General features: G+C 40.7%; 1 protein-coding gene across 3 annotated transcripts; it reads left to right on the forward strand.

Moving 5' to 3' along the window:
• Positions 1-16,751: 16,751 nt before the first annotated feature.
• LOC126642841 (mesoderm induction early response protein 3-like) lies at positions 16,752-41,563 on the forward strand. 3 transcript variants are annotated; one of them, XM_050320803.1, is made up of 13 exons: positions 16,752-16,991; positions 17,661-17,685; positions 19,146-19,294; positions 25,147-25,281; positions 26,795-26,915; positions 29,084-29,169; positions 29,342-29,414; positions 31,548-31,699; positions 32,556-32,637; positions 35,323-35,414; positions 37,251-37,378; positions 37,562-37,707; positions 37,807-41,563. In XM_050320803.1, exons 1-13 carry the CDS (start codon positions 16,983-16,985, stop codon positions 38,262-38,264), a joined length of 1,656 nt encoding a protein of 551 aa, XP_050176760.1. In that variant the 5' UTR covers positions 16,752-16,982; the 3' UTR covers positions 38,265-41,563. The 3 variants fall into 3 exon arrangements, with proteins under 3 accessions (XP_050176760.1, XP_050176759.1, XP_050176761.1); XM_050320802.1 differs by having other exon boundaries at positions 16,753-16,991; positions 35,320-35,414; XM_050320804.1 differs by lacking the exons at positions 16,752-16,991; positions 17,661-17,685 and adding an exon at positions 22,268-23,355 and having other exon boundaries at positions 19,160-19,294; positions 35,320-35,414.
• The last annotated feature ends 22,248 nt before the right edge of the window (positions 41,564-63,811 follow it).

Here is a 63,811-nt window from a genome sequence, read left to right on the forward strand (position 1 = left end):
GCTGGGCAGGGCACGTCTCCAGGATGCAGGACTACCGCCTCCCTAAGATTGTGCTCTATGGGGAACTTGCCACTGGCTGCCGCAGAGAGAGCCCCAAAGAGGAGGTACAAGGACTGCCTGAAACAATCCCTCAGCCTTGGCCATATTGATCACCACCATTGGTCTACCCTGGCCTCCAATCGGGAGGCCTGGAGACACACCATCTATAACGCTGCTGCTGCTTTTGAGAACACACGCAGGATCACTCTCGAGGAGAAAAGACAACGCAGAAAGAATCACGTCTCGTCTGTATCACCTGGGGAGTCTTTCTGCTGTGCCTTCTGCAACCGGACTTGTCTATCTCGCATTGGCCTTTTTAGCCATCAGCGTGCTTGTAGCAAGCGTGGGTAGAGTCCTTCTCAAATCTTCGTTCGCGAAGCCTAGCCATGATGATGATGAGTTGATTATATGGTGGGACCTCCTCAGCACGTCATCTTATCCTCTTCCTTGTCCTCTGATGATAGTCCGAAATGTTCATTTTCAGGCCAGTTAGTGATGATGTGGAAGATCCCTAGAAAATTAGGGTTTCCTATCTGAGCTCACTGTGTGATCAGCATGACCCACTTGCTTCATGTGGCATCAGTGGCATGATGTGTGGAGGGGACTTTCCCTTTGAACATCCAGACCAGCAGTGGCAGTTGGGGTGCCAGGACAAGATGTTCTTTGGTGCCCATCACTTCGGAAGTGGCTTGAACCCCTTCATAGGCTGCCAGGATGTCTTTTTCAGTTGGGGTGTAACAGGCCTTGGATACTTTGTATCCCTGACTCCAGAACCCCAAGGGTTGTCCTTGAGTCTCCCCAGGTACTTTTTGCCAGAGGCCCCAGGAAGGACCATTCTGCCCAACTGCAGTGTAGAGCACATTTTTCACATCTCGTCCTGTCCTGACTGGCCCAAGGGCTACTGCAGTAACAGTCTCCTGTTTAATCTGTTCAAAAGCTTGTTTTCAGGACTCCATTTGAAATCATTCTTCTGTGTCATGATGGAGAATTGTGGGGGGGGGGTTGTTCCCGCGAACAGACCCTCGGGCACACTTTGTATAGGAAATAGGCACACGGATTGTGACCCACAAAATGGTGTTTATTAAAACAAGATGTCAGTTTATATAGAGGGGAATATAGAAGAGTCTGGAACAAAGGAGGGATTCTTGCTCGGAACATCAAATCCTAAGGTTCAGTGATAAGGGAAAATGGAGGGATTGGCCGCCAGAGATATGTCCAGCCGTATAGGGGAAGGGGATAGTTAGGGAGGAAGGGAAGGAGGGGTCTGGGGTACAATCAGTGGAGTTGTACAGAAGTTTATGAGGCTGCATCCTGTAGCTGGGTCTCTAGGCAACCCCTTGCAGCTGCAGTTGTCAGAGGACTTAAACTTCTTCCTCTGAGGTTTCTTTGCAGCCTTTCTGCATCTCTCTCCATTCTCTGTCAACCTCTGTTGGTCCACCTCCGACAATGGAGAGGGCTGACAATCTGACTAATATGGAATATGCATCCTCCAAAAACCCACAGCACCTAGGAAAGCCTGTGTTTCCTTCTTGCTGGTTGGTGGGGACATAGCTGGTATTTTGTTGATCACGTCCATTGGAATCTGACAACGTCCATCTTGCCATTTTACTCCTAAAACCTGAATTTCTTGGGCACATACCTTGACCTTACTTCGCTTTATGGCAAAACTGGTTTTTACTTGGACATTGTGCCATTGACTGCAACTCAGCAGCTCTTGGTAGCCAATCAGATGAGCAAGAGGCCTTTCCAGGCCCATTTGCATGTGATTTAAATAGCTCTAGGGAGTGTGAGTGTAGGAATGGATTTGCCCTATATAGGGTGGAAGAAATCCTGCCAGAGATGGACTGGTGAAGGAAAAGAAGAAAACAGCACAAGGGTTATAGAAACAGAAGTTTTTAATGTTGTTTAAACAGATCTTAAGATGGTTTTTCTGTATTTTGCAAAGTCACTGCTTCTCCTTCCTGACACCCCCCTGTGAAGGACCCTTATGCAGGAATGTCCTGGGAAGATACCCTGAGGTCTTCCCATTGGCTTTTGTTCACTTCTTTCTATTGGCTGTTAACTCTTTACCTGATTGGGTTTTTGTGTGGTACCTTGACTTTGTAATTGGTCCCTTTCCAATCGCCCTGAAACCCATATAAACCCCCATGCCCAAATAAACTTCCTCCGTGGTCCTGTGTGTCCTTATGGGCTCATAGAGCCACATGCTCAAGGGGCAGTTGGGAGAGCATTACACCTCCAGAGAATGGTTTAACCCCCAAGACCTGAAGGTGCCCCCTCTCCAAATCAGCCGTCGTATGCGAGCAACCCTGAGCATGGCAAACAGGAGCGTGGCACGCCACAGCAGTTTGAGCAGCAGTTTGTGCAGACAGGGTGAGCAGGAAGGGCATAGCCACCCTTCCGGCTCCTGGTCGTGGGTTAGTGTGTTAGGTGTGGGTATGGTGGTTTTGGTTTTTTTGGGTTTTTTGGTTTTGGGGTTTTTTTCTCCTCAGTCTGACTAGATCTAGCAATGGTTTACAAACAGTCAAAAGCCATTGCTGCTGCTGCTAGCAGGAGTGTGCCAACCCAGACAGAATTCCCCAAGAAGCACGTAGCTGTCTAGGTCACTGGCTGCAGGGAATGTCTGAGCCTGGTGTTAGTACCGGAGGACAGTGCAAAGGACACCTGCATATGATTTGAACAGGTGAATGATCTACTCTGTCTAGTGGCAGAGTTTAAGGAAGAAGTGGAAAGGCTGAGGAGTATCAGGGAGAGCAGAAAAGAAATAGACTGGTGGAGTTACACCCTTCCAACTCTGAGAGAAGCTCAGCAGGAGTCAGAGATGCCCTGCTCCTCTTGCCATCAGGCAGAAGGAGAAGGCCTAGTAGATGGGGGAGAATGGAAAAGGGTCCCTGCTCAGGGAGGTAAAAGAATCCCCTCCCAACCCCCATCACCATCCTAGGTGCCCTTACAGAACAGGTATGAGGCCCTGGATCTAGAGGGTCAGGCAGATTACACTAGAGAAAAAAATCTGTCCAGAGGGTGTCTCAGTTGCACTCCATCTATCAGATGCATCACAACCTCAGGTATTAAAAAGAAGGGTATATGTAGTAGGTGACTCCCTTCTGAGGGGAAATGAGGACCCTGTATGCCAACCAGACCCATCCCACAGGGAAGTCTGCTGCCTCCCTGGGGCCTGGGTAAGGGTTATTACCAGAAGACTACTTGAACTAATTCAGCCCTCTGAATATTACCCACGGTTGGTTGTCCAGGTTGGCAGTGATGAGGCTGATAAGAGGGGTACCAGGGTAATTAAAAAGGACTTCAAGGCTCTGGGTTGATTGGTTGATGGGACAGGAGCACAGGTGGTGTTCTGCTCAATTCCTTTAGTAGCAGGGATAAACAATGAAAGGAACAGGAAAACCCATGTTATCAATAAGTGGCTTAAGGACCGGTGCCATCAGCAGAACTTTGGTTTTATCATGGAGCAATTTTTATGGCACCAGGCCTGCTAGAGTCAGATGGGCTTCATCTGTCTAGCAAGGGCAAAAGGATTCTAGCCCATGAGTAGGCAGGGCTGATTGAGAGGGTTTTAAACTAGGTTTGAAGGGGGAAGGAGATGAAACAAGAGTCTCCAGAGATGGGCCTAAGGGTGGTAAGCCAGAGTTAGGGGTGAAATCAGCAGCCCAGCTAAAGTGTATCTACACCAATGCATGCAGTATGGATAACTGAGCAGGAAGCCATTGTACAGCAGGAAAACTATGACATAGTCACCATCACAGAAACATGGTGGGATGATTCACATGACTGGAATGCTGCAATGAATGGCTACATGCTCTTCAGAAGAGATAGGGGAGGTAGGAGAGGTGGAGGGGTGGCTCTGTATATTAGGGAGTCTCTTGACTCTATAGGAACTTGAGGTTAGTGATGATAAGGTTGAATGCTGTAGTAGGTTGACCCTGGCTGGATGCCAGGTACCCACTAAAGCTGCTCTCTCATTCCCCTCTGCAACTGGACAGAGAAGAGAAAAAAAAACAGCTAAGGATTCATGAGTTGAGATAACAGCTGGCAGAGGTCAGTTACTTATCACCATCACGGACAAGACAGACTCAAAGTGGGGATATTAATTGAATTTATTACAAACAGGATCAGAGCAAAGGAGTGAGAAGTAAAATAATCTTAAAAACACCTTCCCCCCACCCCTCCTTTATTACAAACTCTACCTCCTGTCCCCCAGCAGTGCAGGGAGATGGGGAAGGGGGGTTATGGTCAGTTGTTGTTTCTGCCGCTGGTGTCATAGTTCGTATTTTTTAGCAAGGAATTTTTCTTTCCTTTCCTCCTGCCGTGTGTGTGTGCTCTGTGATGAGCCATTTAGTTGAACAAAGGAATCGGCTCGAGCCCTAATAGGCGAGATTTGTTGCCTTGACAACAAAGGGGGGGGTGGAGGCTGGGGGAGACTCTCTCTCTCTCTGCCGGGGTGAGAGGCTGCTGCGGGCTGCAGACACTGCCGGGCTCCTTTTTTTTTTTCCTGTCGGAGGGGAGTTTCTGGCTGCTGCTCTTGGCTCACCTCTGGCTGACTGCAAGCCCTGTTTACAACGGACCCTAATCAGCTGAAGTTTGTGAGTTTTCTTCCATTGGGAGAACTTTCTGTTTTATTGCTGTTGTTCCCCCCTTCCCCCGGTGCAGCCAAGTATCCAACAGCGCCACCTGGTGACGGGTACTGGACATTACAAGTTCTACTCCTTCAGTGACCCAACAGCGCCACCTGGTGAATGGTACGGGACATTACAAATTTTGCATCTCCAGTGACCCGACGGCGCCCCCTGCTGACTGTGGTTGGAACAGCACCAAAGGGTGCAAGAAATTGAACTATTTTCTTTTTGCCGGTTTATCGGTTTTGTTCTTAAAGGGGATTATTGGTGGGTATAGGAGTATTACTTAGTTATTTTACTTGGTTTTTTTTTTTTCGTGTTCCTGTTAATACACACATACCTTTTAATAAAGGGCTGTTATTTTCCCTTTTCCATAATTTGTTTTCCTTCAATCGGAGCCTCTTAATTTTGGATTTATAATTGTTTGGAAAGAGAAGTTTGGGTCTTTTCCTCCTAATCCATCCTCAGCAAAAGACCCTTGTCTCATTTAAACTGGTACAGCTGGTCAGAGAAGAGTCCTTCCCCTGCTCCTATTGGGTCCCTCCCACAGGAGACAGTCCTTCATGGACCTCTCTGGCATGAGTCCATCCCACAGGCAACAGTTCTTCACAAACTGCTGTCACTTCACCATGGGGTGTAGTCCTTCACAAATGAGCTGTAATGGCATGGGTCCCCCACAGGGGCCACAAGTCCTACCTGGGAAAAACCTGCTCCAGTCTGGGTTTCGCTCTCCATGGGCTGCAGGTCCCTGGCAGGACCCTGCTCCATCTTGGGCCTCCCATGGGGTCACAGCCTCCTCACAACAACCTTCTGTTCTTAAATATGTTATCACAGATGCATTACTATCACTCCTGATTGGCTTGGCCTTGACCAGTAGCAGGAAGCCCGTGCTGAAGCTGGCTGGCATTGGCTCCACCAGACAGGGGAAGCTTCTAGCAGCTTCTAACAGAAGCCACCCCTGTAGCCCCCCCGCTACCAAAACCCAGCCACAGAAACCCACTACAAATGTCTATGGGAAAGAATCGGGGGAAGGCTAACAAAGCCGACATCCTGATGGGAGTGTGTTCTAGACCACCCAACCAGGATAAAGAGGTGGATGAATTATTCTATAAGCGGTTGGTGGATGTTTCATGATCGCCAGCCCTTGTTCTTGTGGGAGACTTTACCTACCAGATGTCTGCTGGGAACTCAACACAGTAGAAAAGAGGTAGTCTAGGAGGTTCTTGTGTATGGAAGAGAACTTCCTGACATAGTTGGTGAGTGAGCCTACCAGGGGTGGGGCCCCACTAGACCTGCTGCTTACAAACAGAGAAGAGCTGGTGGGAGATGTGGTGGTCAGAGGTCGTCTGGGGTACAGTGACCATGAAATGATAGAGTTTTCAGTACTCGGTGAAATGAGGGGCATCAACAAAACCTCTACCCTGGACTTCCAGAGGGCAGACTTTGACCTATTCAGGATGCTGATTTGGAAAATACCTTGGGAAACAGCCCTTAAAAAAACAAGGGGTCCAGGAAGGATGGACATACCTCAAGAAAGAAATCTTGAAGGTGCAGGAGCAGACTGTCTCTATGTGCTGAAAGATGGTCCAGTGGGGAAGACTGATAGGAGAAATAGAAACATTACTCACAGCCTTCCCAAATGCCCAAATAAGGAACAATAGAAGTCCTAGAGAATTAGATAAGGGATGTAACTCAAGCAAACAAGATGTAAGCTGAGTTCTGTGTACCCAGATAAGACAAAAAACAAATGTTACAGTTTTTGTGGTGAAACAAAATGATGCTGTGCCTGCTTAAGAACTGAGGTCAAGAAGATGACCTCTAAGGACCGAATAAGAACTTCTAATAGAGGTGTGACTATGTAAGGCAAAGTAATGAATATGTATTAAGTGAGAATATCTAATGAATATGTAAAGAGTATGTGTAATAAAAAGCCCTGTCTATCTGTCATTTGGCACATTTGATTAGATGAGCTATTGTCATGGTTTTGCTGGTTCTTAGAAACTAAGCTGGAATTTTTCCCTTCCCCCTGCCCACTGTGTGAAGGGGATGTTGAATGGGCAGATTGTCTGTGACTTAGGCAGTTAAGTAGCACAAAAGAAGTGGCTGGTAAGACTACATTCCTAGTTGATGGCCCTCAGGATCTTGTCTTTGCGGAGGGGAAAGGAGTTTTGGGGGTTTTTTTTTAACTTTTTTTTCCTGTCTTGTCTCATGGGAAATGGGGGGGGAAGGAGTTCAGGTTACTACTGGAATCTACTGGAGTTGGAACAAGGTTGGAGTAGGAGCTTGGAGATGGCTTTTTTTCTCAGCCTGGCTGTCAGCTGTGGATTCTGCTTGGATTTTCATCGAGAGGAACTGTTTCGGGAGGTTTTCCCCTCCTCTGTTCCCATTATTTTTTTCTTTCTTGGTAGCAGTTCTTGTGCACATCAAAGGGAGAGGGAAAAACTATACCGCGCGATTTCGGCCAGCAGGACAGAGTGAGTTCCCGTTGGGAAGGACCCTTTTTTTTCCTCTCCCTCCTATCTCTCCCCTTTCCCAGTGGGAGGGGAAGGGGGGAAAGACCTCCATTCTCAGTTTCTCCAATACACCCAGGAGGGTGTTCCCCCCACATGGCAATGACCAGTGATCCAACAGCACCCCCTGCTGACTGTGGTTAGAATTGCACCAAAGGGCACAAACTGAACTGTTTACCTTTTTCTTTGTTTGTCTATTGGTTTGTTTTGAAGGGGATTATTTGTGGGTATAGGAGTATTGTTTGGTTGTTTTGTTTTCTTTCATTGTTTCTACCAATACACATATATCTTTAAATAAAGGGCTGTTATTCTTCCTTTTCCCACACTTTTTTTCCCCCTCAATTGCAGCCTCTTAATTTTGGATTTACAATTGCTTAGAGGGAGGAGTTTGGGTCTTTTGGTGTCCCCCAGGGGTCAGTGTTGAGCCCAGTCCTGTTTAATATCCTTATTGATGATCTGGATGAGGAGATAGAGTCTACCATTAGCAAATTTGCAAATGACACCAAGTTGGGAGGGAGTGTCGATCTGCTGGAGGGTAGGAGGGCTCTGCAGAGTGTTCTTCATTCTCCCAGTCGCTGCCTTCACCTTCTGCAACTTGGGTGGTATGGCTGCAGCACTTGCTGGTGAAGGGTGAGGCAAAAAAGTTGTTGAGTACCTCAACCTTCTTTATGTCCTGGGTAACCAGGTCTGTCTCATATCTTTCTTGAGAGGACCCAAATTTTCCCGGTCTTTTATCACCAACGTACCTATAGGAAGCTTTCTTTGTTACCCTTGATGTTCTTGATCAGATTTACTTCTGCCAGTGCTTTAGCTTTCTTAACCAGATCCCTAGCTGTTTGGACAATCTCTCTGTATTCCTCCCAGGCTACCTTTCCCTACTTCCACCCTCTGTAGGCTTCCTTTTTGTGTCTGAGTTTTTCCAGGACCTCCTTGTTCATCCATGCAGGTTTCCTGGTGATTTCGCCCGACTTTTTCTTCGTAAGGCTGCATTGCTTTTCAGTCTGGAGGAGACAATGCTTGAATATCATGCAGGTCTCTTGGGTCCCTCTTCCCTTCAGGTTTCTATCCCATCGCACTCTACTAAGGAGATCCCTGAAGAGGCCAAAGTCTGTTCTCCTGAAGTCCAGGGTAGTGAGCTTGTTCTGTTCCCTCATCGCTGCCCTAAGGATCTCAAACTCCACCATTTCATGGTCACTGCAGCCCAGGTTACCCTTGAGCTTCACAGGAATGTTGGGGTAGGTGGCGAATCCTCCTGATCCCTGATGAAGGATATAGAGGTGAAGGATTTTGACTTTGACACTTTGAAGCCGTTTCCCTGAGGAAAAACAGGGGCCGTGAAAGACTTGAAAAGGTGCCAGAACTGACCAGTGAGAGAAGAATGTAAATAAGAGAATATTCAATTATGTGTGAAGGCTAGTAATAAATTATAGATAGAAAGCTAATAATAGAAAGGAATGTAAAGTTCTGTAAACAGTGTGTGAGTGCAGTGTGTGTGAGAAAGAAGAAATTATTAAACTGGACGAAGCAATAAAAGCTGACTGTCGGACCATCATCATAAAGGTGCCTAGTTTTTATTTTGTGGCTGTCCTAACTAACTACAACACAGCAACAGACTGTACCAGTGTGCCAAAAAGCAAGCCGGTGGGGTAGATGACCAGTTTGGTTGAACAGGGAGAGTCTAAAGGAAATCAGGGATAAAAAGAGAGCTTACAGACTATGGAAAATAGGGCTGGCTACTCAGGATGAGTTTAGGAGTATAACTAGGTCATGTAGAAGGAAAATTAGAGAGACAAAAGCGCAATTTGAAGTCAATTTGGCTACTTCTGTTAAGGATAACAAAAAGCGCTTCAATAAATACATTAATACCAAAAGGAGGGGCAAGGAAAACCTCCATTCCTTGTTGGACTTGGGGGGAACATAGTTAACAGGGATGAGGAGAAGTTTGAGGTACTTAACACCTTCTTTGCCTCAGTATTCACCAGTAGGACAGGTGGCCCTCAGGACAACTAGCCTCTGGAGCTGGTAGACAGGGACAGGAAGCCAAATAGCCCCCCTGTATTCCAGGAGGAAATGGTCAGTGACTGACTGAGCCACCTGGATCCACACAAGTCCATGGGACCAGATGGGATCCATCCTAGGGTGATGAGGGAGCTGGCAGAAGATCTTGCCAAGCTACTCTCCATCATTTACCAACAGTCCTGGCTCTCTGGGGAGGTCCCAGATGATTGGAAGTTGGCGAATGTCACGGCAATCTACAAAAAGGCTGCAAGGAGGACCCGGGAAACTACAGGCCTGTCAGCCTGACCTCAGTGCCTGTCAAGGTTATGGAGCAAATCATCCTGAGTGCAATCACACGGCACCTACAGGATGGACAAGGGATCAGACCCAGCCAGCATGGGTTTAGGAAGGGCAGGTCCTGTTTGACCAACCTGATCTCCTTTTATGATCAGGTGACCCGCCTGGTGGATGAGATGCAGGCTGTGGATGTGTCTATCTGGACTTCAGCAAAGCCTTTGACACTGTCTCCCATAATATACTCCTGGAAAAGCTGGTAGCCCACGGCTTGGACAGGTACACTCTCTACTGGGTTAAGAACTGGCTGGAGGGCCAGGCCCAGAGAGTAGTGGTGAACAGGGCTGCATCCAGCCAGCAGCTGGTCACTAGTGGTGTCCCCCAGGGATCAGTGTTGGGCCCAGTCCTGTTTAACATCTTTATCGATGATTTAGATGAGGGGATTGAGTCCATCATTTGCAAATTTGCAGACGACACCAAGTTGGGAGGGAGTGTTGACCTACTGGAAGGCAGGAGGGCTCTGCAGAGGGACCTGGATAGGCTGGAGAGTTGGGCCGATTCCAATGGGATGAAGTTCAACAAGGTCAAGTGTTGGGTCCTGCACTTTGGCCACAACAACCCCCTGCAGTGCTACAGGCTGGGCACAGAGTGGCTGGAGAGCAGCCAGGTGGAAAGGGATCTGGGGGTGCTGATTGACAGGAGGCTGAACATGAGCCAGCAGTGTGCCCAGGTGGCCAAGAAGGCCAATGGCATCCTGGCCTGCATCAAGAGCAGTGTGGCCAGCAGGAGCAGGGAAGTGATCCTTTCCCTGTACTCAGCGCTGGTGAGGCCACACCTTGTGTTCAGTTCTGGGCCCCTGAGTTCAGGAAAGACATTGAGATGCTGGAGCGGGTCCAGAGGAGAGCAACCAGGCTGGTGAAGGGACTTGAGCACAAGTCCTATGAGGAGAGGCTGAGGGAGTTGGGGTTGTTTAGCCTGGAGAAGAGGAGGCTCAGGGGTGACCTCATCACTCTCTACAACTACCTGAAAGGAGGTTGTAGCCAGGTAGGGGTCAGTCTCTCCTCCCAGGCAACCAGCAATAGGACAAGAGGGCACGGGCTTAAGCTCTGCCAGGGGAGGTTTAGGTTGGATATTAGAAAGAAGTTCTTTACAGAGAGAGTGATCAGGCATTGGAATGGGCTGCCCAGAGAGGTGGTGGACGGGACATCAGTAATGGGGTGTATTGGGTTTGGCCAAGCTGGAGTTCATTTCCCCACAGTAGCCGTCACAGTGCTGTGCTTTGCATTGGCAGCTACATGGGTGTTGATAACACACTGGTGTTTTGGCTACTGCTGAGCACAGCATCAGCACTGTAACATTCCTTCCTTAGTTGAGGGCAAGATCCTGGGAGGGGACCCAAGTAGGCCAGCTGACCCAAACTGACCAAAGGGATATTCCATACCATATGAGGTCAGCTCAGATATGAAAGCTGACACAAGGAGCAGAGGGGTGGGCATTCATTGTCTCCAATGGCTGCCTGCTGAAGAACCGTCACGCATAGCGAAGCCCTGCTTCTCAGGGGTGGTCGACCATCACTGCTCATGGGAAGTAGAGAATAAACCCTGCTATCTTTTGCTTATGCGCACACAAGCTTCACTTTGCTTTTTGCTTTAAATAAACTGCCTTATCCCAACCCACGAGTTGGGTTTTTTTCCCACCTTGCTGTCTCCCCTGTCCTGCTGGGAAGGGGAGTGATAGAGCGGCTGGGTGGGCACCTGGTGTCCAACCAAGGTCAACCCACCACATGGAGTTCCTTCCTTCTTCCCATTTCAAAGCTCAAAGAGTATAGATTTGTGGGAGATGGTGACTTGTATTTTTACAATATACTCTCTGCTTTTCCAGTAAATTAAATAGTGCTAGCACATGGTCATCTGCAACATCAAACTTTTAGGATTATCCCCACATGCTCTGTGCCCTGCTCCCACCAGCCTCCCACTTCAGTACCCTTCAGGAGTTATTGTGTTTAACAGTCCGCCTGCAACAGGTGGTGTCTGAAGGAAGGAGAGGTTTTGCTAGCAGACATGGGTGCAGTTCTGTGCTTTTTCATGGTTTTGTTGTCTATGAAACATCCTCGAGCATATTTATTAGTAGACATACAGCCTAAAGGCCAAAGACCAGCTGCATTTCCTGAACAAACAGGCTTTACTTTTTTTTATTCTGCCTACAGAAAATGGTTATTTGAGGCCATTAATCTAGGGATTTTGCCAACAGATTTACTGGAGGAGTGTGGACTGAAGTGAAAAAGTATCACAACATTTACACCACCCAGATACAAGACCAAGACTTCAAACATGGTGTCGTGGTTTAGAAATGGTACTACCCAATTTAGTGCTCTCACTGAGACTCTCCAAACCATGCTGATGCTTGCTTGCTCCCCCTCCCCCTCCCCCTGCATTGGACTGGAGAGGAGAATTGGAGGCACAAAAGGTAAAGATCATGGGTTGAGATAAGAACAATTGATAATAGACAATACTGGACAGCTCCCTCAGGCTCAGAACAGGTCCACCCCACTGCTCCCTCTGCCACTGCTTACTCGCTGGGGAGGAACCCCTTCTCTCTGGAAGAGACTCCCTTCCCCCTGCCCAAGCCAATGACATGAGGTGGTAGAGAATAACCTTTGTGTCCATGCCCCCTCCTGGTTACTGACAAAATTAACCCTGTCTTGGCCAGAACCAGGAAACATGCTCTAAGTTGATAAAGGGTGATCAAAATATGATACACAATGATACAAGATTGTAGGCTTAGTTGTTTACTAGCTAATTTTTAGATAGAATTAGGATAGAGCCTTGCTTATGCTAACTTACAGATAGGATATAGTTAGTTTGATAATGAAGACTTTAGCAAGAACAGAAAACCTTGGAGTTTCGATAAGGGGCTTTGAGGGTCAAGAGAAGGGACCTTGAAAGTTGATAAAGAGAGGCTCCTGGAGATGATACCAGTTTTGAGTTAATTGGACAGTGCCAACTCAGCAGTTCTTAGCAAAGGTAAAAAGTTCAAGCTGAGGAAGACTTCTTACTTCATCCAAAAGACCCCCAAAGACCCTGAAAAGAAAACCCCAAGGGGGCGTTCCAAGGTAGAGTTATAGGAGTGGTGTATGTTAATGATTTGCCCTCCCACTTTTCTGGAATTTGCTGACACAGCTAATGCATATGTAACACAACTAATGTTTATGTAATACAACTAATGCATATGTAACATTTTACAGTATAAAAGAAGCTGATCAAAGGCAATGGGGGTGTGTGATTGGAGGAATTATCCCCCATGCACCCAGCACTGTGAATAAACATACCTGCTGCAATACTCTTTGCGAGTTTTGGGGTTTGTTTCCGCAAGTCAAAATATAAAAGAATCTTTCCAGAAGATTTCATTCAAGGAGGCAAGTGTTTATGTCGCTCAAGACAGTTTTGCCATCTGGGAAAGAGGCATCTTTCCCAGGGATAGTCTTAGATGTTTTCTTCTCTTGCATTCCAGAGAGGCTGACTCCCTGGTACAAGAGTAGTTCTTGCAGACATATTTGAAGACCTCCACAGTGGGAGGGCTGGGCAGACAAAAGCCCTGTGAAGAAAAGAGGAGGCGCATAAAAAAATGTCCCGTTAGTGTTCTTGGCTAAATCCTTCACTGCTTGGTATCTGGGGGTACCTGCATGGAATCTTTCCTCACACATGGTAATGGTGTTTTCTGAACACCATGCATCTGTTGGATGTATCTGTGATAGTGTAGACCTAAGTGCAGAATGTAAAAGACTTAATACTTAATTTTATCATTCTTTAAGGGTAAAGGAGAAAAAGTGCTACAGATATCAAGAAATTTTCTTCTAGAGTTTCTACATGCTTTATCTTACAACTCATCTATAACTGTTCAGCTTCATTTCATTATTGGTTTTAGAATTTATTCTTATCTTTTAATTCATTTTAGTTCTTTCTTTTTTTGATTGTTGCAAAATATTTTTGTCCTTTTTTTGGATGTGAGATTAACTTGGATGATATATTTAAAATACAGACACAAAATGTTTCTTCCTCCATTACTTCAGAAGGAACAGTTTAGGTAGATTTTTGTCCCATCTTCTTGATTCCAGTTCAAGAGAAAAGATACCGTGAAATATAGAACTCCATACATTCTTGCATGCCCATCAGCTATGGAAAACTGTATTTGCATTGATGTAGCTATTTGACTCATGGTATATACACATATGCATATTTTGTTCAGCCATCACTAATTCAAAATCCCTGTAAAATGGAAAGAGCAATCTTATGTTGCCCTTCTGCTCATGGAAGCAAGGTAGAGAGCAGAAGCACACCCATGAAAACACTGGGCTCCAGTGGAAGCTCCTGATGATGCAGCACCATACCAGACTCCAGAAAAGCATGAGGTAGTTCAGTTTCCAAGCTACACTTTAAGAGCACTGTCCCCTGTTTCTGGAGAAAAATGCTAATTGAGAAAGAGGTGGTGCAATCCTTGTTGCTTTCCATCCCCTTCAAACAAGCTTGCTTCACTATCCTCACTCTTTATCTTGATCTGTACTCAATGAAAACCACTGAGGTAAGATATGTTGTAACAGCATAGAACAACTCAGATACAGGATCATAGCAGTCCTTTTTAAATCCTCAGGATCCAGTTTTTCCACCAACCTTTTTTTGTAAGTATTGGAGTCTGCAAATATTTGTAGGTTTTTCTATATAGTTTCAATTTCCAAGTGCAAAAATTAATCTCAGGAAAAGACAAGAAAATACAATTTTTTTTTTTTCTCCTATCTTGCAGACCCCTGTCCACTACAGATTTGAGCACTGTAGTTTTTTCAGAATCCTTGATGCAATTTATACAACAGCTCTGGAACACACCTATTGACCTGATGTGGTAGAGCTATGAGTTCATATTATTGTGTCAAAGTGGTCTGAATTAAAAAACTCTCCTATGATCTAAATCTGATAAAAGTTTTCAAGTGTCAAATTAACAGCAAAAGATTTATCTGTAAAATTGCACAGAACTGAAAAAATTAATCCCATTAAACAGTTGAAAGACTGTGAGGTAAACTACTCCATAACTTAGGAAATATCTAATTGCATCCAAATCAGGGAGAATTCCTATCGAGAAAATGTGTACAGTACCAAATATGTATTTCCCTGAATTGGAGATTCTTCCTGCTGGACTTTGTGTGCTATTATGTTGATTACATGAACAGGTCTGGGCATGTGTTGCACATTCTGTGTTCATGGAAAGCTGTTTTGCCTTGCCAGAGCTGAGGTTTCAAGGGAACAGGGATAGGAACTGGGTTTGCTCTATCTGTAGGGACCAAAACTGAAAAGTGCTAAAAAAAATTAGTGTGTTGTAATGGCATTCCGGATCAAAGGTGGAAAGTATTAAATCTTCCTTCATTTTTTAGTACATGCAGTGTGCTCTGATATAGCCTGTCTGTCACTGATCATTTTTACCTGATAACTCTCTAATCTGTGTATACAACTTTGGAAAAAGGCAGATAGATAGATCAGGGATCAGAGGATGAGGTACTGCTGGAGCTGCTTGTGACTATGAGAACTTTCCTAAAAAATGTGTTTCTGCAAAGCCTTGGGATTTTTATGTTGCAAACATCTTACCCCTAGATATATCAAGAGCAGGTATGTCTACATCTTAGGCTGCTGTGTTGTTTGGACAGTTTATATATTGGAAGTAGACTAGACTCAGCACATGACACTAGTTAATTTACTCTGTTTCTCAGAGCAACAGCAGAATAAATTAAACAGTATAGAGCTCCACTACTTAAGTACCTAAACTAGCTTGGAATTTCTGTACTGTCTGCAAACCCAATTTAGAAACTGTTCACTTCAGAATACAGCCTTTAGCCTCCTGAATTCTCAGGATGGGACACAGTCTGGGGCACTATTGCAACTGAGTGTCACTGTGATGCACACCACTCCTCCAGTAGATCAATATTTGATATAGCAAAGCATGGTAGATGCATGGCCAAAAGCAGAAACATGTAATTCCAAAGTTAAAAGCATGAGTCTTTATATCCTGGGATCAAGTTGAAAATGGTCAAAATCCCACTTCCTGTGTACTGGGACAAAAAATGCCACTAAAAATGGAATAGATATTACTTTGTACATAAAATGCCTCAACTTTTAGATACAATATCCACTACAAAGTAAATTTCACCTTCTCTGCTTAACCCACTCCAGGCAATCAATAACAGCAAGGTTTCAAGGCTTTGCCATTTTGTTTTCTGCTTCAGACACTTACTATGTAAGGTGTTAGCATAAGTACTCCACCCCATCACCTAGTGAATCCAGTAAAATAATTGCCCAGAAGCTTTTGGTCTTTAGAGCAGCAAAGGTATTTATTTGTCAACATCGGGAACAAGCAAGGTTATCACCACAAAGCACTTGTTCAAAGGTATTGGTGCAAAACAGGGTAATTTATACAGTCTAACTTCTATGATTACATCTTAACATACATATCATATGATTGCAACATCTAATAATACATATTGATAATAGGTGGAGTATAGGTGGAGCTCAGGCAGAGCTTGGGGCAGAGCTTTTCTTGGCCCTTAATTCTGGGGGTACATTTGCCTTTCTTCATCATTGGGGCTGGGGTCTCTGTAGTCTTCCTCAATGTGACCTCTCTAACTTTCCATTGTCTTTGCCCCAGTCACTGAAGCTTGGAGAGAGCCTTGGCTTCAGGCCTATTCCACCTATTCAAATGTCTACCTTGGCTTACTTTGCCTTAATTTATGGCCTAGAGACCCATTGTATAATGTTTCTAGCCTTCTTCTTAAGATTAGGTCCAAGGAATGGAACCGAACAAATTTTTCTTTAGCAACATAGGCAGAGCAGATATGGAGGGGAGAGTTTTCTCAGAGCAAGATACCTTGGTTAACTCTCTTTAGGCCTTGCTCTCGTTTCACTAGGAAGGGGCTCAATATGGAGTGAAGAGCAGGTCACAAAACCAGGTATTACTTGGCCACAGGGTAACGTTTTCGCACAGTATTCCCGACCCCGGAACAGGACTACAAGTCGCGGTAGTCACAGACAACCTGATCCAGACAAGCGCAGTGTGGCGCCGAAACCAGGAGACATCCGAGTTACCTGGGCTCCAGCCGGCCTCAGGGCCACAGCGACTCCCGCTCATCTCGCCCCGGAATGGACAGCCTCTGCTGACCGAGGCTTTCCCCGGGCGGGCGGCGAGGCGAGGCGAAGCCGGCGGCCAAGGCCACGCCCCTCAGGCCTGAGCTCCGCGGCGGGCGCCGAACATTCTCTCCAGGCGGGGCAGGCAGAGTACCTTCACCACCGGGAGGCTGCGGCGCCGCTGGAGGCGGGGTTCTGAAACTACCTACTCCATCCCAGCTCAGTCCTGCTGATCTTTCTGCTTCTTCCCTACCTGGCCGTCTCTGGCTAGAACTCGACGGCTGCCATTGGCTTAGCGGCCTCATCCGGGCACTCAGCGCAACGCTGCTGCTCAGCTCGATCGTCCCAATATGGCGGAGGTGAGTGGGGGAAGCGAGCTAGGGCGTTGGAATTCGGCTGGCTCCCTGCGGGGTCCCGCTGCTGGCAGGCCTCCTGTGCCCGTCTCACCATCCCCATAAGGCGCTTCTGGGACGCCTTGGCGGCATGGGGTGGCTGGTGAAGCGGCTGGCAACCCCTGGGCACTGGGAGCCTGCGCGACTAGGCCGCGCGGCGGGTGCCGCGCAGCGCGGGTCCCGAGTTCGCCGCCCGTGGGCGGCCGGCAAGCCGCGGCCGGGTGCGCGGCCGCCGCACCAAGCCAGGGGTCGCGGGACGGGCCAGTGGCGGCGCCGCCGCAGCGCGGGCGATGGAGAAATGCTCGGCGGGAGGGAGGAGGAGCGAGACCTGGGCCGGCAGCGGGAAAGAGGCGGCTTGTCCGGCTCCCTCTGCCTGCTCCTGTCACGTCCTGCTGGGGTCGGAAGGAATGGGAGCGCCGGGTCAGGCGCGGCTCCTGGGGAGCTTTTCCAGGGAAGAAGAAAGGACAGCGGCAAGCAAAGAGTGAGCGAGAGAAGGAGGGATGGGAGAGGGTGAAAGCGATGGAGGGGGTGAGTAGGGCGGGGGCTGGCGGGGGAAGGGCGTGAAATGGAGACCCCCTACCTCCTGCTAGGTTGGAGGGAGCCCACGTCTCACCTCGCTCTTCCTTCTCCCCACAGGCTTCCTTTGGGAGTTCGAGCCCAGGTTTGTCTTCGCCCACCTTCTGCCCCAGCACCTAGCCTGCTGTGCGCACGCTGATTTCTGCTTCCTGCTCCTTCCCAAACTTACCTCCTGTTGCTTTCCTAATGCTTCATGTTCATGTAACTAACCGCCTACCTGATTTTTAAGAGGAGATGTGCTCTGTGGAGTTCTTCCTATACCTCTGGTCACAGTTAGTAATTGGCTGCTCAGAACCCAAAATGAAAATAAAGTTTTGTAGCATCTCAGTAAAGCCATGTAGCCTGGAGAGAGATCTCTTCTCCTGCTGCTGCTAACTGCAGGGTTGTGTAAATTTTTGATTTCTTGATAATATCAGAAAACGTTTTAAATCATAATGATATGTACTTTTTAAGGCTTTAACTACTGTTCAGGTTCTTTGGAATATTTACACAAGGAAGCATATTTAACATCAGCAGACCTACTCATGAAAAATATTTGGGGAATGCATTTGCTTCTGTGTACTTGCTCTCAGCATTGGCTAAACACTAGTATGTAAGAACTAGAAGGGGAAACTAGAGGTGAAAGAGAAACATCCTAGCCTGTTTCTTTTTCATGAAAGCCTTAAGAAAGTGAATATTGAAAAACAAAACAACTTTGAATTTCAGTAATTTTTATTGTAGAACACTGATATTGCCATGCAGAATATTTACATCTTTAAAACTTGTTGAATCTAATGATAACCTTTCTAAGAAATGCACTTAACAACAGTACTGTTTTGATGATGACTTCTGAGTATCATTTTGAGTAATGAAAAAGTGTCTGTTGGACCTCAGAGCTATATCACAATGATTTGTTAATTACTGTGATCCATTAGAAGTGTTTTGTTATTTCTGGTATATTTCCCTCCATATTTCTTGAAAGTCTGCTATGTTTGTTCTTCCTTTTTAGATCAATTGCTAAGAATTAGTTTTATTAAAAGATCTCATCTGTGAGACTAATCTGAGTCTCGCTGCTTATTTTGCTGTTGTTAGGAAACTTGGTTGCAACCTAAGTTAGCTGTTTATCAGTGAAAAGCTATGCTAGTTACCATATAAATCACAGAATCTGAATCTATAAATCAGTGTCTTACAGCATCTGAAATCCTGTAACGTGGATGTTATACTGTAATGATGATTTCAAGGATCTTTAAAACATTCTTTTATTCAGTAAAATGTTAATTTGGGGTTGTACTTTCAGAAACTTTGTTTCAATGGTTTAGATACTTTTCCCAAGTGTATATATATATACACTGCAAGAGAGAAAACTGCACCTATTACTTACAATTACAAAAAGGGAAGGCCAGCTAAAATAGTTGAGTTTGTCAGGTAGTTAAGAATTTGTTCCATTTATTCTATGAGAGTTCTGACCCTGTGTGTAAAAACTCATGCAACCTTATTTTTTTTGTGATGTAATTTTATATGTTGATATAGAAAAAAAAAATTACTCAAATTGGGTTTTTTTCATAGTTGGCTCTTTATCGTCTGAGGATCATGACTTTGACCCTTCTGCTGAAATGCTGGTACATGATTATGATGATGAGCGAACTCTTGAAGAAGAGGAGGAAATGATGGAAGGAAACAAAAATTTCAGCTCTGAAATTGAAGATTTAGAAAAGGTAAGAGTGACTTGCTCTCTCATAAATGTCCATATATGTTGTAGCTTTTTAGTGAAAAGAACACTCAACCTGTTCTTTAGTTTATATTGTATAATGCAGTTTCCTGCAAAATTCCTTTGGAGTTTTTTTTAAAAAAAGATTTAAAATTTGTGTTTGGTTAGGATATAGCAGTGCATCCTCACGAAAAGACTGACCTTAGCTTCTCAAAGTTACAAGTGTTAAGTTCAGATTCTTCTTTTTTATTTAATAATCCTTTCACTTTGGAAATTACTGAAGCAGGTTTTAGAGTCCTATCATCTAATATCCCTTATCACTTTTAAGTTTTATAAGTTGGAAATAACTTTAAATTGTATGTTAAGTGACAGGTAACTGTGTTTCATTTTGTTGGTCAGATTTTGGTTTTCCAATCTGGAAATAGTCCTATTTTACACATATTTTTCACATTCATTTTCTAAATAAATTGTAGTTACACATCTCAGTTTCATCAGTTTGCTGGTTGTACAAAATGACTAGTGTGCTCCTTGGCTTTTCGTATTCCTTTTTACACTCTTTAATTACATGTTTTTTCTGTTTATACCGCTTGTTCATCTGTGTCAGTGCATCACCCATTTTAAACACCTGCTGAATGCTGAATATCCACAAACTGATGCTGCTTGCATTACCATTCAGTGACCCACTTACACCACTCAACATAACTGCAGATTTTGATCAACAGAGTTCCAGGAAAGTGTAATTTTTAGTATTAAATAGGAGGATGTGCTTTTGTAGTCCATTTAAAAACAAATTTTCTAAACTTGTGGGTTTTTTGTTTGGTTTGGTTTTGCCTTGCTATCTTTTGCAATTATATTTCTGCTGGTTATGAACTTGCAATTATAATACCGAAGCAGCTTGCCAAGTCTGGTGGTTAAAATGGATTTGTTACTCCACAAAATGATCTTATTGCTTCTATAAAAGAAAGAAAAAGAACTGAGAGGCACTCATCTTAAACACTTTAGTACTTTATGTCCCAATTCTGGAAAGACTTGGACATGAATTTATGTTTACCCATTGTGAAAAGCCTTTGCAGGGCTAAGACCTTAGCTGATTAAAGAAAACAAGTAATTTAATCAGTGTATCATTTCAACAGGAAATTTTTTCAGGTAATATAACTTTTAAAGGTATAAATTATTGGAAAATATTTCTAATTATTTGATGACTTGAATCTGGTAACTAAACAAAAATTCTCCACAGTTTGTTTTATTAACTGTGTTAGAATGCAAGTATGATGATATTTAGTAAAATAATTTGATAAAAAACTGTTGGAAAAAAACAAGTTATAAACCAAACCTTTCTCTTGATTTTTTTCATCTGTATCATTAGCTGTTTTTCTCCTATTACTTTCTGTACTGGTCTTGGCTGGGGTAGATATAATTTTCTTCCTAGTAGCTAGTATGGGGCTATGCTTTGGATTTGTGCTGAAAACAGTGTTGATAACACACAGATGTTTTAGTTATTGCTGAGCAGGGCTTACACAGAGTCAAGGCCTTTTCTGCTTCTCACACTGCCCTGCTGCTCGGGGACTGGCTGGGCATCAGTTGGTTGGTGGTGAGCAATTGTTTTCATTTGGATCATTTGTTTTCCTTGGGCTTTACTTCCCCCCTCTTTTTTTTTCCTTTTCCTTACAATGTCTTTAAAAAATTATTATGTCTTTTTAAATAATAAACTGTCTGTATTTGAACCCAAAGGTTTCTTTTTCACTCATCCAATTCTCTTCCCCCCATCCCATGGGGGGGGTGTGGAGGGAACGGCTGTGTGGTGTTTAGTTGCCATCCGGGGTTAAGCCACAACAGTCCTTTTTAGTGCCCAATGTGGGGCACAAAGGGTTTGAGATAGCAGATTTGACCATAACATATTAGGAGGAATTTATGTCTGTTAATAGTTGCTGGTCACGATATTGATTTATCTGCTCTTGATATTAGCTTATCTGATTTGTGCCATGCTCCTTTTTTTTTGCTGTACATGTTAAAGATTGGTGTTGGCTTTTGCAGTTTACTGTGCTCTGTAGTGCTTAGTAGTGTTTTGCCTGGGAGATTTATTATTAAAACACTGGCCTTGAGCTTAATCTGGTATTTAGACTCTGTATTGAAGCCATTACTGTACTTCAGGCACCATCTCAGGGAGACAATTAACTTCTGAGAGATTTTTTTGTGGATGTAATACAGAATGGCACCTTCACCACCTTCTTTTGTCATGTTTTCTCCCTTGTTACAATAACTCTTCAGTATCTTGAACATCCTTGAGTAGTTTAAATACTTCTATTCATATTTCTTAGGAATATTGTTTCAGCTTTTTCTAAGGTTAACAAGCTATTTAGGAATATGACCCAGGACCCGTGGCAGTGTGGTTATGGGTGGCAAGGCATGTGGGGGAATATGGGCAGGTATTTAGAAAGGTTTACACCTCTGATGGTCTAGAACTTCACTCCTGAACAAGTGTGGAATCCTGATGAAGTGATAGAATGTTTGGGGGGGGGGGAGATGCCCTGGCTATTCCAAAGAGGCAGAAACAATGGAAGCAGAAGTCAACTTGTTTAGTAAGAGATGAAGAAGCTTCTCTTAAGAGAGAGCAGGAGAACGAATCAGAAGAGGCAGTCTGAAAAAGAAATATTAGCAGTATATGAAGGAGTTCAAGCTGCTTCAGAAGTAGTTGGTACTGAAGCACAGCTCCTTTTGGCACCCCAACTATCAGTGCTGGACTGGATGTTCAAAGGGAGGGTCCCCTCTACACATCATGCAACTGATGCTACATGGAGTAAGTGGGTTGCACTGACCACACAATGGGTTTGAATGGGGAAACCCTGACCGCCCAGGAATTCTGAAAGTGATTGTGAACTGGTTGAAACTTCAGAATGTTGCCAGAGGAGGTGACTTGTGCTCGAATCCCCACTGTATAATAAACTACCAGAAAATGAAAAGCAATATGCCCTGTTTACAGATGGATCCTGTCATATTGTGGGAAAACATCGAAGTTGGAAAGCTGCCACGTGGAGTCCTACACAAATTGTGGAAACTGCTGAAGGAGAAGGTGAATCAAGTCAGTTTGCAGAGGTGAAAGCCATCCAGCTGGCTGAAAATATTGCAGAACAAGAAAAATGGCCAGTACTTAATACTGACTCCTGGATGGTGGCAAATGCCCCGTGGGGGTGGTTGCAACAATGGAAGCAGAATAACTGGCAGCACAGGGGTAAACACATCTGGGGCTGCTGCATTGTGGCAAGATATTGCTGCCTGGGTAGAGAACCTGATTGTGAAGGTACTGAAGAACAGTGAAACAATAAGCAGGTGGACCAGGCTGCTAGAACTGAAGTGGCTCAGGTGGATCTGGACTGGGAACAGAAGGGTGACTTATTTATAACTCAATGAGCTCATGACATCAGGACATTTAGGAAGGAATGCGGCATACAAATGGGCTCATGATTGAGGGGTGGACTTGATGCAACTGCACAGGTTATCCATGAATGTTAAATGTGTGCCATAATCAAATAAGCCAAGAAGCTAAAGCCTTTTTGGTATAGAAGACAATGGCTGAAATATTAGTATGGGGAAACCTGGCAGATTGCTTATATCACACTACCATTAGCCTGCTGTGGCAAGCACCATGTGCTTACAATGGTGGAAGTGACTACAGAAACATCAAGTTTATGGCTGGCAACACTGCAGCCCTGAAAGAATTGGATCAGACAACAGGACTCTTCTGAAATAGCCTCAGAGATACCTGGACCAAGGAGCATGGCGTTGACTGAGTGTATCACATCCCCCATCATGCACCAGCCTCCAGGAAAATCAAATGATACAATGGACTGTTAAAAGCTGCGCTGAGAGCAATGGATGCTGGGACATTCAAGCATTGGGATACATATTTAACAGAAATCACTTGGCTAGTTAACACTAGAGGATCTGCCAGTTGACCTGGCCCTGCCCAATCAAAACTCCATTCACTGTGGAAGGAGATAAGATCCCCATAGTACATATAAGGAACTGGCTGGAAAAAAAATGTCTAGGTTATTCCTTCCTCAGGAAAGGGTAAGCCTATTTGTGGGATTGTGTTTGCTCCAGAACCTGGGTGCACTTATTGGGTAATGCAGAAGAATGGGGGAGTCCAATGTGTACCTTAAGGTGGTTTAATCCTGGGTAAAAATAATCCATCGTTTGAGTTGTATGGTGGGCAGTGCTACACGATTCTGTATGTCACCACTGCTGTGACTGTCACATATCAAAGGTATTATAGCAGGTATCTCTTGCAGCTAACTAAAGTAGAGGGAAGAGAAGAGAGATTCATTGCAATGTTAAAACTTAAAGCCTAGTCCAAAGGGAGTAGGGATGAGGAAATGTAATGGATATACCTTTTAATTGTTGTAACTCATTATTTGAGTTGCATGTTATAGGAATTACTATAGCAGGAACCACTTGAACCACTGAAGGACAAACCTCACAAGAAGCAGTTGCAGTGCAGCAGTGACCCAACCTGATCTGGCTTTAGTGCCCAGTGACTCTATGCAACACACCACCTCTCCTGTCCTGAGTGACCACCAGAACAGATGGAGTCCAAAGTCATGGACTAAATGAATTCAATGTTTTATAGATATTTATGGATATTTTACAGACATTTAACCGGGGGAAGGGGTGGTTAATGAGGATGTATTGCAACAGAGTGGGACCTGAACATGATGTAAATAGTATGGAATAAGGGTTGGAGAATGTACTGGTTTTGGCTGGAATATAGATAATTTCTTCATGGTAGCTTGTATGGGGATATGTTTGGATTTGTGCTGAAAACAGTGTTGATAACATACTGATGTCTTCCTTATTGCTGGAGCAGGGCTTACTGAGTCAGGGCCTTTTCTGCTCCTCACATTGCTGCACCAGTGAGTAGGCTGGGGGTGCACAAGAAGTTGAGAAGGGACACAGCTGGGACAGCTGACCCCAACTGAGCAAAGGGATATTTCAGACCATATGACATCATACTCAGCATATGGGGGGGGATGTTGGCAGGGGAGCTGCTGCTCAGGGACTGGCTGGGCATCGGTTGGTTAGTAGTGAGCAATTGTTTTCATTTGCATCATTTGTCTTTCTTGGGATTTATATTCCTCTTTCATGTTTTATTTTGTTGTGGTCTTTTTTTCTCCTATTTTCCTTGCATTTAAAAAAAATATTTCTTTTTAATGATTAAACCGTCTTTATTTCAACCCATGAGTTTCTTTCTCACTTTTACCGTTTTAATTAGCACCTCCATCCCACCAGGGAGGAGTGAGTAAGCAGCTGTGTGGTGTTTATTTGCCAGCTGGGGTTAAACTACACCTTCTCTACAGTCATTATAAAATATATTGTGCAGAAGATGGAAAAGAGGGATAAAAAATTGTTATATTGGTTTACTTTTGTGGTGTTTTGCATGTTTGCAGTTGTAACTATATAGGACTAAAGTCTTCAAGTTTTTCTACATTTCTTTTTTGTAAGGGGATTGTTAGTGTTCCTAGTATATCTTCTGTCTTGAAGGAATATAGGCAACTCATGTTCTACAGTATGAATCAGATAAGGTGAAAATTTTTAATAATTATTCTTTAGTTTCATACACTAAATGGTTTTCTTCAATAGTTTAATGGGACTTCATTATATGCCAAGAGACATGGTTATGAATTATTTCAGTCTTGTGCCTGAAAATATTTTAGAGTTTTAATCAAGATTCCTACTTTCCATTAAATTTTTCTTGCTTGTTTTTTACTATTGTTTTTCAAAATATGTCTTATCCTTTTAGGCCTGAACTGTTTACAAGTATTTGGCAATATGTTGACATTTTTGTAACTCTTCTTATATTAGGAAGGAAACATGCCGTTGGAAGATTTACTGGCATTCTATGGCTATGAACCTGCAATTCCAGTTATGGCTGGTTCCAGTGTGGATAGCTCTCCAAGTGAACTTGCAGATGAGCTTCCAGATATGACTCTAGATAAAGTAAGTCAGAACTGTTTTCCCCTGTATTACAGTTTAAAAAGTAGAAATCCATGTGACCTTAACTTATATTTCACTATCTGTTGATGTTATAAAACACATATCCTTGTCAATTTCAATATACAATTAAAAGTTACTGTACTTGTGGTGGATTTGGCAGTGTTAATTTTATGGTTAGACTCGATGACCTAAAAGGTCTTTTCCAACCTAAATGATTCTGTGATTGTACTCTGAATTAATTGTTTTCCAAGGATATTTAGGATCTGAATATAATTATAATTATCACACACATGCGTAACAACTTTAGTGGCATTATATTACTACAATTGAGAAATGAATAAGGTTATGATTCTTCTAAAACTCATTCAGAGAACTTTAAATAGATTTCCTTTTTTTTTTTAAGAAGTGGGATTTTTTTCTGAAAAGTTCTGTATTTTATTTTAATGTATGCAATGTCCAGAAATAATAATTCTGGCTTCAAACATATATGTCATGTATCAAACCTTTGTGGATAGCTTGAAAAGTGCATTACTAAATGCTTTGGAATGTTTCTTTCAAATACATATAATTTGTAAAGGTCTCAACATTAAAGGGTGAGAGAGATTGTTTTATGTGCAATTACTATATGTATTGCATTATTGAATATAGAAACATGAAACTTCAGGTTTTGTGATTCGCAGGCTAACTTTGAATTCTAAGATTAATCTGATTTTTTTGACTATAAGGCATATGTAGCTAGTAGTTTGTATTATAAAATCTGTAGTTGTATTTTTTTTTCTTTCCATAAGTATAATGAAATTATAAACTCCACAGAAAGTAGGGTATAATGATGGCTCTGCACATCTGATTCTCATTAGGAGTCATGATTGTGTTGAGGCTACAGAAATGTAGTCAGCTTGTCTAATACAGTTCTTTGCCTCCCTAATCTCTATACAGAAGGGTTCAAGCATGTCTGGTTGTGGAGGACGTGTGTTCTCACTCCGTTTCCCTTTCTTTTGCCCTCCCATTTACTTGCTCTTGCTTGCCTCTCCTCTTGCTCTATTATGTATTGTCTATTATTTGTAATTCTTCTCAGGAAAAGTCTATGCAAGTGCCTGGTTTTTGTTTTGTGTTTTTGTTGTTTCACCTGTACTCACTCCCCCCCCCCTCAAATTTAAGGGTTATCTGTGATGCAAATAATGACAGATTTTTAAATATTTCCTATTTCCCCTCACATTTTTCATTGGAAGCACTTGGAAGAACATCTGAGATTTGATGCATTACTACTTGTACATTTATTTTAATAGAAGGGGGAAATAAACCTCTGTGTTTAACTCTGAAATGAATGGTTATATTTGTTTTGAGAATTAGGAGTGGACTAGCTTTTTAATTAAGAGTGAACAGTCTGATAAAATTACTTATGATAAAATAGTTCATTTTAATTAATGAGGCTTACAATTTGCTGAATCTAAATGCTCACCAGTCTATACTTAATAGTCAGTCTGAAATTTTGGTTTTTTTTATTTTAATGAAACAGGAGGAGATAGCTAAAGACCTCTTGTCAGGTGATGATGAAGAAACACAGTCCTCTGCTGATGACTTGACACCATCAGTTACTTCACATGAGGCTACCGACTTCTTTCCTCGACCATTAAGATGTAGGAAACCTAATTTTATAATAGTACTCAAAAGGTCTTAGTGTTATATATAGCTTCCTAGTTTAAAATATCAAAATTGCAGAGTGGGATTGAGAAACAGTGCTTTGCAGGAGGTTGTACATGAATATTGTCTTTGATTGGTATTATTGATTACCTAAAAGACCTATATTTAGTACAGTGCTCAAGGCACAAGTACAATTACTTTTTTAAAAAAAATACAGTAGCATTTCAGAATTAATAGTTAGTGTGTCAAGGAACACTCTTTGTAATTTTCTGTATGTTATTGAATTACATGAATGTGTAACATGTTCTTTTAAATTAGTGTTTCTCTACTAAAATTTTTGCTGCTGCTTTTAAACTAGTGACTCCTCTATTCAACCTGTGGATGTGAACTGGGATGTGGTTTCTTTGTGATTATTTCCCTTCACACATTCAACAGTTTTCCATAGGACTTCATGAACCAAAGTGTTTTTATATGGGATGGGGCCTATGAACCCATGACCACCAAAATTTCACTACCCATGGAACTATTATGGGGAAAGATCCAAGAAGCAGTGGTTCAATTATCCAACCTTGACAAGATATTCCTCATTACTCCAACTCTAGTACACCAGTGAACAAATGAATTGCAATAGACAATGTGGAGGATTTTTATCGCAGTTTTAATTTGGCAAGTATCTTGAGCTGTTTCTGGGGGATTTCATCCCTCTAGAGAAAGGGGATGATAAAGGGCACGTGCTGTCTCAGTCATCAGCAATTGTAGCCCTTTTCATGCTGCCAATTGTCTAATGTAAGGCATTTGCATTGAGAGAGATACAAAACCCTTAAAAATTATAATGCCCCTTTTTAGTTAAGCAAACCCTAACCTTGCTGGCACTTAAACATTGCTTGTGAACTGTTAATGAATATGACACTGAAAGTGGCAACTTTGTGGAAAGAATTATTAGCCCCTTCATCTTACTCAGGATTAAGAAACAGTCATCTTTACTTTTAGCTATTGTGGTTTTTCTATCAGAATGTTGTTCTTTCTCTATTAGAACTTTTGGTTGGGTATTTTAAAATAAAATATCCACCATTTCAGGGAGAGAAATGTCAGTTTTCTGTGCTGTTGACAGTTTCATCTTTTTTCTGATCTTTGTCCATTTTGCTACGATAACATTCAATTTTAAGATAAACATGTCTAATAAAATGACCTATGTGTTGAATTTGGATTAATCGGAAAAATAATTGCATATTATTATCCAGGCATGTTGTTGTTTCATGCATTCATGTTAGCTTCTTGCCTACTACTTCTGTCAGCAAAAAGAGATAGACTGGTGATTGTAGTAATCACTACAGAAGAGGAACCTCAGTCCGTAGTCTTGGATACGGTCTTTGATGTTGATGATTCTGTTTAGTTGTGATGAAACCAGAATTGAAACCCTATTTATGAGCATGTTATTACTGAAAATTGAGAATATGAAATAGCTTTTATCTTATCAGAACTATAGATTCCATTCTGCTGGAGATAAAATAAAAAAAAGTAGAATTACTTCAGAACCCAGAACCAGAGAGTTCCAAATTCTAAAATATGAGTTATTCTGTGGAGTATTTCAGTAATTTTGCTGTATTTCTTCCTAAGGAAAAAAATATTAAAGAGGAATAAGCAGTCTTTTGTTGTCTTTTGCTTATTCTGTTTTCTGTATATGGATTATATCTTTAGTCCTTGCTAAGGTAGCTTTGTTTAAAGGAATGTTTTGAATGCCAATTAAAACTTCAGATGAAAGGCTTCAGTAGGTAATAAAGACTCGCTTTCAACTTTACTTTCTTTGTGATTAATGCATGGCTAAGTCATAACCCTGGAAGTTTTCTGTTTTTCTCACACCTTTGCTATAAAGTATAAGCCTTTATTGAAGAAAATCAATGAAGAAAAATGATCTAATTTTCTTTTGACTGTTAGAAATATATTAGATTGTCTTAGTTGCAATAATGGTAAATGTTTGTTCTGCTATATACAAGTACCAATGCTTTCTGACTTCATGCTAGTTTGATAGAAATGTAGATCAGGAGACTCATGATGAGGGTCTCCCAGAATAAAAGCAGGACTCCTTTCAAAAGTAAAGAATATCTTGTTTTGTGTTTAAACTGAAAATTCTTCCTAGCTAAAACCAACTTATTTTTGTCTGAAGCAAACACTACGTGTGATGGAGATAAGGAATCAGATGGTGAAGATCTAGAGGCAGACAATGGTAATTCATCTGAAGATTTGAGAAAGGTAATATCTTAAGAAAAAGGTATGAAAAATTTTACTATTAAAAATGCATTAAAATTTATATATCTAAAATGGAAAATCTCTGCAAAATCCCATGTTAATGGAATTTTTAATGCTTCCATGCACAGAATATTAAGCTAATACCCTTTTCTTATGATTTTTGTTACATCTTCAGGAAATAATGGTTGGTTCACAGTATCAGGCTGAAATTCCACCTTACCTTGGCAGATACAGTGATAATGAAAAGGGTAAGTTCTTCTGTTTTACTCAATGACTTAGTTAAAGTCTCAGGGACCTTAAAAAAAACCCAAACCAAAACAACCAAACAAAATAAACCTAGTCAACTGAAGTAACACAACCATGTAATTCTATCTTGAAAGTGTGATTCTACAACTTTGAGTGGATATTCTCAAGAAGATGTAGGAGTAATATTAGGAGGCAGCAAACTGTGGGTCAAGAAGGAAATATTTTCATCAAGGTATCATAACTGGGCTATGAACATGTAACTTAGTTTACATTGAAGATCTTCAGTATTTTTCTTTGCTTGTTTTTTGGCTAGCACGACAGTGCAGGTTGCAAAATGGATATGAAAAGCAAAGAAATTAATTATTTTAATTTTCCATAGCATGAGTAGAAGATGTAGGTCCTGATACACCTTGTCTTTAAAAAAAAGATGTTTTAATTATGATGTTATTGCTGTGTAAATTTAGGTTAAAAACTGAAATTGTGCTAGAATAGAAGAAACAATTTTATTTAATAGAGTTTTATTAGGTATTTTTAGAAACCTTCACTGGCTGGATGCATTAGCAAGTGAACATCTCATGTGTTGCTTAAGAGACCTATGGAAGTTTCATATTTTCTAAGATTCAAACATGATGCTTATTGGTTGTAAGGAATGGAAGAGTGATAATCAGTTTTATCTGAATACTCCTTTTACTATGTACACATCTTGACTTCTCCTTGGCCAAGAACTAGAGAAGGGCCAATAACCAGAGGATGATCAGGAAGGTGCTAATCTGGCAGCTTTCTCTGGAATGAGCTGGTGCTAGAGAGAACCAGTGAGAGTAGTCTACTGGCATAGCCAGGAGCAAAGAGGTAGTTCCCAGATGGGAGAGCCTGAGGAGTTCCTCTTGAGACTATCAGGCATGGTTTCCAGTGAGAAGTGCTGGGTTGTCTTGGTTGATAATTGAAATTGAAGCTGAGCTCAGCAATGCTCGGAGAGGTTGGACGTGGCTGTATAGGTGGAGGATTCTGTTAAAAACCTCTTTTGTACTCCCTGAAGAGCTTGTGATGGCAAACTTCATATTTCTGCTATGAAGTCACAGCTACTGGAATTGTGCTAGAAGGCAATTCTGCTCTTCTATAAACCTTACACTTGTAACATGTCTGAAAGCTTTCCATGTTCTTAAGTCACCTTAGATTAATATTCTTTCCTGCAGTTTTATGAGAGAATTGAGAATCTTCATCTCTTCTACTGTAACTGCCATTATACTTGAGTGTGTTTGAATTTAATAACTCTCATTTGTATTGCCAAGAGAGTACATAAAACACTATGTGTAAACACATCTATTGATCAGAGTAAAGGATTTGTAGTTTAATCTAGAATTTAAATGTGTGCACAGACAAAGGTTCAGGCCAACTCTTGAGTATTTCCAATATATTTCAAATAAACTACTTAAGAGGTGCATACATGATTTCAGTATACTATGAAGGAGGACTATACATCATGATTGCTTGTAAAATATGGAACATACGAGTTGTTATAAGCATCCAGTTGTTAGTGAACGGAAAAAGAAATTATCACATTGAGACCTAGATTTCCATTCTGTTAGGTAAGTTTTAGCAAATTTTAGTTGAAAATGACCAGTTAGCTGACACCTCTTGTTTTTGGTTTGTTTTATATGCAATATTTGAAATAATAAAATACACTCTTTTACTGTAAACTATAGCCTATTTGTTGTAAGCAGCTGAATAAAACTGAGTGGTTTTGCTAGGTTTTTTTAAATGAAGATGATGAATACAGTGAGGTTGGATCAAGGGTTGGACTTGATGATCTCGGAGGTCTCTTCCAACCCAGTTAATTCTATGATTCTATGATTCTATGAATACATATACATAATTTGACATGAATCATCTAGCTGTCAACAAGCTGCTCCTCTGTAAAGATTGTCTCAAGAGCCAGTCCTTTATCTCATGCTCATGGAACCTGAATCTCTTCACCATACCACACTGAAGAGTCTCCCTCTTAACTGAGGCTTTTTGGGGAGAAAGTGAGCTGCAATTTAAAAGTGGCATGACGGTGATTTATTTGATTACTTCTGTATTCCTGTTCTTAGCCTTAAAAATGTCACACCTGTTATTAATGAATTCTGTTTTAACAGCCTATGAAAATGAAGACCATTTACTGTGGAAACCTGGTGTGATCTCAGAAAGTAAAGTTAAAGAATACCTTTTTGAAACCTCCTTAAGAGCAGAAAATGAAAATATGATTGGCAGGATTTCTGAAGGACTACATACACGGGACAATGAACAAGTATATTTTATATCCTGTTCTATTTTTTTACATTGCTTTGTAATTAATGTGTTCTGTTTCTCTACCTTGTATTATAAAGGCAGCAATATTCTTTGGTTGGTTTTTTTTAGATGTTATTGGGGTCAGGATCTTATTTGTAATTTTAAGCATGTGCTTAAAATGATGAGTATTTGAATGTTGGCAGTGTTGTGATCTGTGATGTTCCTGATTGACATGCTGTTGACAAATCCAGCTTTTCTAATTATTGGATATAATGCTTTACATTTACTTAATTAAACTTTGCCTTAATATTTGTATGGTGTAGGAATAGATACATTTCTGGAAGAATTTGTAATGGAAAGTTACAAGTCGTTTTGCTAGGAAGGCTTTCTGCCTAGGTAGTGGCTCTTACTCAAAGGCAGTTTCAATGCTTTCCCCTCCCCCCCATAGCAAGAGAAGTTCTCAGCCTTACTCTCTGGTATGCAGAGAGATAAGTTTGCAGTCATGTACAATGCTTCCTTGGGTCAGAGAGAGTGGGGGAGGAGAGAGAGAGAGAAGATACAAAAAGCTTTGCAGGAGGAGGGGCAGTGCCTTTGCCCCTCGGGCCCAATGCATGCAAAATCATAAAAAAGTGGTCCTTGCATCTTAAATAAACCTTTTTTTTAATCCTTCCCCTGCCTTGGCATTCTCGGGAAGAATAACTGTGTATTTTTACCTTACAGATGGTTTTACTTTTGGTTGTTGTTTTAAAATTTTCATCCTGTATAAAGATAAATCTTTTTTTACGTTACATATGTTCACTGAAAGGCTTGTTCAGAAGTTTAGATAGGATATTTGCACACTTTGACTCTTTCTAAAGACGACTTCTATTTTATAGGCACTATATGAACTTCTCAAAAGTAACCATAATATTAAAGAAGCAATTGAGAGATACTGCTCAGATGGAAAGGCATCTCAGGGTAAGAGACTGTTTAAGAAACATGTCTTTGGAGGGGGAGGATAAATAAATGAAAAGTTGTGTAGAAAAACCATGAGTGAGATTCAGATTGATGAGCCAGAACTCGGGGTGAGGCCTCACCAGTGCAGAGCAGAGCAGGACAATCCCCTCCCTCACCTGACTGGCAATGCTTTGCCTGATGTTCCCCCTTGGACATGGTTGGCCCTCCTGGTTGCCAGGGCACTGCTGACTCATGTCGAACTGGCCATCGACCAGGACCCCCAGGTGCCTTTCCGCAGCACTGCTTTCCAGCATCTCATTCCCCAGTCTATATGAACATCCAGGGTTGTTCTATCCCAGGTGCAGAATCCAGCACTTTCCCTTGTTCCACTTCATATGGTTGGTGATTTCCCAGCTCTCTAATTTGTTGAGATCTCTCTGCAGGGCCTCCCTGCCTTTGAGGGAGTGAACAGCTCCTCCCAATTTAGTATCATCAGCAAACTTACTTAGCATTCCTTCCAGTCCTGTGTCCAAGTTGTTAATGAAGATGTTGAAGAACACAAGGCCTAAGATGAAGCCCTGCGGAACCCCACTAGTGACAGGTCACCAGTCTGATGTCACCCCATTCACTATTACCCTCTGTGTTTGACCCGTGAACCAGTTGTTCACCCACTGCATGATGTGTTTATCCAGCTGTGGGCTGGACAGTTTGTTCAGAAGGATCCTGGGAGAGACAGTATCAAAAACTTTACTGAAATCCAAAAAGATGACATCAACTGGCTTCCCTCGATCAACTAGGTGGGGAACCTTGTCCTACAAGGAAATTAAGTTTGACAAGCAGGATTTTCCTCTCATGAAGCTGTGCTGGCTGTGACCAATGACTGTGTTGTCCTTCGGGTGTTTTTCAATAATTCCCATTAGGTATATAACTCAGATTAGGTATAATTGGACTTTTGGTCAGATTTAGATTTCTACTGGAGAAATTTGTAACTTGTATAAAGGTTACAGGATCAGATTTTACATCTTTTCTTCTTTCCTCTGTTTCCTTTGCTGTTTTAAGAATGATACACACTGAGGAGAAGGATGGAGGGGGAGTTGTGATTTTACTCCCATAAGACAGTTTTCTCCCACATTACAGTGCTTTTCTGAGATCATGGTCAATTATAATCTGATGACATTTATACCATAATCAGGAAAAAATAACTGATAATGACTGAGCCCCACTCTTCATCACTGTGTTAACATTGTGCTATGTCAACCCTAAACTGGTTCTACTGTATAGTTGTATGGGTCTTTGGTAGAGTGTGGAGAGATTTGCTTGAGTTAACAGTGGAAAACAAGCTTCTATCTTGTTTGTCCCTAACTTTATTACTCCTTTAAATAAAAATCAGTGTGTATCATTTAGCAAAGGCAGTTCTTTGTCCTGTATTTTAACATGTTCCATAAAGCAGAAATAGACTATGAACCCTGGTATAAATTTGTATTCTCGCAGATATTCTCTACTCAGAACTGGATCCAAGGGGAATTTGAGTGTTTATGAGTTAGGTGCTGTGAAAGCTAAGTATCAAAGGTAAAACTGAAGGGAACAATAAGGAATATCAAAGCGATGTTTCAGAAAACTCTTTTACAAGAAGAGATTGTGTGTCAGAACCCCAAATTCTGTCCTAAGGACTAGTACTCATCCCCTCCCAGGCACTAAGACAGATGGGATTTATACTCATTTAAAATGGTGAAGGGGGATAATACTGTTAATGCTTGTCTCTTAAAGTAACCATTGTGCAATGATGTACTCTACCCGCTGAAGTTCACTGCTATTCTCAATAGGAGTTAAAAATCCACATCTCCCAAGATAATTTCGTAACAGTGAGACTTTACATGGGGGATCTCCTCTTTGGAGCTTGAGAATTCTGTAGTAAGGAGTGCAAAATTAATGACCTTGTAATGGAATGATTATCACCTTCATCTGGAAGCAGAAAGGTCTTTGTTCCAGTGTCTGCTTCCAGAAATGTTTTGAAATCTGTTTGTTGGTTGTCTTTTTGTTCTCCACCCCCATTGGCTTTAAATGACAGCTGAACAGATCACTATTATGAATGTAAGATGCCTGAAATATCTTATCTCTTTTATTATATATAGATACAAAACCATAATCAAGATAAGGAAGAAACAATACTTGAGACAAAACTGACTTACTCAAATAGTTTGAGCTACTTTGTTTTAAAACTCTTATTCCTTTTCAGTGTTTTTTGTTTTGTTTCCTTTAATTTGTAAAACTAAAATTCACTTCTGTCTTCCAAAAGGTTCCTTCACACTTTTTCCAATAGTCACTGTTCATTGCATCTGATGGCAAGAAGGAATATTCAGAAAAATAATCCCACTGTTATCTTAGTCATGTTATCAAATCTTGGTTTTTTGATGACAAACTTTTTAAGAAATCATAAATCAAGTCTTTTGAATGTCCTTTGCCCTCCAGGGTAAAAGATTTCAGAAATCAGACTCTTTTATAAGTCTTTATAAACAGAAATATTAGATTTCAGGTAGGATATCTGTACAGTAGAGGAAAGAACATTGGTCTAAATAATGGAATTGTTACTTTTTTTTTAGAGTGTGTTTGGGTATTCAGGCATTAGCAACACAAATATTTTGTTCTCTGTAAAAGGTTAGTGAGTAAAAATAAGTTTATCATGCTACTTTTGCAATTGTCTAGAAGAGATGACAGCGTGGACAGAAGAAGAATGCAGAAGCTTTGAACATGCACTTCTGATTTATGGAAAAGACTTTCATCTCATACAGAAAAATAAGGTTAGTATTTTACAGTTAAATGGAAGAATTGGTAGATACTGAATATTTGTAAAAGTAATGCATCTTTCATAAGCTATGCAAAGAGTGAAATAAGAGCCAACGTATTAAAACCAGCTTGGTGTTTTTGTGCTAATTTTGCCTCTGATACCATTGGAAAAGTTAGGCATTGCAACATGAGTCAATATATTATCTCTGAAATCAACTTAAGTTGATATTGCTTCCATATATGCATTTATATTATAATTTAGATAAAATGTCTGCCTCTCCTAGAAGTGTATTCTTTTCATACCATGGCTGGAGGGGAAAACACATCTTTAATTAATTTTGTCACTCAGAAGGTGTAATTCTACAGAAATGGGCTTAGCTCTTTGTATTTTCAGAAAGTGTAGTCATCTATCAGTACCATCCAGGTTTCTGGCCAAAAAAGGAGTTCTAATCTTGATTTGAATTGCTTCTGCTTGATTCCTCTGTGACTGAAGAATAGGAATTGGATTTTTTTTTTTAATCAAGTATGTATATCACTTGGTACAGTTGTCATTATGGGTATTTCCAAACTTTCTGTACATCTCCTATATGTTTTGATACCACCTTGAGGTTTTGTACTGGTTTTGACTGGGATAGAGTTAATTTTGTTCATAGTAACTAGTATGGGCTATGCTTTAGACTTGTGCTGGAAACAGTGTTGATAAGACACTAATGTTTTAGTTATTGCCGAACAGGGTTTATGTATAGTCAAGGCCTTTTCTGCTCCTCAGACTGTCCTGCCAGTGAGTAGGCTGGGGGCGCACAAGAAACTGGGAGGAGGGACAGCTGACCCCAACTGACCAAAGGAATATTCCATACCATATGACATCATACTCAGTAATAAAATTTGGGGGTGGAGGTTGTTGGGTGGGGGCTGCTGTGGCTTGGGGACTGACTGGCCATCAGTTGGTTGGTGGTGAACAATTGGGGGTTTTTGCATGTTGCTGGTGGGGCTTAAACCCAACAAGTTTTTTCTTTAGGAGACTGGTGCTTTTGTTGTATTTCAGGTAAACTTTATAGGGTTGTTGTTGCTGTTCAACAACAGTCTCATAGTCCTGTTCAACACTTGACTTAACTTGTTCTATGATAAATATTTGGGTGGTTCAAATTGTAAATGGACCTTACCCATAAACAATAATTCCCCTGAGATACAAAGAAATAATTTTATAATATTTTTTCCAATGTGCAATAAAGCATATGAGTTGATCTATGTCACTATGGACCAGAATTTTATAAGTACCCAACATCTTTTCTGCTTCACTTCTCTTTGGTCATTCCTTTACTCAGTGTTTTCCATCTTGAGAGAGTCTGTCTCTCATAGTTAAAAAAATTACTATGTAGGTTATGAACTGAAATGCTTCAGATGTAGATACAGTTTCAATCTAGTTTAAAAATAACCCAAACCTAAGCAACAGTAATGTTTACAATAGAACAGATGTAGTAATTATTTAGAATAGAATAGACTATTTCTGTTGGAAGGGGCCTACAACGATCATCTAGTCCAGCTGCCTGACCACTTCAGGGCTGACCAGAAGTTAGTGTGTTATTGAGGGCATTGGACAAATGCCTCTTAAACACTGACAGGCTTGGGCCATTGACCACCTCCGTAGGAAACCTGTTCCAGTGTTTGAGCACCCTCTCAGTAAAGAAATTTGAAAGCGTAAATGTCTTTTTCAGGTCTTGTGATTTAATTGATTTGTTCCAGATACTAGAACAGTAAAAGTAACAATATCGCAGGAATATGGGGACTAGGGAGATGACAAAACATAATGCTTTGCATTTATTTTGTCAATTCTTCTTGACTTCTTTTAGGTAAGAACCAGAACAGTTGCTGAGTGTGTGGCTTTCTATTACATGTGGAAAAAGTCAGAACGTTATGATTACTTTGCTCAGCAAACAAGATTTGGAAAGAAGAGATATAACCATCATCCTGGAGTTACGTAAGTAAAATGTCTTCAGAATATGTTTTCTGTTGCAAATTGTAAATGTAGAAGATTAGTTTTTTCTTCCCATCATTGCAGTGCAATGCTGCAGTGGCTATGGCAACTGAAAATAAATCCATCATCATTTTTAGGCCTTGTTTTCCTATTAAATAACTCATTATGAATGCCATATTCTTTAAGTGACTACATGGATCGTTTGGTAGATGAAGCAGAAACCCTTGGTGGAGCAGTACATACTTCAACCTTAACATCTAATACTCAAACAGAAAACATTCCTGATCAACAGCTAAGCATTCTGAACTCTATCACTGCCAATGAGTTGACAGGTAAATCAAAGAAAAAAACCAAACAAAACCCATAAACTTTTTGTTGTAACTATATAAATAACTATTTCATTTACGTTTTATGTCCATCTTTTTTTCCAGCATTAACAAACAGTGTAACTACAGTCTGCCACACTTCAGATGTGAATTGCCTTGATGATGCCTTCCCTCCTATGGACAACTTACCTCGAGCAGCAGTTAATCATGTGCCTGTTGGAACAGAAGATTTACTTAACTTGCCTAGCAATGGTGAAAGTGATTGTTTTAATTTATTTGAGACTGGCTTTTATCCCTCAGAGCTAAACCCTATGAACATGTGCAGTGAGGAGACAGAAAGGCCTACGAAGAGATTGAAAATGGGAATTGCTGTCCCAGAATCTTTCATGAATGATGTCTCAGTAAATAACCTTGGTGTGGACTTTGAGAACCACACACACCATATTACCAGTGCCAAAATGGCTGTTTCGGTGGCTGACTTCAGCAGTCTATCTGCAAATGAGACAAATGGCTTTATAAACACCCATGCTCTTCACCAACATACTGCCCTTCACTCAGAATGACTGTGGAAAACTAAACAAACAGTGGGTATTTTATGCAGTAATAGTAAACTTGATGGGAGCTATCAGGTTTGCTTAGTCTTTCACTGGAAGTTTGAACTTTGACATCAGTGATGTCTTTTTATGTATAGAACTATATCTTGATTTATCAAGAGTAATTTCTTTTTTCAGTTGATAAATGTGGAAATGTTTGGCAGAGTTTGGAACTAAGAGAACTCTGTGGTGCAGCTTTAAGCTCTGCTTCAAATTTCTTTTAAAGCCTGTAGAGAGAGGCTACCATTTCAAAACCAGCACAGAAGTTCTGAACTGATTGGAGTGGCTTTTTAGTCAAAGTTACTTTTGCCATAACGGATGCAGTGTAATAACAGTGTTTACACATACCATTCCTGATCCCTGCTTAATGTAGCATTTTATTTTAAAATTTTTTCTTATAAAGACAGGGATGAATTTCTTTAACTGCACAAACATACAAGAATGTTTTTTAATGGAACCTTCTCTTATGTGATACTAAACTAGAGCACTTCAGTTTAAAAACCAGCAATTTCGTCTTGGTGGAAGGTAGCACAAGGGATTTAACATGAGTAAAGTATGAAGACCTACACTTGGAGGCTGTTGCAAAGTTATAGACCATGGCTACCTTACATAGAAGTAATTATACTGCCAGAGGTATCTGTGTACTTTAAACTTACTGACTTAAACAGATACATTTTAGGCTATTGTATTCAGATAGGTTTTGTCCACAACTTTGAAGATTATTGCACCCGTGTAACTTAACTTTGCTAAGGCAGCTGATGTATAAAGCTACAGTCTGCACATCTTTGGATTTACCACTAAACAGACTACGTATTGGAAGACAGATTGTTTAGAGCACTGCAGTTCAAAGTGTTACAATTTTGAGAGACTATCTAGTTTATATAGAAATAGTAGAACCTTGAAGTATGTATTTGAAAGTTTTTCTTCAGTGTGGATTGTGTTTATTTGTTTTGGCAAGTCATTGGCTCAAAAATGGCCCTTCGCTACCTTGGTCAAATAGAAAAGGATGAGTAAAAATGTTTCCCCTAAAAGCAACTATTTAACTTCAATATATTTTTATTTTGATCACTGAGTGCAATTTAACCATCCATGAAGTTTGTCTTTCAAATGTTTGCTCTAATTCTTATGAGAGACCATTACTTCAGTAGGATTACCTCTTTCCCTCCATACTTTTTCCTTGCACTGTTCATACTACAAATTTAATTGCCATAAACTTGTTTTGATTATTGAAGTGATTAAACTTGCGTTGTTGATATTTGCAATAGTTGCTTCAAGGTTATACTGAGTAATTAAAAAGTAGTGACTTTAATATTTGAAAGGGAAGAGGGTATTTATTATGCATACTGTGAACTGCATTGACATCCTGAGTTATGGATGCAGTGTATGGAGTTTTCTTTACAGCACTGCAATGAAGATTACTTTGAAGCATTTATGCAATAGCACATTTACCGTATTAAAACAAATTAGTTTAGCACAGTGGACAAAAGTAATGTTGCCATCAGTTCTTAACTTATACATCTGAAATATGTAATTCTAATAAGTACACAGTAAATAATGGATAACCTTGACCCTGTGTTGTACTCTGACATTTTAAGACAAGTTGTCAACTTCTTGTTGCTGTTTTTTGTACTGAACTGTGTACCTTGTTTCTTTTCTTTATGAATCAAAACATTTCATGTAATTTTGTAAAATACTGGTCATAATCCTTCGTTGTTATACATTCAAGTTTATGGGTTTACAGTGAGTGGCTGGTCTGTATAAAAATCATTATACAAAGATGACTGAATGCTTATAACAGTTGCATTTAAATGAACATGCCCATTCTTATTAGCTGATGCAGTAATATATTCAATTTATCTATGCATTGCTGGGCTCTTAATGTAGACAGACTTGTCTAAGGTTTGAGTTGTCAGCAAGTTGAATGGACACTTTAGTTATTTAATAAAGACTTTTGACCAAAATTCAGAAAATTATGGGAGAAAAATTAATTCCAGCTAGTCTACTAAATTTTTTAAATGCTGATCTTATTTAGCTTGTTGGCTAGCTAGCTGGTATTGTTTACTTTTAATTCCTTGTTAAAATGAGGCAATAATTTGCAAGATTTTGTAAATATTCTTCATATCTTTTTAGATATCTATTTCAATATTTTCTGACTACTTGTGTGTATAGTAACACTTTTGTGCATGCTTGATGTGACATTCATAAATTTGTACCATGATGAGTTTATCCATGTAAAATAGCTATTTATTGAATTTTTCATTTAGAAGCTGGACTTAATTATTTTTCTCTCAGTTTAAACATTTAAAATGGAGAACTTGTTACTGTTTATTAAAAGAATTGCATTTTGAAAGTCAGCATGAAGATAAGTGAATTGCAACCATATGAAGAAATTATATTGCCTTGGTTCTTTGATGGTAAAGCACAATTCTTATAACAAACTGTGATGAATTCTTTGTCCTCTGCCATACTTGTTCTTCATACAAACAAACCAAAAATCCATAATGGGCGATTGCGGTGTTGGTAAATGTATCCTTTTAATGTACAGGAAATCTGAAGAGGATAGCTGATTCATTTAGAAGTGTAACTTGGTGCTGTGATTATAGCAATACTTTTACTTTGGTTACTTGTGTGTCATCTTCTCATGTTTGGTTTTTAAAGGTTTAGTTTTCCTCTTGTCATGGTCAAAGTACTAAATTGTGTACTATTAGGTCAATGAATTGTGTAATTGTTTCCTGTTTTTAACTTTTAAAACTGAGGATCAAAAATGTGTGAAAACTTCAGTTCAAGTAGAATATAATGATAGTACTTAATTTAACCAAAGTCTTTAGGTGAGTATTTCAACTTTGAATGTAAACTAAATGTATAAACTGACCAACGGGGACACTATTTGCCCAGCACTACAAGCACATTGTCTACAGATGGGAAAACTAAGTACAGTAATTTATAATGACAAGGTTACTATTTTTTTATTCCTATTTTTCATTGGAAGAAGGAAAATACTATCAATTGTAAAATACAGAAGGTATGGTTATAGTCCTCTTAATAAAACAGATTCCAGTTATTCAAAGTACCTTGTGCATAACAACAAATTTTGTGACAATCGGGACATGATTTTAATATCAGATGTTCAAGAGGAAGTCACTCTTGTTGCATTGGTTTCAATATTTGTACATAAACACTGATTTTATTTTTTTTTTTAGCATTATTTTGTATTTGTTGTACTTTAATACCTGGTGTACAATTCCAGAAATAAATGTCTGGAAACCTTTCTTTATTTGTAATGCAGATACATGAAAAGCTTGGTTAACTACTTTCTTTTCAGAAATACATAGCAATACCTCTGAACGCATTTTAAGATACTCTGGGTACTACTGAAGTGCACACTACCATTCTATAAGCAGTTGGGAGAAATCTCAAAAGCACTAGCATTTGTTCTTGCAAGGGACTTCAACTTACCAGATGTCTGCTGGAAATACAATACAGTGGCGAGGAAACAGTGTAGGAGGTGGTGTCTGTGCCCAGACAGCAACTATGTACATGCAGGAATAACCCAGGCTCTTTTCCCCAGCATCTTTTTAGTTGCACTACAGGAACTTCATCCCTTTCTACAGTATGTAAAATTTTTGATTGGGCAGGGCCAGCCCAATTGGCAGATCCTCTGGTGCTGAGTAACTAGCTGACCTTTGCTAAATGTGTATCCCAATGTTTGAAGGTCCCACCTGTTACAGCCCACCCCCCAAGGCAGAAGCAACTTTTGGGTTTCTCTACTAAATCCCTTGGGGTGAATTAAAGTAAATTGATACTAGATTATCAGTGTTTACAGATATATATATATATATAGGATTTATTTTAGAACAATTTGGTTGCAAAGGAAAATGTATGTAGCCATTTTGGTTATGATGATCTATAGTAATATGGCAATATAAAAGTATAAAGATATCATCCAAGAAACTGTGTAAGGGAAAAGAGAGAAAAGAATGAGAGTTAAAGGGAAAAGAGAAGGGAAGAAACAAAAAGTAAGAGTTTATAGTCACCACTCAGAGGTCTTCAATGAACTTTGTTGTTGCTGATGTCTTGAACTGTCGGGGAGTGGTGGGGGAAAGAAGCCCACAAAACATAGTCCCATGGGTTTATACACCCTCAGAAACCTGGTGCTTCCCCTGTGTGGGGAGAGTGCTGTTTTTGCAGTCATGCTGTTTTTCAGAGGCTGGAGGTGATGAATTTTGTATAGTCATTTAGGCTTGGGGGGTGCTTCAGAGGCACCCCTGCTAAGAGACCTTCTCTGGGGTAGTGGTGGGTGTGTGCACACTGGGCCTCCTTTGACATGACCTGACTCACAGGAGATAAGCATCACACACCTAGAGATTTGCCCCTAGGACCTCTATAAATCAGTTTGTGGATTATGGCTTCCTCGCTTCAACCTTATCTTCAGTCCCCTGGTAGGAGGATTGCACAGCTTGCTCCAGTAGAAATGTTTTAAGGCAATTAAAAAATCCAATTCCTCACACCACCCCATGACTTAAAATATAAATTTTTCTTCTGTTACTCTCTCCAAATCTTCTTCAAGGGTGGTGACTTTCACATAGTGGACAGAAGGAGAAAAGAAAGAGGAATGGGGAGAGATAGTACGGATGATCATACAATGGACAATGGACAATGGCTATACCAATCAATAAAAGTATAAAACCAATAAACAATGACATTTTTTTTTTTACTAACCATGTTCCCCACCCAGTGAGTCCCAGAGATACAAAAATGGATTGTAACCAAGAGCTTGGGGGTCCATCAATTAAACCAGTCTTTCAGTTGTATTGCTTGGAAGAGTTCTCCAGTCTGGTCAGTGATCTTCATTTTCCATCGTGCTTATAAATGGTGATACAGCATTCTCCTTCACTCAAATTTAACATTCTGCATATACCATGTTCTTTTAACAATAAAATATCTAAAACTAATTGGTTTTGTAATGCTATCTTTGAATTCTACATTCAGGAGCAATCCAAACACCATCATGAGTTCACCTTTCCAAAACTGCCTGTGTCTACTGATGCTGAAGACTGTTAGTACCTCAGGTGATCCACTTCATAGGAGTACATCAATAGCCCAGAGCTGAAACCTGTTAACATTTCTGTCCACTTTTAAATAGTACTTGACCCTGGTAACAAGGAGACATGAATTATACTTTGTAGTATCATAAGCAACTACAACTTGAGATGTATAGCCTGCTTACTGCTGTGAAACAGTCTGCATGATTTACAAACCTAACAGAAGGACTATATTTAGAAATAATGAGCATTTAGGACTCAAGTGTGTGTGGGGTGGGATGCCACATTCTACCATCAGTTGTCTCTAAAATGAACCAAAAAAATCTAGCAAAATAACCAATAATTCAGCAATTGATATTCAAAAATTAACTAACTACATTATGTGTTGGTACCTAGGTGTAAGCTTACATAAATTAACCCATATGCAAATGAAGTAACATGTGAGGAGGGTGATAACAAAAACATTTATCAATCAACTTCATAGAATGAGATTAAAAAAAGTGATATGCTAACACAACCTTGACTACATGCTATGACCCATCCAAGCCTTACTTGGTGTTCTTATGAACAAGGTACTTTATTATGACAAAGGCCTCCAAATTACTCTTTACACAAGTTTAGAACCTGTTAAGAGATACCTAGTAAAAGTAATGTTATGAGCTCCTTAGTCGCTGTTCTTTCTCAGTCTCCCTTCTCTGTCTAGCCACCTACTTCCATAAAGCTTGTATCTTTAATACTGCTCCTGATCTGAAATTTTAGTTAAAATCTGCCAATGAAGTGAAAAGTTCTTGGGAAAACAAGATAGAACATGACAGCATATATCTTTCTTAGGAAACCAGCTTTAAAAAAATCATAAACAGCTAGTATTTGGGAATTGATTTTTGGGTGAAGAGAGAAAGCAAACCTCAAATCACTGCATAAACTCCTAAGTTTGGATCTGAACTCTTGCCAAAAGTCTGACATTTTGAACCAGACCCACCAAAGCAATGAAACAAGCAGGATAATTAATTTTCTGTCTCAAAACCTTGCAAATATTTTTCCAGTAACAGAAACTGAGCACTTATATGCTGCAAACTGAAATAGGGAAATAGAGGGAAATGGCACAGTACATCAGGCTAAACCTCAACCTTTGCTGGCTCAAAGTGTTTTGCTGCCATCTTCTGGACTTTCTTGGCAATGTCATGGAAGAAAGGTAGCAATTCAAAACTGAAATGTTGAATTTCAACAACTATGTGCTTTGTAGCCTAAAGACACCATGGAGAAAAAGACTCCAGACCAATTTAGTGTATAAGATAAAAAGAGGGGGTCCTTTAATCATTCTTCAGGCCCAGGGGAATACACATGATGCGTGTGCACCCAGACAGTGGTTCTATGATTTTACAATAAGATCCATCCAATCCCAGATCTGTCCACCCCCTGGTTCTGCCCAGTTCTGCCCCCCTGGCATGTCCTTTTGGGAATTGGATCTGGGGGCATTTGGGACCCCTTCTTCCTCATCTTCATCTTCTTCACAGCACATATCATCCTTGGAGGTCCTCCAAAATTCTGACCTTGAAGGTTACTGTGTCTGTGTGATATCTTCTGGTCCAGGTGTAGGGTGTGATGTTCTTAAACAGAGGTGTTTTTCTACAATTCTACCTTGAAAACAAGACTAAACACACTAATAGAATTTAGGGGTATTGGTATGAAATGGGGTAATAGGGTTGGGTATGTGTAAACTGCTACATTAAAGGGTAAGGGCTATAATACAGCTACATTAAAATCCACATTTACTACACAACTACTTCTAAAATCTACAAAAGTTAAAAAATCCAGAAAGCTCTGAGGCATCAGTCCCTCCTTTAGAGATGGACAAAACTCAGTCTTGTCCAATCTCTACCACTCATACCTAGCATTATATCAAAGGGATGACCAACACTCATGCCATGAGCTATTACACAAACACTATGTACATCACTAATATAAACAGTTGTTTTATCCAGGTCCAGTTCAGTAACTATGAAGTAAGTTTGTGGAGGATGTCTCCAAAACCCGATGTAGAATTTAAACTTTTAACCAAATTCATAGCGCAAATCCAGCACTCATTTTCATGAAGAATATTGGATACATTTTTACTAAAACCAAATGCAAATTTTGGTTCCAAACCTGAATCATAGTTACCACCTGTACAGATAATATGTACAGAAGAAATAGTCTAAACCACATCCTCGGTGTTAGGTTCTGATTTACTAGTTGTTCCAGGAACTGAAGTTTTCTTAACTCTGGAGTAATAAAACCAGGATCCTTTGCCAGCAACTTGGACAACAGTGAGGGAGGTCAGCAGGACTAGGAATGGTCCTCTCCACTTGGCTTGCAGCAGGTCACTGTCCCATCATTTGATGTAGACCCAGTCTCCTGACTGGAATTGATGAGCAGGGGTGTCCAATCCTATGGGTCTGGATAACTTGAAAAATCTCTGAAGTTTCTGTAAAGTAGAACCTAGGACCATTAAACACTTTTGTAAATCAATTTTCCTTCTCATGTGAACATCCCCTGGAGTATGCGGAGCTTGATATGGTCTCCCACATAATATTTCATAAGGATTTATCTGTAGCTATTATAGCTAGAACCAAAACCTGAACCCATGACATGGACTTTTCCTGACAAATTTTACCAATTTGCATTTTAGAGTACCATTCATACGTTCTACTTTACCACTTGCCTGAGGTCTATAGGGAGTGTGGAGGTCCCAAACAATTACAAGGACACTACAAACCTCCTTCACTACTGTTGCAATAAAGCGTGTCCTTCTATCTGATGACATTCCTGGAGTGTCATGGTTTGGATCTGGTTCCCTGCCAAGTCCCCGAATCCACACCAAAAGTCTCCCCTCCCCACCATGAACACAAGGGAAAAGAGGGAAATGAAAAGCTACCAAAAAAATGGAATGACAAAACCAAAGCAGTATATATATATATAAATTTACACTTATATAGAATTGCAAAAAAGAATTATTTACATCTAAGAAAGAGAAAACTTGAATACACCCAAACTAAAACAGTAAACGAAAACTGATATAAGCAGATATCATCATCATCATGACTAGGTTTCGCGAACAAAGATTTGAGAAGGGCTCTACCCACGCTTGCTACAAGCGCGTTGATGGTTATAAAGGCCAATGCAAGATAGACAAGTCCGGTTGCAGAATGTACAGCAGAAAGACTCCCCAGGTGATATCGACAAGACGCGATTCTTTCTGTGTTGTCTTTTCTCCTCGAGAGTGATCCTGCGTGTGTTCTCAAAAGCAGCAGCAGCGTTATAGATGGTGTGTCTCCAGGCCTCCCGATTGGAGGCCAGGGTAGACCAATGGTGGTGATCAATATGGTCAAGGCTGAGGGATTGTTTCAGGCAGTCCTTGTATCTCCTCTTCAGGGTTCCTCTCTAGTGGTAGCCAGTGGTAAGTTCCCCATAGAGCACGATCTTAGGGAGGCAGTAGTCCTGCATCCTGGAGACGTGCCCTGCCCAACCCAGCTGTGTTCTCAGCAGTGATACCTTGGAGTTTTGATGTTTTAATTTTTTTTTATTTTTGTAGACCTTAGAAGTAGTTATGTAGTAAATGTAGATTTTAGAGTAGCAGCATATTATCCCTTTACCCTTAACACACCAGCTCATACCCCTGTTACCCATTCCCATATCAATTCCCTAAATTCCATAGCCTGTTTAGTCTCTTTTTCAAGGTAGAATTGTAGAAGAACACCCTAACCCTACGGAACAAGATATAACCATAGACCCAACAACCTTCAGGCCTAGAATTCTGGAAGGCCTCCAAGGACATTACGTGCTCTGAGGAAGATGAAGATGAAGAAAAGGGGGTCCCAAAACGCCCCCAGACCCAATTCCCAAGAGGCGTGGCGGGGGCAGAACCTGGGTGGTAACAGGACGGGGATTGGGCAAAAATCATTATAAAAACTGTGGACATCTGTATTTCGAGAGCGCGCTGGGGTATTCCAGAAAGCCTGGGGACTCATTAAAACTTTTGTATCCTTAACTTATCTCCTACCTAATTTGGTTTGGAGTCTTTTTTTCCCCACAGCCATTTAGGCAACAGCAGCATGGCCTCAATGCTCGGGACTGCTGCCTGTTCAAGGACAGACGTGTTGGTCACATAGTCCAGTGGATGTTTAGGACTGTACGGAGGCAGCACTGATGGAAGTGTTCTAAGAGACGCAAGTGGTGGCGGTAAATGACCCATGATTCAGACCCATATAAAAGAGTAGACAGTACAACAGCTCTGTAAACACTGATCTTAGTACTTTTCTTCAGGTGTTTGTTTTGCCACACTCTTTTGTAGAGTTTACCAAAAGCTCTGTATGCCTTTCCTAACCTGTTGTCTATTTCTGCATCAATCTTACCGTCTGAGGAGATGATGCTTCCTACGTAATTAAACTGCTGGACTGATTTGAGTTCTGTTTCACCAATGGTGATATGGGGATGATGGGACCCTTCCTGAGGTGCAGGCTGATAGAAAACTTCTGTTTTCTTCAAGCTGACTTCCAGTCCAAAAAGCTCAGCAGCCTCTGCAAAGCAGGATGTTAAACGCTGCAGAGTTACTTCTGTGTGAGTGACAAGGGCGGCATCATCAGTGTAAAGCAGCTCACGGATAAGATGATTTAAGGTCTTAGTGTGGGCCTTCAGTCACCTTAGGTTGAATAGGCTCCCATCGGTACGATATCGAATGTAGACACTGTTTTCATCATCGAGGTCTGCCGCGACCCTTTGGAGCATCATGCTGAAGAAGACTGTAAATAAAGTTGGTGCAAGAACACAACCTTACTTCACACCATTGGCTATTGGAAATGGCTCAGAAAGTGTATCGCCATATCTGACTTGACCGCGCTGGTCCTCATGAAGCGAGATCATCATTTTGAGGAATTTGGGAGGACATCCTAAACTTTCCAAAATCTACCACAGACCTTTTCTGCTCACAGTATCAAAAGCCTTGGTGAGATCAATAAAGGTAACATAGAGTCCTTTACTCTGTTCCCGACACTTCTCTTGCAGTTGTCTGAGAACAAATACCATGTCTGTGGTACCTCTGTTGGCTCGGAAACCACACTGACTTTCAGGTAGAAGATCTTCTGCTATGGTGGGTATTAATCTGTTCAAAAGATTTCTTGCAAGGATTTTACCAGCAATGGAGAGCAGAGTAATACCTCGGTAATTTGAGCAGTCTGATTTATCTCCTTTCCTCTTGTACAAGGTGACGATGACAGCGTCACGAAGGTCTGAAGGCAGTTCACCTCATTCCCAACAGCGCACCACAAATTTGTGAAACTTAGCATGGAGTGCTTGACCACCGTGCATCCAGATTTCAGGTGGGATTCCATCAACCCCAACTGCCTTGCCGATTTTCACCTGCTGTACTGCTTTAAGAGTTTCTCCCATGGTGGGGGCAGTATCCAGTTCAGTTTTCACTGGCTGTTGTGAAATGAACTGCATTGCTGAGTCTTGAACTACATGGCTAGTACTGAAGAGAGTCTGAAAGTGTTCAGACCATCGATTCAAGATGGAAACTTTATCTGTGAGAAGCATTTGGCCATCTGCACTAAAGGGTTTTGAACCCGGTCTGTAGGACCATAGGCTGTTTTCAGAGCCTCATAGAATTTTTCTGCTAGATTGGTCCACCACTTGTTCTGGATGTCACAAAGTTTCTGTTGTAGCTTGCTGCATGCGAGTCGAAAGGTTGTTTTTGTTATATGACAAGATGACTGAGCAAGGTGGGTTTGGTGAGCAGTTCTCTTCTTACTCAACAATTCCTGGATCTCAAGATTGTTTTCATCAAACCAGTCCTTGTTTTTCTTGAAGGAGAACCCTAAGGATTCTTCAGAGGACTGCAGAATGCCAAAGCGCTTCGGGAGAGGGATCTGTGGAATGGACATCGAAACTGGATTGAATATTTACCTGGAAACTGTCCCTCACTGTAGCTGTTTGTTAACTTGAAGTCTCCTTCTAGGAATGTCGTCCTTTTTAGGTTTGAACTTAAGGTGGATGTTAAGTTTACAGCGCACAAGGTGATGATCTGTTTGGCATTCTGCACTAGGTATCATGCAGGTGTGACAAACATCGCGGATATCTCTCTGTCAGACCAAGATATAATCAATGAGGTGCCAACGTTTGGACCTAGGATGCATTCAGGTTGTCTTCAGACTATCTTTCTGCTGAAAGATAGTGTTGGTGATGGTAAGCTGCTGTTCAGCACAGAACTCTAGCAGAAGGCGATCATTATCATTGCAGTTCCCAACACCATGATTGCCTAGTACTCCTTTCCAGGCTTCAGAGTTCTTTCCTACTCTGGCGTTGAAATCACCAAGGATAATGATCTTATCATCTGCAGGAACCTTTTGGATAAGGTGGCGTAGGTCGTTGTAGAATTTATCTTTTTCAGCAGGGTCAGCTTGGAGGGTTGAGGCATATATACTAAAGAGAACAGCATGTTGCTTGTTGTGTAGTGGGAGGCCTAGGGAGATAATACGATCAGAATGACCAGTCGGCAGATTTTTGAGTTTAGAGGCAATAGAGTTTTTAATCATTAAGTCAATGCCTGAGAGATGCCTTTCAGACCTGGGTTTACCTGACCAGTAGAGTGTGTAACCAACACCATGTTCTCTATGGTTACCTTCCTCATGAAGATGAACTTCACTGAGAGCAGCAATGTCGATGTTGAGTCGTGACAGTTCATGGGCAATTAGAGAAGAATGACGCTCAGGAGGTCCACTGTTTGCAGTATCAAGCATGGTTCTGATGTTCCAGTATGCAAGTGTTAATTTGAGTACACTTTTGGAGGCAGGTGTATGCCTTTTACTCTTAATCTTTATTTGACCACAACAGAAGATGCCCATTGGCCACGGTTAACCAACCGGGTGAAGGGTGGAGATGACCTTTGGTTAGGTCACCTTTTCTAGACCCCTCTCCGTGTGGAACAAACAGTACTCTCCTTGAAAAAGGCTGCTTGGTCATTCAGGATGCTGCTGAGTGAGTCTGTCATCTCCAGGGTCAGACTCAGGTGACCAATGTCCTGAACCGCCTGCACGCAGGGTTAGTTTGCTCAGTTCTAGAACTCTTGTCAGTGCAATCAGTTCTGCTTTTTGGCATGACACATCCACTGGCAAGGCCTTTATCTCAATTACCTCGTCCTTGGTTGTTACTGCATATCCTGTCATTCACTTACCATCCCACATGAAGCTGCTTCTGTCTGTGTACAGTTCCCAATCTGGGTTTTCCAGAGGCACATCTTTCAGGTCTGGTCTGTTGGAATAGGTCTTCTCGATGGTCTGCAAACAGTCGTGCTCAGGCATACTGTCAATCAATGTTGTGGACAGAAACACAGTAGGATTTACAATAGATGATGTTTTCAGGGTGACATCATCCTGTTCTAGCAACACAGTTTGATATTTAAGATTTCTACTCAGGGACAACCAGTGACCCCCCTATTGTTCAAGCACAGTTTGAACTGCATGGGGCACATACAAGACTGTGCTGCCCAAGGGTGAGTTTCTGGGCCTCTTGGATCAGGATAACAGTTGCTGCTACAACTCTCAAACACCCCAGCCACCCTTGGTTGACACTGTCTATCTGTTTGGAGAAGTAGGTCACAGCCCTTCGCTGGTTTCCCAGGGTCTGTGACAGTACCCCCAGAGTAACATTTAGTTGCTCATATGTGAACAGTTCAAAAGGTTTAGTTAGGTCTGATAGTCCCAATACTGGAGCTGACTTTAAATATTGTTTCAGCTGTTTAAGTGGGGCTCTGGTTTCATCTGTCCATGTCACAACTCCTTCCTGTCCACTTTTAGGGCTCCATATAGGGATTTGACTAGTAACCCATAGTTAGGTATCCACAGGCAACACCATCCCTACCATTCCTAGGAAAGCCTGCATTTCTCATGCAATGTGGGGCTCTGAAAGATGACAGATGGCTTCTGTCTGTTCTGTGCTGAGTCGTTGGTGTCCATGGTAGATCTCAAGCCCCAAATAGATGACTATTTCCTTTGCAATCTGTGCCTTCTCTTTCGAGACTCTATCCCCACTCAGTCCCGAAAAGTTTAAAAGACTTACAGTGAACTCGTCCTGGTTTTTGGCAGAGATTAGTATTGTCCACATATTGAAGGACAACTGTTTCTGGCTGTTGCCTTCTCCAGTCCTCCAGTTCTTTTGCCAGTTGGTTTCCCAATATAGTCAGACTATTCTTGTAGCCCTGGGGTAGAACTGTCCAGGTGAGTTGGTGATCTTCTCCCTGTCTCAGGATTTTCCCATTCAAAAGCAAAAAGCTCTTGGCTGTCCTTAAGCACGGGAATGCAGAAGAAAACATCCTTGAGATCAAGCACGGTACACCACCCTAAATCATCTGAAAATGTGGTCAATAAGGTATAGGGGTTGGCCACTACTGGGTGTATTGAAGCAAGACAAGGCTTTAGAAGGGTTAATCAAAACACTTTTACTGTAAGAACCCACTTATCTGCCTCCTCCCTTTCTGTCTTGCTCAAAGGAAGACTATGTTCTGTATTAGTGTAGCAGACCTTAGAAACCCACATTAAATACTGAGCAAGGAGCTCAGCGGTAATAAATCTTACCTAAAGGAGACAGGTTAGACATTTGAATAGGTGAAATAGGCCTGAAGCCAAGCCTTTCCTCATGATTCGACGATCAGAACATAGAACAATAGAAAGAAGAGAAGGTTATGGGGTCAATTGGCGATGAAGAGGAAGATCAAGACCCTTTGATGAAGTAAAGACCAGATGTACCCCAAATTATTCCTCAAAGATGAAGACCACACCTCAAACTCCGCCCTGACCCCTCCTGCTATGAATATTGTAATCAAATAATCCAGTAATATGAATATGTATGCAAATATGTTGTAATCATGACCAAAGCTGTATAAATCACCCTTTTCATACCCGACCAACTCGGAGTCCCTTTTTCCAGCAATAGCTGAGGGACTTCCACGGTCGCTAATAAATACCTGCTGTTTAAAGGCATAAAACTCTGTCTCTAAGCAGTTTTTCAACTGCCTTTTTGGGCATCAGTATATCCTCTGTTATTTTGTTGATTGCCCTTAGATCCTGCACCAATCGATAGCTCTTACCATCAACCTTTTTTACCAGTAGGATGGTGGTCTTGTATTTGGATTCACATTCTACCAACAACCCAAATTTAAGAAACTTTTCAAGTAGGGATGCCACTCCTTTATGGCTTTCTAACTCCAAAGGGTATTGTTTTTGTCTTACCAGTGTTGGTCCTGGTTTAAGTGTGATGCTTACGGGTTCTGCTTGCTTGGACCTCCCAGGATAATCCCTAACCCACACTATATGGATGACAGCATTCTCAACCTCTGTGGGGATCTCTCCATGGTTCTCCTGTATTAAAAAAGAAGCTACCTCGATATATTTAGTGTCAGGAATTATGATTTTTATTCCCCCCCTTTGCAAAATTAAATTTCAACTTCTAATTTCTCCAATAGATCCCTACCCAGTAAAGGTTTAGGAGAGTTTAGGTTTACCCAGGCCCTGAGGGTTTTTCTCTTTCATGGACTTGCAAGGGGACACTTGCTTACCATGAATCTTCACCACACGGTCACAGAGGATAATGGTTTTTGAGTCCACCCCTGTTTCCCTGTGGAGGTCCCTTCCCACAGGAGAACAGTCCTTGAATAGACCTCTCCGACATGGGTCTAACATGGATTCCTCACTTGGATCCTAACATCCCACCTGAGTCGTTTTCTGCTCCAGCGTAGGTCTCGTCTCTCTCAGAGTCACAAATCTTCAGCAGCAGCATGGATCCCACACACGGATCCCAACATCCCACTTGGGCTGTCTTGCTCCAGCGTAGGTTTCCCTCAGGGTCACAAAATCTTCAACAGGACTCTGCCTCACCTCAGGTCTCTCATGAAGTCTCGGTTTCCTCGTGCATCAACTTATTCCAGTGTAGGTTCCTCCACGAGCAACATGGGGGTCTTCTCACCCCAACAAACTTTCACAGGTAGCAGGGTTTTATTTTTCAGTCTTTTCCCTGCTGAAGGGAGAGAGCGAAAGGGGGGGAGAAGCAACCCCCCCTTCAGACTTTTCTTCTCTCTCCTGCAGCTGCCAGTTTTGACCTTGGAGGTCCCTTATCTCTTTGCTGGAATTCTTTTGCAGCGATTCTTCATTCAAGCAGTCAGTCTTTTAAGTTGTTTTTTTTCTTCTTCACTCTCTTACAAGAGAGAAGGAGGGTTTCAGTGCCACACCTGCCCCCGGCCCGAGCCAGGGGAGGAGGGGGCCTTGGTCCACCTCGGGGCCCGCCACCGCCTCTCCTACATGGCTACCACTTCTAATTTCAACTACGCAACAAACCTTCTCTTCCATTTTTCTTAAATATGTAATTAGCAAAGGTGTCACTAAGAGTTTTGATTGGCCTTTTTGTCTGGAAATCCACCTGGACAAAACCATCCTCAACCCCAGGGGCTGGTCGGTTGGGCAAACCCACGACAGTTGGGTATGTGTAAACTGCTATGTTAAAGGGTAAGGGATATAATACAGTTACATTAAAATCTACATTTACTACATGACTACTTCTAAAATCTACAAAAGTTAAAAAATCCAGAAAACTCTGAGGCATCATCTTTAATGAGAAAACAACATACATGTTTACAACAGTATATGTATACTGTAGCTCTTAAGAGTAAGAATGTCACATTGTCTTGGTTTAATTGACAACGTGTACCAGGTGGTGGGACCTCTGATGGAATAGAAACCCCTCCCTCTAAATTGAAAAAAAAATTTGTAATTATGAGATGTTCGAGTGGAATATGAAAATGAATAACAATTTTACTAAAGACAGAGAACAGAACAAAACAACAACCAAACAATAACAGAGTAAATGTCACCCAAGACTACTCCTTTAGTTCTGTGTCACTGAGGCAGCACTGCGGTCCTGGCACAGTCCTGTGGGTACAATGTAGTTGGGGCAAAGCTGCAGCTGCATGAACAGGTGACACATGAAGAAGTTCACAAAGGGGAGTTTCTGAGTCCCTCCAGTGCGGAGGCAGCACAGATGAAAAGCATCAGCGGCAGAGGTGACGGGAGTGGTAACTCTGGGTAGGGACACCAGCAACTGCAGCAGCAGTAGCAGTCAGCAATGGCAGCTGCAAACGACAACCAGCAAGTGCAGCCCCGAAGCGGCATGGAATACACGAAGCAGGAGCATGAAGCAGGTCCAGACAGTGGTGGCAGGGCAGTGATGAGGTGGAGCGGTTGAAAAGCAGTGGCAGCAGCAAAGCAGGTCTCCCTGCAGTCCCAGGACAAAGAGAGAGGGAGCTCCCATTGTGGCAGCAGTTTTACTCTCTTAAGTTCTCGCAGGATTTGTCCTGGTGGAAGCCCTCCTCCCTCCCCACTTCTCAAAAAAACCACGTGATGGTATGGAGAAATTTAGCTAAAAGCTAAACCATAACACATATTTATGATTCAACTCAGCAAGGAACACTAAGCAAGGAGAGCAAAGTTAGTAAGGGAAATAGTGTCTCAGGAAGTGGGCACAGTCAGGGCAGAACAGCAATATATGTGTTTACCCTTTCAGATGACGAAGAGGAAATACATGATGCTCCTGACATTCTAACATGCTCTGAAAGAATCACTACCTTTCAGTGAGAAATTGCAAAGATGAAACACTGTCAGACTTCAACCTGACAGTTACATAAAACACAATGCAATAAATATTACTCCCACCAAAGAAACCAAAAAGGGTATAATTTATATTTGTCTATGGAAGAACTGAATATCCCCTTTGCAAATGAAGACATTTGGTTCCATAAGTAGGTGTCTTTGACATTTATTGCCAACTACTGAAGAGAGGTGATATCCGTCATTCCTTGTACCTTTAAAAGAGACTGCAACATTATAACTACCACACAGTAATGTAAAATTTGGGAGTTTTATAGTAAATTGAACGAAGGAAAAATACCTTACACTCAATTTATCTTTTATATAACTCTCATCATATGCTATCCCTGACATTTCAGTTAATATATTTTTTCCTTTTAAAAATCAGATATTAGAATTTAACTGAAGATTGCTCGGCCAAGTTTTGCTGGTGAACTGATATATTCATCTCTCTTTGCCGCAAAATTGCATAAGTAATGGGGAATATAAAGATCCTTCAAATGTAGAATTCAGTAGTCACAAAAGAGGCTATACAACTATCAAAAAATCATTAAAATATAAAAACAACAACACCAAAAAAAAAAAAACAGGAGAAAGACAAGCAACTGAAACAAGCCCTAGTTTTGCAATACATATTCATATTGCCTGAATAAGGAAAGATTTATGTTTACTAAAATCAAAAGCAACAGAATCATTTCCCTGAAATCCATAAAATAGTAGATTAACTTCCAAGATATACCTCAATGGCTCCAAAACTGATCTAACAAAATCAAGTTGCTTGACTTAGCAATTAATAGTTACATTTCTTAATAATGTGAAATTTACACATTTAATGTTAGATCTAAGGGCTGTCTAAGTTTAATGAGACTGAAGTGTTTTGTTAAGGAGGGTGAGTTATGAGGAAGTCCAAACTCCCCCCTCTAAGCAATTGTAAATCCAAAATTAAGAGGTTCCAATTGAAGAAGTATGGAGAAAGAAAAAAATAAAAACCCTTCATTAAAGGATATACGTGTATTGGCAGAACAACAAAAGAACACAAAAACAACCAAACAATAATCCTGTACCCAAAAATCCCCTTCAAAAAGGAAACAGTTCGGTACTTTCTGCAATCAGCAGGGGGCAATGTTGGGCTCTGGTGGTCCCTGCGTGGGGCCCCAGTGTGCAGGAGAAGCGGACAATGAGAATTTCCCCCTCCACCAAGAAGGGAAAGGGGAAAAGGGGAAAAAAGGTTTCACATAATTAGGTTGATATTTACATTAAAATTACAAAGCACAACATTTGTTCAAAACTTTTTATTTGCTATAAAGAAAAAACACCATGATAGGTACAAATTATACTATATAAAATTGGTTCAAATGGGGTAAAAATTTAATTAAAAATTTTTGATATATTTAATATAACAAAGGATACAATGAGGCCAAATTTCTTAACACAGAGATTTCTGAAAAATTTGCTTGCACAGTAAGGAACTAATAGAAGTTAGCCCTTAAGCCCTGGTAGTCTTAGGAATCTGTCACATAGCAAATATAATTTCATTGTGAAAGTAAACTTTGGTAGAACAAGCTATAGGACACCTGAGGTAGTAAAAACTATAATAAACAGCAGTAGAAATTATTTACAACTCAAGTACCAAATAACATTAAGAACACAAAAATCAATTACACAATACAATTTACAGTCCAGTTTTGATTTAAAATTAAAAAAAAACCAAAAAGGAAGAATATTGCATCACAATTACCAACATTTGGACACCTAGAGGCAGTGTGAGTTTGAAATGTGGTAGGCACGGTGATCTGCAAAGTAATACTGATTAGTTGAGGTTCATTAGTTTACATTTCTGCCAGAAACAGTATTAATCTGACAACTGATCTTCCAGTACATGAATTGATAAGAGTGTTTTAAAGCTTGCACATAAGAAAGACTTGGACACAGTCTTATTAGAATGAGAAATTCTAAAGTGGTCAAAAAAAGTCAAGTATAAAACAGTTAGAACTACCAAACTTCACATTTTGGTATTGTTTTTAACTCTTCAAAGTCTGTCAATCTTTCAAAACAAAGGAATGTGAAGTTTCCAAATGAAACACATTCACAACTAAAGACAGTTTTTTATTAGTATGAGCACTGTCATCCCTGTAAATTTATCTTTAAGATGTTTTACTTCCAATTTGTATTTGTGATAGTTTTAGTCACACCACCACAGTATTGTACATTTTCAGTGTACCATAGCTTATTTAGTTTGTCTCAAGTCTGAAAATAACCAATTCTATTTCACTCCAACAATTCAACTGGCTTCTGAAGAGTTAAAACATGAACAGTTTTTGTTGGTGGGGGTTTTATTTGTTTTTTGGTTTTTTTTTTCATAATTGATTAAATACAATGAGTATTTGATTTTAAAAATCCCCCCTCTTAAGGAGGCAAAAGAAAAGCTACCATTTTCCTTCAGCATTACATGCGTCAGAATCTAAAAACCTGTCTTTAAAATAATTTTAAAACACCTGCTAAAAACACAAGTTTTGCACTACAGGTGAAACTTTACTTCACATTTTACTTCACCTTGGTTTTCAGGCCCAAGTCTGTTTCTTGTTAAAATAAATAAATAACTTTCTTATAGTAACATTTTTAACATTTTCAAATTAAATTATCACTAATGGCTACAGTAAATAGATGATGTACAGCAGATGAAAAACAGTAGGTAAAACTTGTTATCAGTGAAGAATGTGACCTCAGTTTTGTTACAAAGAATGAAATTTTCTCATAGGTAAAGCCTGCTCCCACTGAAGTACAAGACAAAGTCTCCCATAAACTGTAATGGGAGCTGGGTTTGGGGCCTTTGACACAAAACTTCTCTACACGATTTGCCAGAAGAAAACTGCTATATGAAAAAAAGGTTCAACTTTTAGTACAATTCAGATGAAGTTGTTTTATGCAAAACATATATATATATTTAAAATAGGAAATAGCATCAGAGGCTGAAATACTGACTGAAAGATGGTATTTTATTTTATTTCAGATTTCCAGTAAATCTGTTTTAAAAACTCATGAAAGCAAGATGTTCCATGACACAGTTTGCATCTTTTTCTAAAGACTATTTTAAAAGATCACCTTTCCCTGAAAGTTAAAACCCCAATGAAAACAAATTTTGATTTCAAAAGACCAGCAGTAAATGCACAGTTGACCACAACTGCCTGCTTTTACTTTAAAGCAGGCACAAAATTTTTTAAAATATCCATCAATGTTTGGATTTGTTACTCAGAGAACTTTGTATAACTAAAAGAGACAGATACAGACTTTTTTTTTTAACCAGTGCTGAAAACTGACCAATTGCAGAACCCTCTGCTTACATCCACATGATATGAAATGTAACAGTGATTGCTATGTTAAAATAGACCCTGACCCCCTCAGCTGCTAATATTGCTGAAAAAGTGCTTCAAATAAAATAAAAATCACTTATCTGCTTAATAATCATGTATATTTAAGGGAAAAAAATTGTGTTCACATAGAGTCAGATGTTTGGAAAGGCACAGTTTACAAGCCTCTGCACAAGTTGTGAAATGTTGCATACTGAGCTTAGGTAAAGATCTCAATTTGCCAGTCACATACTTAGGTAGAGTCCTGAACTGACCTTATGACCTTGAGGCTAGCAGAATAATAGAAGCTGCTGTGCTTAACTGCATTGCAAGACAGTTATCATATATTCAGTAGCATATTCTTCAGTATATCAGTCTTACACATAAGTAGTTACCATGTTGTTGGGGTAGGTGGCGGGTCCGCAGACCCCCTGGTGAAGGATATAGAGGTGGAGGATATAGACTTAGATGCTTTAAAGCCATTTCCCTGAAGAATTCACAGGGGTAGTGAGAGGTTTGAGAAGGTGCCAAAACTGACCAGTGAGAGGAGAATGTAAATAAGGTATGAATGTCCAATTGTGTGTAAGGGCTAATAATAGACCATAGATAGAGAGTTATTAATAGAAGGGTATATAAGGTTCTGTTCGCAGAAGGTGTATAAATAAGACTGAACTGAGCAATAAAGGAGACTTTCTGATCATCATAATCATACTATGCCTGATGTTTATTCTTTCGGCCATCCTGACTACAACACCATGTAGTATGGAAGACTGGGTGTTTCAGCAGCTCCCTTGATGGGGGGCTGTCCTGAGATTGAAGTTCTAAACACCAAAGAGTCACATGTCTCAAACCAGGAGACAGATGTGAAGGAATTGATGGAGCAGTAGTTGCATTAGCAATCTGAACAAAGGGAAAATAACTTTTTTAAAAGTCAGTGATTCTTAAGCCCCCTCTCCTACCCCAAAAAACTTTCAACAAGCTAATAATTTTCAGCTGACCATTTATGAGCTTTTATCCACTTAGCATATTTCCTACTGCAGTTTGAGGATTACATTACTGCTTCCATATTATAAAACGGGTCTTAAATTCCCTTTATGCTTCTTTCCCCAACAACATAAGCTCTATTACTTTTCGTAGTCTGCCACTTTTCTGTAAATTTTTCTCTTACAGCAAGATTCTGCATTAACCATTTGCTAAAGAGACCATAAGAAAAGCTCTTATGCCATGTTTACAGGCATTCTTTAGTTTAATACTTGTCATCACTGTTAACTGGCATCATGTAAGCAAACACTGAGATATATTAAGCTGAACAATGTTACATTATGATATGTTAAGCTGCATTGTCTTACTATACCACCCCAAAGGTCAGTCTTTCTCAGATAAAAGCAGATCACTCCCAAACCAAATGAATTTTGATCTTCTCTAGATCAAATTAAGTAAGATTGAGAACACTAGGGTGGAACCACTAGATTCACACAGACACAAAACCAAGACAATTATATCTATTATGATAATTGATTGGTACTTAATTAGAACATATTTAAATACCACTGTTAGTTCTGTTTTGTGCAAACCCTTTCTTCACTCATACTAGTGAAGATGCTAATCGCTTCACTTGCGGCAGTAATTTCTTTATTCGTGCTTACAATTCAAGTATATTTTTAGAATTAAATATACCAAATTGAAGATTATTCATATATAGCATAATATAATGGTAAATATCTTTCAGCAAAATCTGAACATGAAACATTGTAGTGGTCAAAACTAAACTATCCCAGCTTTGGGGGTGCAAACCAGAATGCTTTATGGAACACACAATTAGCAATAAAAGAGTCCAGGGGGCGGGACATGCTAATGAAGAGGACGGGTTATGCTAACTAAGGGATTACACAACTTTCAGTTACAGTTACACAAAGGGGTTAAGATTTTCCTGCAAAGAGGAACCACCTGGGGGCAGAGAACAAGGGGGCATCTGACAGCATCACCAAAATGACTTTCCATATCTTGTTGAAAGAGACAGGAAAAATAAACATAGCTAAATATTAACAGGTCTTATGATGAAATGTCTGGTCTTCAAAGCAGGGAATTCCTCTTGGTTCCTGTTGTCCATGGGCGGCTGCTTAAGCCAATCAGTCCCTTATCTGATGACTGCCAGGCTTCGGTTCCAACAAAACATCAGGCTTTTATGAAAGGACATTCCCAAGGAAATATGAATACACACATAAACATTTTATAGTAGAAAAACTTGCTTTGTTCCTATATTTTATGGGATTGTAAAGAAAGTGTTCAAATACCAATCTTCTGCCTAGAGTCAAGATCAACTCTATTACCAATTTAATTTTTTTTAGCCTGTTACATTATGTATTTATATCTTAGAACAAAGTTTTTTCTTCATATTAGTGTTGGTAGCCTTTTTTGTTTGTTTTTAAAAGAGCAAGTATGATTATTATGTTGGTATCAATATTGATTTTGTACTATCAAGTCCAATATAAAGAAGAGTCATTGCAACAAACCCTACTACTTGTATACTTTTGTAAAATTCCCATTGCTGTATGTGAAATTACCATCTTTTATATCAACAAAGTACCTCACCTTAAATATCAGAGCAAGATGATTGGAGTGTTTCTCTGCAATCCAGGGAGGTTTAGCAAAAACCATTTCTATAACAACGCAGCCAACACTCCACACATCTCAGTTCCTACCATATTGCTGACCTCTCAGAACCTGGAAGGATCAAAAACTCAGATTATCCACTTCAAAATCTCTTTAAGTAATTTAGATTTAAAGAAAAATCATCAATCAAGTGCATTCTTGTCCTAGTTAAAGCAGCCGGGACCAGTTCATCACTGTGTGGGCATAACCCAAACTGTGTATTCTACACCCTCTATGCCATTTCCCAGAAACTGTTAACAATAGACCATCTGCAGCAGCTGCCCAGAGCACACCTGACCCCTCAGGCTATAAGGTGGGTGTTAAGAGGCCTGTGAGATAGGAGGATGTTCCTGTCCTCACACCCACAACTCACAATCACCCACTGTGGAACTCCCTGCCCTGGGGGAGGTGCTGGGCATTCCTGCCTGAACCTGAGCATATATAATCTGGGGTCTTGGGACTTCTGGTACCACTCGTGGGATCCAGAGGAGGACCAGAACCTCGACTGGACTGTGACCACCACTCTCGACCAGACTGCGACCATCATTTGCACCAACAGGTTCTTCCTCTCCTTTTCTTATTGAACTCAGGGAACCCACGTGGGGCTCAGCATAATAATAATAAATATAATGGCCAGTCTTCGCGAGCGAAGATCCGGGGAAGGTCTTTCCACCTTCCAGCCTGCGCATTGGATTTTTTAGGTGAGACACAGTGTGCGCGGAACTGAGCCCACCCTTTAATCCTAAGGTTCATCTGCCGGGGCCAAGCGAGCTTGGACGGTGGCAGCGAGGTCCTTAGGACGTAGGTGGGTTGCCTTTAAGGGCTAACGAGCCCCACCTGCCCGGGAGTGGCCCTGACCGGGAATCGAACCCGGGTCTCGGCGGTGATAGCGCCGCGCCTTTACCACTAGACCACCAGGGGCTCTGGGGCTCAGCATAGGGGTCAATGAACACCATTATGTTCGTGCCCCAGGGTGCCAGGTTATACATCTGTTTTTTTGTGGGTTAAAGCCAATTTTTCATCTGTATAATTGTATTTATTGTATTATTTTTATTAAATTGTAATTCTGACTTATAATCTCTTTTGAGTCGGGTTAATTTCTCCTGCTGGTTTGCCTTTAAACTAGCACAATTCTGATTAACATTTCAGGTTGAGAGGGTGATCAGTGATGCAAATGCCATAAGACCTATACAGCTACAGAGAGCTAGTAAAGTACCTTGCAATAGTTAGCTTTTGAACAAATGACCATTTGAACTTTAATAACAATACTTACTGTTGTAGCTCTTAACAAGTGTAACAGACCCGTGAGTTCGAAGGATGCCGAGATTGAAAACCAAGACACTGCTGAAAGCTCAACAATAAACGCAATATTTATTATAAAAGTGGCCAAATAAACGGGAACCCAAGAGAAAGAGAACAATAAGAGAATGCAACACCCTACTCATGCAGGTGTCACTAAGAAAGTTATCTTACTCACTCCTGATAATCATAGAAACCCCTACAGCAGCTGTACCCTTCGGAGGGGTGATGACTCACACGTGCAGGCATCCCCGCTATAGACAAGTGGTCCTTCGTGGGAAGCAAAAATCCCTCAAAAAAACCCGGTTGACTGCTTTTATACCATTAACTGATTGCATCTGTCCAGGCAGGTGTGGCCAGTACTGCCCAGACAGAGGTTCTCAGTCTACCCCCTTGCTTATATAAGTGTACTCCTTTCCTTCAACGTATGTGTGAGTACTTTGGAATTCCCCTAACGCATGCACTGTTTAACTCAAGGGGTCTTATCTATTTGGGTCTGAGGGTTTTACTTCATCTTCTCCTCTTCAGTTTCTCCTTCAAATGTCCTCTACAGACAATGAGCCAATCATAGAACACCAATTAAAATAGTTTATACAAGAAACTCTCTCTCCAAGGACAAGGCTCCCATTTATGAGTGAACTTGGCAGGCAAGGAACAAAACTTTCACAGGTGGCTGGGCCAAACACAGACCAAAAAATATCAACATTCCCTGATACAACAAGCTACTTAAATCAACTTTGACAGTAAGAAAGAGGTGTCATTATTACCATATTGGAATAATTCCTGTTTTTTAGAACGTTTAAACCACATTTGAAACATTTATAGCAAATTTCCACTATTTGGTTGTATGAATTAGCTTAAAGAGTACAAACAAACTTTTAAAAAGTTACTTCCAAAACTGCTTTCTTACCTCTGGTGTCATAGATGCAATAGTTCCCAACAACTGTCCCTGAAACTCTGCAGCACCCATTCCTTTTGATGCCAACCTGGCTGTAACTCCAAAATCAGTAGTTCTTAATCTATTTCCTGTGCTGTCAATTAGCAAATTGGGACCTGTCAACAGCATAAAAATACTGCTAGTTGGTTTTTTAGTAAAGACAAAAGTATGAACAGATGCTCTTCCTCCCTCAGTTTCAAAGCTATAAATAGGTTAATGGTCCCCACCCACAATATCAAAGATCTAAAAATCAAGGACAAAGTCTATTCATGTCACTTTTCTGTGATGCCTGAATGTGACTGCATACAACTTGAGGCTTGAGATTTAGAGAAACAATCAAACTTTAAAAGTAGGGCAAGCACAGGATTCCAGAACAATACCTAAAAATGGAATAATGAAAGAAAATTATGACCTAAAATCCTGGAGGCTTTCATTGCTTGCAGATCTATGTGAAATTTAAACTTATTCCATCCTTAATCAACTTTGAGTTGAAGAAAATTACAGATCAATTGAAAGCTTCCCTATTTTAAGGAGAAATATTAAAGGTGAATATTTGCCATCAATATATAGCTAA

The sequence above is a fragment of the Myiozetetes cayanensis genome, unplaced genomic scaffold (genome assembly GCF_022539395.1).
Source record: "Myiozetetes cayanensis isolate MyiCay16 unplaced genomic scaffold, myiCay2020 scf251, whole genome shotgun sequence".
NCBI classification, from domain to species: Eukaryota; Metazoa; Chordata; class Aves; order Passeriformes; family Tyrannidae; genus Myiozetetes; species Myiozetetes cayanensis.

Bases quoted from the DNA above. Each gene is read 5' to 3' on its own strand.
- LOC126642841 (XM_050320802.1), top strand. The intron at 26,916-29,083 runs GTAGGAAACCTA...TTTTGTCTGAAG, and splicing joins CTTTCCTCGACCATTAAGAT to CAAACACTACGTGTGATGGA. The intron at 29,415-31,547 runs GTAAGTTCTTCT...CTGTTTTAACAG, and splicing joins ATACAGTGATAATGAAAAGG to CCTATGAAAATGAAGACCAT.